We start from the raw sequence: 72,089 nt of genomic DNA on the forward strand, positions 1-72,089 counted from the left end.
AAGATATTGTGTACCTTGTCAATCAACTGCTTGTGGCCAGAGGAATTTCTACCTCCAGGACATCTCTCCCCTTTGGAAGTTATCATTTCTCGCTACAGATTCTAACCTATTCTCCTGCATGTCCCACTGATCATTTCTCAGGACAGTAGCTGTGCTGTTGGTGTGCCTCCGCTTCACAGGCCTCTTGAGACTCCAGAACAGAGGGCTGGTTCATCGAGGCAGGGTGCGCCCCCAGTTCTGAGGTTGTCTTGCTTGTTTCTGGGCTCCCATCCCTCCTCAGGTGGGCCAGCCTTCCGGGTCATGGAGAGGCCCTTGCCTCAGTAGGCAAGTCTATACTCTCGGAATATATCTCCTCCTCTGGGCCGCAATTGACAAAAGCTACTCCTGTTGGACACTGGGCATGGGAGTCTCAGGACACCCTCCCATAGGAGACCCCTTCTACATTGCCCTCTCCAGAACCTCCCACCGAGGAAGTACATCATAAAAGCACATGCAAGAGAAAGCATGTGGACTCTCAGGTAGAATCCTTGATGGAAGACACAGATTTTGATGATGGGGAAGGGTCCCCACAGTCACCCTCTGATGAGGTGTCCCTTGGTGACATCCTTGATATCCTGAAACAGAGAAGTGATTGAAAGTCCTCCAACCCTTCCTCAGAGGAGTCTGTGTTCCTGCAGGCTTTCTGTGCCTGCCCCCCCCCACCTCCTGGGTTACTCCACCTGCCGATGAGCTCGTCCGGCTCATCATGCAGCATGCATGGAAGGCCCCTGACACCATTGAAGCTATTCCCCAGAGGCTGGATAAAATCTTATCTCCCCCTGAGAGTGATCCGCACTGGTCTAAAGGTCTCCCAGTAGATGCCATGGTGGTGGCAACTGCAACTAAAAAGGAACTGGCAGAAGAGAGCCAGACTGTCCATCCACCCAACAAGGAGTCCCAGGCGGTGGATAGACTAGGGAAGCATGTTTTCGCAGCATCGACCTTTACAGTCAGGTCCTTGGACTTTTTGGCACATTTCACCAGGCTTCAAAGGGACTTTATAACTGAGCTCTCTGAATCTTTGGCTGGAGCTGTCACTGATGAGGTCCGTGACAAAGTGTCCTCACAGTTAGCCACCCTTGAATCCATCTCCAACTCCTCCATACACCTGATTTCTCATGCCACGGAAGGAGAAGCTAGACTGGCGGGTGCAGGCATAGTCATGAGATGGCATGCCTGGATGCGCCTTTGTGACTTTGCGGACCCCTTCAAGGCTTCCTTACTGAATGCTCCCATTGAAACCTCTTCTTTGTTTGGACCCAAAGTAAAAGACACACTGGCTAGATACGAACAATATGATAAGACCCTATTTGCTGTTGTGTGTCCGTTTCTCCTCCCCTCAGAGATTCTGTTCCAAAAATCAGAGGAGTGGAAAGATGTGGCATAAGAAATCACAGGGCCCTTTCTGTGATGCATGTGCCAAGTTCTCCCCCAGGGACAGAGGGGTAAATTCCAATGGAAGACACCCCTTTCAGAGCAGGGGAGGTCCACGAGACCAGGGTTCCAGGGATTCTTTCTCTGGTCAACCCTATCAGCACTCCTGAAGGGCGGCTCAGCTGTTTACCTCTGGAAGCAGTTGAGGGGTGCTTCTCCTTGTACCCTTCTGCCTGGCAAATCATAACCACAGATTCTTGGGTACAATGGATAATCACCAGAGGCCATCACATCACACCCCTTCAATCTTTGTCCTGTCCCTCTCAGAAACTAAAGGGAAGAAGCAGCACTACAGATATCAAAGCTGCTACAAAAAAAAAAAAAAAAAAAAGAAGCCATCAGACAAGACTCTTTTTAGTGCCAAAAAAGACCGGGGACTGGAGGCCAATTCTGGATCTCAGTCTGTTAAACAAATTTGTAAAGGTACAGAAATTCCAGATGGTCATGGTACAGTCTATCCATCCACTGTTGGAAAAAGATGATTAGATGTGCTCTATAGATCTTCAAGATGCGTATTACCACATAAAAATGGGCAAACCATTGAAAAGATTTCTTCATTTCCATGTGGGAACCAGTCATTACCAATTTTGAGGACTGCCTTTTGGACTCTCTACAACCCCAGAGTGTTCACCAAGTGCATGGCAGTTGTCACAGCCCACCTGAGACTTCAAGGATTCCAGGTGTTTCCGTATCTAGATGACTGTCTCATTACCACCCCCCACCCACCATCTACTGGAAGAAGCCCTGGCATACTCTCTTCACACAGCACAAAGCCTAGGCATTTCCATAAACTGGCAGAAGTCCTATCTTACCCCTTCTCAGTCTCTAGAGTTTATTGGGTTTTTTTCTAGACACAAGAAAGTACACAGACTCAAAGGTGCAAACAGGATTTAATCTGGTGGATGTCACAGAACTCTCTACAGTGGTCTCGTCCCTTCACCCCCCCCATCAGCCCAAGACTACAGTGACCATGAATGCCTCCCTGATGGGGTGGGGGGGCTGTTTCAGGGAAAGATATTCCAAGGCACTTGGTCAGAACTAGAGGTCCATCTGCATATCAATGTCCTAGAACTGAGGGCAATGCTTCTAGCATTGGAAGCATTCCATTCCATCTTTCCATCAGGGACTATTGCGATACAGTCAGACAACATGTTAGTAGTCTGGTACATCAACAAACAAGGCGGAACCAAATCATACCCACTATGTCAGGAGGCCATGAGGATATGGCATTTGGTGATAGCTACCAACCACTTTCTGATAGCAATGCACATTCCCGGGAGCTCCAATGTGATAGCAGACAAACTGAGCAGGTCCATTTTCCAACCTCACGAGTGATCCCTCAATCCTCTAATGGCGGCGGGGATTTTTAACCGTTGGAGCTATCCTTGCTGTAATGTCTTTCCTTCCCCAACCAACCATAAATGCAGCAACTACCTCACCCTGAACTCCCTTCGGGGACAGTCACCCAGGGATGCTCTAGTCCGTGATTGGCTCTAGGGTCTACTTTATGCATTTCCTCCTCTCTCCCATCATTCCCCAATTTCTGAAGAAAGCCCGCCAGTTGAAGAGCAAAGTAATCCTCATTGCTCCATATTGGCCTCAACAAATCTGGGTTCCCTTTCTATGGCCTCATCTGCTAGATCAACCGCGGATTCTGAATCCAACACCAAAGTTGATCTCTCTTCTGCAGAACCTTATTCACCCCAACTTCACTAGCCTGCAGCTCACAGCTTGGCTTCTACACTTCCTGTGATTGCCAGGCAGCATTACCTTTCTTCCTCAGTGCATGACATATTTATTGTCTCTCATAAATCTTCCACCAGACTAACATATCTCAGCAAGTGGAAAAGATTTACCATATGGTTAAAAGAAAAACATATGGATCCTTTCTCAGCTCCTGTTTCTCTAGTATTGGAGTTCATTTGGCTGCTATATCTAATTTTCACAACGGTTACCAAGATTCCTCACTCATGTCACACAAGCTGTACAAAACATTCTTAAAAGGTGTGATTCATTTGAAAACTCCCCATTTAGAGAACCAACGCAGCCTTGAGACCTGTCATTAGTGTTACAAACCCTGACAGCACCTCCATTTGAACCAGCATCCTCTTGCAACCTCAAGTTTCTAACATGGAAGACTTTGTTCTAGTCACCATTACTTTTGCCAAACGTATTTCTGAAATCCAGTTCTTGTGCATCAAATGCCCCTATTTGGTTTTCCATAAAGACAGGGTATCACTTGAGAACTAATCCATCCTTTCTGCCTAAAGTGATTTCTGAACTGTCTATAAACCAAACAACTGACCTGCCAGTTTTCTTCCCCTATCATTCAAACAGAGGAAAGTATTGCCTACATACCTAGACATTCACAGACAAATCCGTTTTTATTTGGACAGAACGAGACCTTCTCGCAAATCAGATCAATTATTTCTAGCCTTTTCTGGACCTAGATTAGGATGTCCTGTTTCTAAGGTCACATTGGCTAAATGGTTGAAAGACTGTGTAACATTTATTTACAAAAAGCACAACATCCCTTTAACTCGAACTGTAAGGTCCCATTCTACAAGATCAGTAGCAACCTCTGCTGCCTTTCATGCTAGAGCAGGAGTGTCCAACCAGCGGCCCGTGGGCCGCATGCGGCCCTCAGAGCTCTTCCATGCGGCCCACAACCATTAAATTGAAATGTAATTGAAATTTAACTTTTTTTCCGTGTGTTTACACGTCCGCGTACTTCAGCTGTTCTGTGCATGCGGCAACTTTCTTTTTCACATTTTTTTCTAGCGTCTTTCCGCTGGTATCGCATCTTCAAAACACTGTTCGGTCATTTTTCACATTTGCGGTAAACAGCTGAAGGAAGGAGTGAGATTGCGGCGAAGAAGGAGGATTTATTTTATTACACAGTGACTACATCTCCAGCAGTAAAAGGTAAGCTAAGCTAAGTTTTTTGGTTGTATGGTTTGGAATGGTTTCCATTGTTTCTCGGCATAATTGATAGAACTAGAGCTGGTTGTGAAGGTTTACTGTACATTGGCAAGATTGGTAACATGATTAAGCCATGCAGGTAAGATTCAAAACCGCTATTAATATATTTGGAAGAAGAATGGTATTTGAGTCGTTAATCAAGCGGGACAGTATACTGATTTTTTTAAAGAAATTATTTTGTAGAAAATATATTGTAGAGTCAGACTGTACAGGCAGTCAAACTGCTGCTGTCTAGTGGGGGGGTGCAAATGCCAAGGTATTTGAGTCGTTAATCAAGCGGGACAATATACTGATTTTTGTAAAGAAATTATTTTGTAGAAAATGTATTGTAGAGTCAGACTGTACAGGCAGTCAAACTGCTGCTGTCTAGTGGGGGGTGCAAATGCCAAGGTATTTGAGTCGTTAATCAAGCGGGACAATATACTTATTTTTGTAAAGAAATTATTTTGTAGAAAATGTATTGTAGAGTCGGACTGTACAGGCAGTCAAACTGCTGCTGTCTAGTGGGGAGTGCAAATGCCAAGGTATTTGAGTCGTTAATCAAGCGGGACAATATACTGATTTTTGTAAATAAATTATTTTGTAGAAAATGTATTGTAGAGTCGGACTGTACAGGCAGTCAAACTGCTGCTGTCTAGTGGGGGGTGCAAATGCCAACAATGTAAGACAATCACAGTAATTTATGGGAATAATCCAAAATGAAAGCTGTAATTTTGTCTCTTGAGTTCAGTGGTGTAATACACACTGTAACTGCTTTGGACTGCTGAGTGCTAACTGGACAGCCCTCCTTGGTAATTTGACATTATGCAATCTTTTCCTTGTTGAGGATCTTGTATGTAACCAAAGTTAGCTTGTTTGCATATTTGCATCATCTGCTGCCAGAGGAATGTTCAAGCAAATAACAAGAGTATGAGTGAAGTGCTAGTCATGGCTACACTACAGAATACTTCCTGCTTGCAGACTCCATCCTAGAGTTGTTAAAACCGGAAGATTAGAGAGAGCATGCATCTGAAATCTTTGGACTTCTGGAATTGGTCCAGTAAGGAAGGGATCTGAAAGCAAGAGTAAACAATTTTGAAGGCACAGCTAAATGAAATGCTAGTGTAGGATACAAAAACACTCCACACGCTAAGGAAGCAAATCAAGCCAAACTTTCATTACTTTAGAATAGATTCCAGAATGATTAAGAGTTATATATAATGCATTCATTATACACAGATTGTGATTTTAAGCTTTATGTGCTAATTATGTCAATTGGGGGACTGTGATGTCTATATCTTTTCGTCAGAAGTTAACACATTAGGTTTGCGGGGATGCCGCGTGTCACATTTGACATCTTTGCTAAGGCCATGAGATGACTGAAACACTGTTTTAGTTTTTAGCTGTAATGTCCTTTTAGCAGCGACAAAAGTACGTCGGCAGTCCTAATTAGTAATGTTGTTTGCTGTTTATTCTGGTCTTGCATTACTGTGCTTTAGAAATTTTGATGTGCTCTACATAGTTTTGCAAACATAGTAGAGCTGTGTTTTCAGTGTAGACACGTCTACTACAAATCGTTGTCATTTATGGACAGTAGTCTTCCCAGTTCATTTGAGTTGTATTTTGTACAATTCCATTACTAATTGCAGAATACTGGGTAATTGTGAAACGTGAGTTTTGTTTCTATATGTCGTCGGACATCAGAATTAGTCTCATTTTGTAATGAACATTTTTTTTTGTTATATTTCTTCTTCCCCAAGTAGAATGTATGCTGTGTAGATCAGTAATACTATTCATTCTCTCCCAAAATGTACATCTCACCAGCTGATTTTCACTGGCTATTTCTTTCACGTTTTTTGTCTTTACAAAACAGTCATCATCATTTTCCTGAGTCTGTATTTAGTGGGACATTATATTTTGCCCATGTTTAAATGCATGTGCTCTTCATTTTTGCCCTTAGTGTGATTTGTAAGCAGGTATTGCCTCCCTTTATCCCCTCTTGTATTTTATAGATAAGTCTATTACAGTGAAAGTGAGGGGTTAACAAAACAGAAATTGCATTGTGTCTTATTCTGTTTTTTTTAATTGATACCAGCAGGTAACTTTAGGTACGGTCATGATTTGGTGAAGCATGATGTATGCATGTATATATTTATGCATTTATTTGAAAACTAGGTGAATGGCTTGGCACTAAGATCCTTTCATTCATGACTCTGGTTGTGGACAAAACAAATGTTGGACTAAAAAATAGATATTTCAACAATTGTATGAGTTTCTTTAACCGGGCAGCATATGGCATCTGTTTGACCCCTTTGATCCTCTTGGTGAGGTACTTTTGGGGTCTTTCCAGTTGCTGCAGGTGTCTGGTAAAGTACATCCCAAAAGGGGCATTGTACTCAATTATGGGCCTGGTGAGGGTAAGATGCTACTCAAGGTCAGGGTCATACCGGCCTGGTCTACATGCTCAGAGAGCTCCTTTATGTCTCTTTTCATGTAGTCCAGGGAGGTACGTCTCAGGTCATTCACACCAGTATGGACAATGACTGAGTCATATTTGTACTTGCCTTGCAGTGACCTGAGTGCTTGTGTTATGTGGTGGATCCTAGCGCCCGACAGGCTGCTCAAGGTGAGTGGGACGTCAGTGTGCCTGACGATAGAGAATTACCTGTAGTTGTTGTTGGAGACCTTTTTTTTTTTTTTTTGCTCTTCAGTTTATGTGGGAGACCTTTTTTTTTTTTTTTTGGTCCTCACTTGCCGTTTGCCCCCAGACCATTTCTGTTGCCTCAATGCGGCCCTTGCAATTGAAAAGGTTGGACACCCCTGTGCTAGAGCTTCTCTAAATAACAGCTGTGCAGCTGCAACTTGGGCCAGACCTCATATTTTCATCACTCATTACTCATTATAAATTGGTTTGGCTTCTAGAGGAAGAGCTTCATTTGGTTCAGTGGTGCTCAGGGATGTCCTTCCATGAGGGCCTCCCAGAAATAAAGGTAGCTGGGGACTCTATCCCATCAGTAATCACTGAACGAAGATTAACAACATCAGATTAAGAAGATTTGTCTTACCATAATGTCCCATCTGTGTTGCTGATCTTCATTCAGTCGTTACTACCCACCCTCCTTCCCCCTTCTGAAGGTTTCTGGTGGATCTCATTGTCCTATAACAGCAGGTCATTTTGACCAGAGGTAACCTTTGCTTCTTTCTACAACTTGCAAACTTGATCTGAGATAACAGGGAGAGGGGCATCTTAGCTCGAGTGTTTTTGGCTGATGCAAGCTTGGCATATAGCCGGCTCAGTTCTCAGGACGGAACCGATTACCCATCAGTAATGACTGAATGAAGATCAACAACACAGATGGAAAGTTATAGTAAGACATAACTTCTTTATTTCTTCCCACATTCATTAAATTCCAAAACTGTTTTATATTCTTTATCTTTGTCTTTTCACCCATTGCATTTCTGCTCTTTGTCTGCCCTTCCACATGCATCAATGTAATTGTATTCTACTAAGGCTAAGCTTCTTTTTCACATTTTAATACAAAAATACAAAGCTCAAACTTCATTCTATTTTCCTACTATGTATTTTCAGATTTCTAATACTTCACATTTTTCTGCAACTCCAACATATATGAATATTATTCATTCTCTTTATTCCATACCTTCAGTACTACACATACTCTATGATTCCTTTCTTCCTTCCTCAATGTTTGTGGAGTTTTATCCCATTTATTGTTTATCCCCAACATCATACCAAAAACAGACCTTCCACATGAAGTGCTCTCCATAGTCCCAGAGCTCTCGTTAGCACCCCTCCTTTTCCTGTTCCTTGCTGTTATTCATTCAAATATCCTTCAGCATTTCATCCCTTTCTCTCATTAGTTATACATCAAATCCTTGTATATTCAGCACCTGTCTTTTCTCTTTCCTTTTCAGCTATCTCAAGGCAATTTCCCTTTCTCTCTGTCTCTTACTTTGCACCTCAATACCCATGTACTGCTACGCTTTATTATCTTTGCTTATATCTAAACTACTGTATGTCCCCATTTAAATTTAAGCTCTTTATTCAGATCATCAGATTGCTTAACACTTCCCTTCCCTCCGATAAGAGATCTTTATTGCTTTTGCTTCCATTCTTATCCCAGTTTCCACTTTGGTGTGCCCTCCCTTTTAATTTTAAGTCTTCATTAAACAGCTTTTCATGGTCTGTCCAGTTCCTCTGATTTTCCAGTCCTCTATAAATATTTATGTACATATCCATATCTTTTTCCTGTGTCTCTTTTGCCAGTGCAATTAAGCTAGATCACCTATGCCAACAGTTTGCAGCACATTTTTTAATTTTTTTAAGATTTTTTTTATTAATTTAACATATTTACAATATATACACAGAAAGGAAGAAATTCAACATCACATATTGTTATACAATGATAGGATTACATTGAATCATCAAGGCAATCCTCTATAATTAATAATATAATTAATAATATATTTAATTAATATATTTAATTATTTTATTTAGTTTTAAAATGATAGATAAATAAATTATAAAACAAACAAAAAATATTTACATAGTTCCACAGCTGATCAATACATCAAAGTTATATATCAACAATGAATATTTTTCAAGCAAGTCTTTAAATTTAAGCCAATGTTTATATGAATATGTAATATTAGAAGTTCTCATCTTTATAGTATGCAGTTCTCTACTGCAAACAATTTTGGCCCAACTAATAAATTCAACACTAGAGGGCAAACTTTACTTTTCCAGTTTTTAGTAATTACTTTTCTGGATATAGCAAGAATAGCCTTAAGAAGAGGCACTTGGGTGGCCACGGTGGTGCAGCGGTTAGCGTTGCCACCTCACAGCAAGAGGTTCTCTGGTTTGATTCTCGGATGGAGTGCCTTCTGTGTGGAGTCTGCATGTCTTCCCCATGGTTGAGTGGCGTTCAAAAGACATGCATGAATGGGCATGCCTTCGTTGAAGGTTTGGCATCGGACTGGCACATCGGCACCATAGAAATCAACTGCCAATCATTAGCGGACCGGAGTTCTGCTGTGGCGACCCCTAACCGGGAAAAGCCGAAAGAAAAACAACAACAAGTTCCAATAGAAATTGTCTAAATATGTGAAATCTAGCTTAAGAATTTTATAAACGTGACACATATAATTTATTTTTCATTGCATTATTACTGATATTTATTAAGAATTCCAATAATTTAAGGAATGGTTTCTTAACTAGGTTAAATATCTTATTTATCTCTGTGCTCACAAGATCTCTAAATATTTGTAAAATTAACCAGTTCTCAGAATCTTGATTGCATTTGGACTTTACATTTTCAACAGTATATATATATATATATATATATATATATATATATATATATATATATATATATATCAGTACCATTTAAGAATTGATGCCAATAAATTAAATTACTTTGCTGTTTCAATACTAGCATTTTGTTGAAGTTATGAGTTTCTAAGCAGTCATTTATATATGCAGTTGGAAACATAAAATATATTATGCATTTAGTACAATGGTTAGAAATTATATGAACTTTTAGAAAAAGGAAATTATGTTTAATTAGGGAATTTTAGAAGAGTGCAGTACCATTTAATTAAAAATATTTTAATAACCAGATAAATCTATTAGATGCTATTTGTTTATAACGGGTTGTGATATACTTATTATTTACTAATAATATTCCTTGATGAATTTGTTTCCATTTTAAATCATGAGATGAATTTATCCACAACACTGCAACTTTTACCATTGTTGAAGTAGCATGCAACTGAATATCAGAGAATCATATTCCACCATTATCCCAACCTTTCCTGTGCTAGTCCGAGGAAACTCTTGGTTTATTTGGATGCCAAAAATATAAGTAGAGTATTATTTATCTTCTTCATCAATGTTTTGGTAGAGATAGTACTAAAGATTGTAAGACAAACAATATTTTAGGGAGAATTGCCATCTTAATAAGCATTAATCGTTCTTCCATGGTAAAGAAGAATTTGTTCCAGCTTCGGACTAAACTTAATATTTTATCACTAACCTGTTAAAAGTTTGTTTATATCATTTCTTTGCTATTAGAAATAATGGCTATACCAAGGTATTTCATTTGATTGTTATTTTAATTGAAGTTAGAATAGAATATATTTGTATGAATTTTTCATTTTTAATAATTAATCATGTACCTTTATTATGATTAAATCTTAAGTTTGAGATTTCTTCAAACTGACTCATAGAACTAATTAATGTTCTAATGAATTTTCTATATTTTCTATTGCTGGTAAAATATCAGCAAAGAGTTCAATCTTTAGTTTGAAATCTTCTATTTTGATTCCATTAATGTTCTTATTGGATCTAATACTATTATACAAGCAAAAGGTTCCACAGCTAATACAAAAAATAAATGTGATAATGGACAGCCTTGCTTTGTGCCTTTTTATAATTTAAAGGAATTAGAAAGAAAAGAACCTATTTTAACATAAACACAAGAGTTATTGTATAACTTAGAAATTAATGCAATTAGCTCATGTGAGAAATTAAACACTTTAAGTGTTTTAAATAGGTACGACCAATTAAATGAGTCAAAATCCTTAGCTAAGTCAAGGCTAATGATAAAAAGGTCTTTTTATCTTTATTTGCATAGTTTATTAATGTATGTATTCTTATCATATTATCCTGTACTTGTCTATTTAAAATAAACCCATTTTGATCATTGTTAATTAGTTTAAGTATAAGTAGATTAATTATGTTAGCTAAAATGGATATGAACATCTTATAGTTCACATTTCAAAGTGAAATGGGTCTGTATGATGAACACTTTGTAGGTTCCTTATCTTATTTTAAAACAGTGAATATAAGGGAATATTTCCATGATGGGGGATGCGATGCCCCTGGACTAGCCCAGTAATCAAGGAGCCTCAATCCTCACCACTAGCACCAATGAGGGACATACACATTGGGAGGATGACAAGTACACACACAGTAAAGTACAATTTCCCTTAAGAGCATACAGAGATTACAGTCAGTCTGGAGCTGGTTTCTGCCTCTTTCTCCAGATCCCCAATAAGACTCCCCCACTGACACAGCTATAGGGTTAATATCTCAGCCAAGTGGTCAAGCCAAAACCTCCAGCACCATCTCTGTCCAACCAGTGCTTTGTGTCCCTGCCCAGTTAGCTGACACACACACACACACACACACACTTTGAGATTTGCTTTATAAACAAACACTCCTGGGGAAGGCTGGCACAGGTTTACTAGCTATGCCCCTTCTGCCCAGATTATAAGATAGTTATCAATGCCATCAGTCACTCTTACTTATCAGCTACTATATAAGACCCTTACAAAGGGTGACCAATTCTACTGTGTAATGTTACTATTATCCAAATTTTAAACATGACCAAGACTTTCAATGCTATTGGAGTGGCCCATACAGTGTCACCAAATACATATGGGAGTACTCTAAGAGCTTAAATGTCTCTAAACAAACCAGACACACTTAAAAGGTTTAAATATATTTAATAATAAATAATAAAAGGACAAGACAATATTCAATAACACAACACAGTGACTACAGAGTTCAGAATCACAGTAAATATTTTAAAACAACATTGCAGGACATTTTCAAATAAATACAGAAGACATCTAGAATAATCTTACTATATTTTATTTATTTATTTATTGCATTTATTAACCGGGAAAGTCCACTGGGCCTAGAAGAGCCCATTTTCAGTGAAGGCCTGGGGAGAAAAGCTCCTCGTTAATTACATACAAAGTAAAAGATAATAAAAGACATAGGTCAATGTTGAACAATACTAAATATTTCAATAGTTACATCCAAAATGGTAACTAAATACAGTTCAATTAAGTTTTGAACAGTAATAATATTTCAATAGCTACATTAGATGATCACCAAATACATGCAAATGCTCACTAAATACATGCAAGAGTGAAATTTGTTGAATACATAGAATGAAGTGTTTAGAGTAGGACTTACACATGTAAAGAAGTAATAGTCATTTCTATCTCTGAGAGAGATAACTGTATCCTGGTTACTTACTATTACCAAGGCCAAAGACAAATACAAAACCCACAGACTTTCTCTGAGACAGTTCTTAAATTAATATTAAAACATTACTGCTGGTCAGCTGGATGACATAATTGTTTGTCACCTGCCTTCATTTCACAGGCTAACAGAAACCAATATATCTGTGTCAAAAATACTTATCTCTCAAATGTGCAGCTGATAGGAAGTCACAGAGGAATAAAAACACTTTACATTTGAAACATAGTAATTATTTCTGTTTCAAGACAATAGGAAAAACTTCTAGCTCTAGACATCCTGTCTCCTTACTGCATTAACTAACCTCCTATAGCACACCATAAAACACTTTACTTTTCAACTTATTTTCTTGAAGCTTTGCAAGTTAACTCTGTATGCTCCAGCTTCTACCATTAAAATATACGTTTGCACAGGTATACATTTTACAAACATCTCTGTTCGTTCACAGTAGGGTACACTGTTTTTACATTCTTGCAGCTCAGTACATAATATACAGTTCTCTTACATTTGTAAGACAAGCATATGAATCATATCACTATTCACAAATGACATATGATTATTTACAAAATTTCAGCTAGCTGGGCTGGGAGTATCACAGGGGACTTCAGTTGTTTTTATTACTCTAGAGACCTTACCTAATATTTTAACTGCATCATCCAGTAGTATTTTATATATTTCTGGTAAAAGGCCATCTAAGCCCGGTGACTTACTGTTTTTTAACTCTTTTATTTGATCTTTTATTTATGTTAAAGTGAATGGTCTATCATTTTTTATTTGTTCACTTGATTTATTATTTACATTTTCCCTTAGAAAAGTTTCAACTATATCATCATTATCTAGGTTATTTGTATTATTACTTATATTTTCATAAAATAATTTAAAGCCTTCAAGAATAAGCTTAATATCTATTCTATTTTCTTTTTTATTATTCTTATGTGTCATAATTTCTTTGATATGACTTAGTTTATTCATTTTCTTTGATCTAAGAGCAAGTTTATACAAGCTTAAAGGGTTTACTGAATAAGCCTGAAGTTTATGTTTTTCCACATTTATTGAAACTTTATAATTTAGAATGTCAACATATTTTATATTTAAGTTTTTAAGTTCAAACTGACTGATAATGTCATTTGGTTTTAGATTTAACTTTAATGTGTCTATTTTGGCCTGCAGTGTATTCAATTATTTGTCCTGTACTCTTGTTTTACTAATATACCAGCTTGTAACTCTTCCATTTAAGTAAGCCTTTAGTGAGTCCCACAGGATAATGTCAGTTACTATCACTCATGTTTATTTCTACATCAATCCTTGAATCCTTTTGTTTTAATAATGTATGCCGGTAATCTTCTGTGATGTATTAGATTGTCAGTTTTTAAAATAATATTAAAGATTACAGTATTATGGTCCGATAATGGACATGAAACTTCTCTGATATGTGATAACAGATTGTTTGAGACAAAACAATTGTCAATATTTGTTTGTGTTCCATAGCTGCATAAATAATGGGTAAATTGAAGTGAGTTTGTTTTCCTTAGCTCATACATATCCTTTAAATTCATTAGATTTACAAAAATTGTTAATTGTTTGCTGAAGACGTGATTCTCAGCTTTCTATCTGCAGTGGAATCTTTGTCTGATAAAATAAAATTAAAATCACCAGCCATTATAAATTCTCCTTGCATGTAATAGGCTATAGTGCCTAAGTAATTTTTTGTATCTTTAGCGCCAGCCTCTGGAATTCAATGAGTTCACCAATGTATATAGTTTTCTGTTCCACTCACTTATAACAATGCTTAACATACCATTTTATCAAAATAGTTATCTTTTACTTTAGGCATTACTGGTGAGTTCTTCCATAAATGAGGGTGTCTCTTTTTTAGCTCAAAAGCCAGAACCTGCTAAAACCAAATCATTCTTTAATGAAAGTGTATTTACATATTCATTAAGTAAATGTGTTTCCTGTAGAAATACTATTTCAGCTTTATGTAATTGTAAGTATTTGAACAGACTCACCCTTCCTTACTGGATTATTCAATCCCTTAATAGTAATAGATGTACATTTAAAATCAGACATTTATATAAAAGAGAAAAAAAGCAGGTATAATGAAGCAGCATTTATGTACAGAAATTATCGTATACTTTATATATAACAATATGAAATCTTCAGCTATGTATAAAACTTTTCAAAAAATAATAATTACCAAATGATATAACCCTAAAACATTCTACCGTGGAATAAAATATTCCTAGTTTGTTGAAAAAGATGAATACGCTACCTCTCAAACTCTCCATTAAACTAACAAAGCTTATCTCATGCTTCTGATTCATACTAATGTGTCTCATTTTTTAGTATGCATCATCTTTAAAAAGCCTGTCAGTGAGTTATTATGAATAAGAAAAGTTAAACAGGTGTTCAGAATCTTTATTATAAGTTGACCAAACTGAATATCTCTACATCACATTATCTCCCTGGTCTACTACAGGGAGGAAGTCAGTTGTTATTTTCATATTTATTAATTTATAGGTCAGATGATTTTATATTTCTTCTATTTTATTTACTATGTGTAAAGTTGTTCATAGGACCATAAGTTCATAAATTAGTACCAGATAACTATCCTTGTGGGCTATTCCAAGCCCAGCCAACTACCCCATGTGAGAATCAAAGACTGCACTTTGTGCCTATAAGCTGAACAGCTTAATCAGGGTCTATATTAGAACACCAAAAAGACCAAATGTCAAATGGCTTAAAACTCGAAAATGCCGTTCATCAAAATTGTTTTTGTGGGGAGCTGCACCACCCACACCCCCTACTAATTATATATACTAACTCCAAGATCACACTACAGTGAGGAAAGGGCAAATTTTCCAATGTTCACTGTACCGCAATCTCACAAAAAAACACCTCGATGAATGGCATTTTCAAGTATTAAGCCATTCGACATTTGGTCTTTTCAGTGTTCTGATATAGACCCCCTTAATCACTATGCCAACCTCGCACTCTTGTAGACTTATTTATGTTCTTTAACTAAATAAGTGTTTACTTATTCTGATCTATTTCTATTTCTGTTTGTATACTATGTCTTGTACCATTAGTGTATTCCTGGGTTTTATATTTTAGCCATAATCCTAGTGTAAAGTGCCATATAATAGAATATTTATATTTACTCCTATATATTTGATACTCTTTAATCTTGTACTATTGTTAGAATAGTCCTATTTTCCTTAAATGTTATATCTAGTAGTATCTGAACAAACATCTGAAAAATCTTTCCATTTAAGACTCAAACTTTTCATAAAAAATTGTTCTGTGATATTAAGTTTTGTTGTCATTACAAACAGACAATAAGAGAGAAACAAAAGCATAGATTTTTTTTATCAGAAATGTCATTCTATAGGCTAGTATATAAACTATCCTTTTGGTATACTGCAAGCATTCAGAACTATTTAATAAGTGACAATGTTTTAAAATGCAATTCACTGTCTTTTGCTTATTATTTAACTTGTATTCATTGACATCTTAGCATATTATTCAAAATATTATGATTATTTACTTTTAGACAGGAAAAAGTAACCTGGACAGTTCTTAGAATTTTAGAACTCCCGTCGCATCATAAAAGTGCTAATGATTCTAATTTAGCTACTTCAAGCCAGTCCTCATGACAAGGGCTTGCAAATGAACAGTTTATCAGCTACAATTCACACAAAACATTCCCGAGTGAATCCAAGCCACCTCTACTTTATACAACAATCCCTCAAACCCTTCCAAACCACTAAAAAAACAACAAAAACTATTTCAAAGACTACATTAAGATTCTTGGTATTTCAATAACAACATTTCAAGGTTATCCCATAAACTAAAGGTCTTACTATGATTTATAGATCTTATTCTTTCTCAGTGTTATATAGTATTTTTGTTAAATTTAAAATTCTTTGAACATAGGAACTAAGTTTGATTTCCAATTTTTTGTAATAACTTTTTGGACAACTGCCAAGAGAGCCTAGAAGAGTTTTTCCTCTTTGGCTTTTACAGATACAGGAAGTGGAGTATTCATTAGTATTACTGATCTAATTAAAGAACAATTATCCAACCATAACCCCTTAACAAAAGTACTTATCTCTTCCCAATATAAATTTAATTTGTGACAATCCATAAATGTGTGTTCAATCAGCTTTTACATCTTCACTACATCTCCAACAAACTGAATAAGTCATTTTACTAAACTTAGAGAATTTATATGGAGTAACAAACATTCTGTGTATATATTTCCACATAAAAGCTCTCCAGTATAAACCTGAAGAAGTTTGAATAACTGACTTAAGTATCAAAGCTTTCTTCTTGCCATTTGTTGAGTCACTCAATCCACCACTTTCTAAAAAGTTCCAGAATTCTGCATAAGTTATTATTTATTTATTTGTTTATTCATTCATTCATTCATTCATTCATTCATTCATTTGCCATTTGCTGACCAGGTTAGATTGACTGGGTATATACCCTTTTTCAGCAGAGATCCCACATTAAAAGAGTAAACAACATAATAGGTAAACGGTTGTAACAATTGGTAAATACAATAGTTACAGTACTACATCTTACAGATGTAGGAACATTATTAAAACTTAGAGTAAAAATAGTATTAACTAGGTTCAGTGCAGGGACAAGCCCTAGAGTTTAATAGAATGTCTTTTAATGTTTTCTTTTTTTTTTGAAGCAGTTAGTGTTGGGAATTGATCTTAAATGTGGGGGCAGTTTATTCCAAGCAGTGGCCACAGAGTGATTATAGAGGAGTTTTGCCAATAATTTTACTAGATTTTTAGACCTGCAGGAGGTGCTGGTCTGAGCTGTGGTGTGTATGGGTAGGAGTGTAAGAGAGATTAGGATTGAGAGAGAAGGACACTAGTGAGGTTGGTTTAAGATGGAGTGAGTCAAATATAGTTGAGGCAATCACAATTGATGGCAAAATTCTAGCCACTGTAGGTTTTTTAGAGATATACAGTGGTGTGAACTGTAGGGTTGATCAGCTGCAAATCTAGCAATCTTGTTATAGGTGGGTTCAAGTTTTGTCATCAGAATTGCTTGAAGGTTCATGAGGATTGGGGCAGCATATAATAGTGTGGGTAGTAGATAGGCTTATGCTAGAGTAAGTTTGGATTCAATCTTTTGTTTCTGTAGATTCTAATGGGTTTTCTTAACATAGCTTTTGATATGAAGATCAAATTTTAGTTGGTCATCAATAATGACCCCTAGAAGTTTGGTGTGAGGTTTGACCTTGATACTTATGTTGTTGAGGGAGGAGACCATAAAGGTTGCTTTGTGCTGCTGAAGAGGCTTAGGGAGGAAAAGGAGGAGTTTAGTTTTGTTTGGGATGAGTAGGAGTTAGTTGGCTGTCAGCTGTTTTTCAACTGAATACAGACATTCCTGGGTAAGGGAAAGTAGTGGGGGAGATTGTCAGAGGTAGAGTCATCAGCATATTGAATTAAGGCTGAATTAGGAAAGGAGAGATAGAGGTTGTTAGTGAAGATATTGAATAAGAGGGATCCAATGATGGAGCCTTGGAAAACCCCTTTTTGGACTTGGAGGAAGGGGAAGGTTGCTGAGAGCCATCTTACAGACTGAAATCTATTGGAGAGATAGCTAGAGAACCAGGATAAAGCAGAATTGGAGAAATAAAGACTAGAGAGTTTGGACAGAAGTAGGTTGTGGGAGATGGTATCAAAGGCCTTTGAGAGGTCAAGGAAGAGACATGATACCAGTTTATTGTTGTCTCTAGATTTTGAGATATTATTTATAATTAGCTTATATAGCTTGGACAAGCTTCCTTTGTATGTCAGTCAACCTTCAATGACAGCATTCATATATTCATATAATGGGAAATAATGTCCTGTTCCTCTTCACTCATTTTATCCACAAATTCATTTAATTTCTTACTGATGGATAATATTAACTGGTTAGCAGATTCATCCAACTTATATTCATTCATTAAATATTGTAGGGACATTGCTTTTCCTTCTTCAAAACAATCTGACCATAATACTAATCCATTCCTTTTTAGTTAAAGTAAAATCATTTTAACATTGTTCTGAGGTATTTGTAATAGGGAAAACACAAAAATTTCCATTTTGATATTAATGGAGTTTTAAAAACATATTTCTTAACTGTTGTAAGAATTAATTTCATATATGCAAAGTCTACAGTTTGAAAATGAATTTCTTTCTAAGGTAAATTTTGTTAACCAGCTGAAAGGATTATTACATATTCCTAATTTATCATTTTTAATAAACTTATAAGAATTTGGTCCTGGATTGTTTTCTATTGACTAGTGTAGGTTGAATATATTCAGAGTATAATAGAGTTAAAACTTGCAGCACTAGAATAAAATTCTACATCTGGGAAACTAATGACACCATATTCCCATAATCTCATATGCTTTCTATAAGCAACTCTTGGCTTTTTAAGATACTATAAGAATGAAGTTATTTTTTTTTTATAATTAATTATTAAGTTATCTACTATATTGCTTAATGGTGTGGTGAAAATGGAATCAAATATTTTATAGTCTACATTTAAAAATGAAATAGATCTATATGAGGAGACTAACTTATTATCCTTTCCTTCTATAAGTATAGTTGAGATTACAGAACATTTCCATGAGGGAGGAATTATTTTGTCACCCTGAATTATATTGAAAATGTCACTCAGTAATTCTAAAATATTTAATGGAAACAGACTATATAAATCTATACCTAAACAATCTAACCCTTGAGCTTTACTGTTTTTTGGGTTTTTTTAAGCTTCTTTAACTTCCATCAGGGTAATAGGATTATTCAGCTGAGATATTTGCTGGTCATTTAGCTTACAAGTAAAATGTTCTTTAAATTATTGCCAGTTTTGTAATTATAAGGATTGTTACTTTTTTATCTTTATTAGGATCCTCTTGGATTTTTTTAAATATTAAGCATTTCCTCTATATCTGAAGTGAATTTATTAGTGTGAGGATTTTGGATATTACTGATTTGTGCCTTATGGCTTAACATCTTACTTCTATTGGCTAATCTATATAGATTTTTTTAAAGTTATAGTGTAACGATGCAATTTTATTTTTCCTAAAGCTATCTCCACTTTATATGCTAAAACTGTTTGTTATTTTATCATTATTTTGATAATTTCAGTATTATCTAATTTCTTTGTTTGTTGTTCAAATCTCACTTTGTGTATTTTGTTTTGTATTTCTAACAACTCTTTATCCCATTCTTTCATTTTATTACTAGCCCATCTTCACATACTATCTTTAATATGCATTTTTAAGGAGTTAATCATTAGCATTCAAAGATAAAAAAATCCTCAATTTGTTCCTTAAGGTAACTTTTAAACTATTTTAATTTTATCATATGTACTGGGATTCAATAAATTACTACATACAAGTTTAATAATCCTCTTACTGTATTAATCATAGACATTAAATAACCTAACAAATAATATACTATATACCTATTTGTAGAATAATAGTTAAAATTATCTATTTAATATTCCTAAATTATTTGCTCATTCAACATTATTATAACTAGCTCTCTAAATAAATAAGCATAACAGACTGGGACCTTAAGAGATAAAGATATCTGTAAACTTACAGGTCACAGGTAATCTTATCATACTAAACTATAATACAAAAGAGAGATCAATGTGCATATATATTTATCATGTCAAAGCACACACATATTTTATAGTTATAACCAAAAGCTCTGAATTTGTTTTTAAAGTACAAGTGCCTATATTTCAAATTTCTGTAATACTCTTTAACACATGAAATATCAAAATATTTTTAAAAATGTTAGCTTATTAAACGACTTTATAAAATATGCACATTACTGAGGTCTGAGGGCATATCTTACTATTTCTACAGAGTCAAAAAAGAATTGCAGTCTATATTGTATTCAAAAGTTACAAAGTATTTAATTTAAATCCCATTCTCCTTTCCCAGATTCAAACATACTGAAAAATCTGCTTTACTTTCTATCAAAATGAATGTACTGATTCAGCAATAAAGCACTCATGTTTCAACTTTGACTTATGAAATTAGTTATTTCAGGTAGTCTTAATGAATCTAATAACATTCAACATGTAAAAAGTTTCAAAGTTCACATAACCGAGCTTCAAATTTCAGCTTTCATATTATTTTGAAATACTTTATATGATTTTCTATGTAACGTATAAGAGATCTTGCACATTCACACTTCTGTCATATGCAGGTTTATGCAATATACATCTTCCTTAAAAGTAGTTTGCTGTTTAAATATATTTTTGTCCTATTTTCCCACTAGCATTCTACCTTATTCTATGTATCTTGTATTTCTAAAATATCCCATCAAAGAGCTATTTAATCATCAGGTCTCTGTTAAATATTACAGTATGTGTACATATTTCTTAATTTACTAATACTGCTCTTTTATTAATCTTATATAGTAGACATTGCATTCCTTGTGTATATACACATTCATAACATGTTTACTCTTATTAATTCTAATATTACAAGCAATCCTGGCTATATATAAAATAATTCTTGCTTATTTAATTTGAATATATGTGTTTAGTCATTGTGAACTGTTGTTCTGCTCTAAGCTTTGCATGCTGACATCAGAATCTGTCTACAGTATATGAAAATGACAACTCACAGCACACAGCAGCTGCTATTTTCTTCTGTAAGTTTCTCTTTCTTCTTAGTTCTTTTAAGTTGTTCTAATCAATAACAAACATCTAACATTACTTCTTTCAATGAATATGTATAGTTAATATGTATAAAGTTAATAACACTGCAGCATAAGCTGTTATTATGTTAAATGTTAGCAAATTATATGTTAGAACATTACTATATATTATATATATGTTATAACATTACTATAGCTTTTGTTTTACCAATTCTTCACTTTCAAGAAAGACTATACTTGAGAAAAGAAAAGAAAAAAATAAAATGCTATTCTTCTTTTACAGACTTCATTGGTGAACTTTAACCTAGATTTTCTTCAGCACAGCTCAAGGCAGGCAAATTGCAGTATTCTGAAGAGATGTTAGATTCTTTTGTTCTCAATCTTTTTCAGTGTATCCATTGTTTCATAAATGATCTATGAAATGAATGTGTTACACAGGAACAAGGAAAACAAAATCACTAACACTTTAACACCTCCAATTAGCATATTATTTAGATCTGACATTCAGTTAACGCAGCAATACACACAATAAGTGATGTTAAATAAATAAAATAAAATTCTTAACTTATATAGCTTTAGTTCTCTTTATCTATTTACATTACATTTGTTTCTATGTAACTCACAAAACGTTTCCTTTATTCTCCTTATTAAATCTTAGATTAGTTAATTTTTTTTTTTTAGAAACTTCATCATTTTGTTTCTTATGATGTAATTATTATTCTACTTGTGTTTATACTATTGTATAATTCTGGCAAATACTGATTGTGATATGTAACTTATTTGAATATCACTCTAGTAATTATTGTATGTTCTGGAGCTTTTCTCTCAAGACCTCCACTGAAAAAGGGGATTAGCTCAGCCGGATACTCCTGTTCAACAAATGTAAAATAAATAAATAATAAATAAATAAAGTTAACAGTTCTATTGCGTATAATATAATGACATTTTCTTTCAGGAAGTATTTAAAATTTAGAATTAAACTTATACATTTAGTTAAATTTATTTATTTATTTTACATTTGTTAATTGGGATAGTCCATAGGACATAGGTCTGTTTTCAGTGGAGTCCCAGGGAGAAAAGCTCCAGAAATAAGAAAACATGTAATATATAGTCTATAGACAAAAGTCACAAAGAAAATTTACATTCAAGTACAGTTATACATAGATCAACTGGTGACTACAGACATAATAACACAATTGGTGAAACACAGAAGTAATACAACATTACTAAAGTCTCAAGCCTATGAGAACATCAGCATAATAACTGGAGTGGCAAGTGTAAAACAACATCATCATAATGGCTGATGAAATTCTAAACCAGAACAAAATCTCATTTTTATTAAATCATATGTATATGTACAGCCCTAGGACCTAGACCCATTAGTTATCAATTAAAAACTGTCATGTAAGATTAGGAGTCATGAGCATAGTGGAGGAGGGGGCTAAACTACAGGAGGGTCTAACCTGGTGCAGTGCAGGAGCATATCCAGCTATTAATGAGATGGGTTTTTAATGATTTTTAAACTGATTAAAGGAGGTGATCGTAGGTATATGACTGGGTAGAGAATTCCAGATTTTGGATACATAATTAGAGAGAGGGAGTCACCTACATTATTATTAGATTTAGTTACTTTTAGAATAGATTTGTTATTAGAGTGAAGAGTCCTGTTATTGCTGTGGAGGTGAAGTAGATTTTCTGGATGATACAAAATTTTATGAGACAGAGCAAGTTGAATGTAATGTAAAAGTTGGGGAAGTTCCAGCCAGTTGAGCTGCTTCAAGGGTGAGCAGTGATGAAATCTAAATGTGTTGCCAGAGGCGAATCTGACGATTTTGTTGTAGCATGAGTCAAGCTTAGCTAGGTCTGCTTTTCTAAGGTTGGTTAGAATAGGTGAGGCACAGAGCAGGGTAGAAATGAGGTGAGTGTGAGCTATGGTTGCTTTTGTTGGTTGGATAAGGAATTGTCTATTTTGTGAATATCAAATCTGAGATTGTTATCAATCTCTACACCAAGGAGTTTGGTGTGCTCTATGGGAGAGATAGTGGTTTTGTTGCTGGACATGATATTAAAGGTGGTAGTTGATGAGGAGGACCTAGTAGGTTTAAACAGCAGTAGTTTGGTTTTAGCAGGGTTTAGTATAAGTTGGATATTGGATAGCCATGCTTCAATAGAAGGGAATGATTCCTGGGTTAATGTATAAAGTTCCTTTAGCGAGGAAGCTACAGAAATTAATGTAGAATCATCTGCATACTGTACAACAGATGCATTGGGAGTGGAGGAATAAAGCTTGTTGGTATAGAGGGTATAGAGGGTGAACAGCAATGGATGTAATATATATATGAAATATATTGTCTTTTACAGTAAATATAGTAAAACAATAAAACCAACCCTTTATGTTCTTCATGTTTTGCTTCAGATTAAAATATAAATTCATACTTACATATGTTTGAGGCTTAAAGTCCAGTACAAATCTTTTAATTAAAAGGCTAATCTATTGTTTCAGAAAATACTATTCCAGCAATCAGTGAATAAAAGACATTTGTTTTTAGGTTTTAAGAATTCAGCTCACTCTGTCTCTTCAGAAATATACTGTTCACTTCATTTCTTCAGTATTAAGGATTTTATTGCTGTTAAAAGTGGATGCCTCCTCCAGCATGTTAAATATTTTTTTTTCAGTAAGGAATATTTTGGTCTTTGCAGGAAACACCAAAGTGGCTTTAATATCATTCTTTTTAAGTTCCTTGATCAGTGGTAAACAGGATTTTTTTTACTCATTACTGTACTGGAATAGTCATTGTTAGTTATATGTTCACCTATAGGTGGTCTGGACCATGCTGATTTTAATATTTGACCTTTTTCTAAGTTAGACATGAACTTAACTATATTTGAGGGCGGTGGTGAGTTTTCCTTCTTAAAAGATGCTCTAAGGGATCGATGTGTTCAATTTCAGATAAATTTAAAGTTTTACGTACCCAGGTAGTTAAAAAGTTTATTATATTGCCTCCCTCATATGTTTCATGTATACCATAAATTCTAATGTTATTTCAGCTATTTTTAAGTCATCAAGTTTTTTTATGAGCCAGTTATTTTGTTTTAAATGAAATTCTGTCTGAGACTCAACGAGTTATTCTGCTTTCGTGAATATTCAAAGTCTCTTCCATACTGCTGATTTGTGCCCCTTGTTGTTTCATAATGGCTTCAAAATGTTCCATCTTCTTTCTGGTCTCTTCTCTGAAACATTCCAGTTTTGTATCCAGTTTGTCTATTTTAAGCAATATATCCTGTATTCTAGATAATATTGACTGAATGTCTTTTTTAACACAAGAATGCTGAATACCATCTCATGCTGAAGTTTCTTCTCTCTTAACCAAGCAATTGAAATTCTGACAGAAAAAGTATTGCTTTGAAGAACTTGAAACTATAAATCCTTTCTTTGACTATTAATGAATAAAATTAGCTAGCAAGTACTTTGACATTTTAATTTTTTTTATTACATTTTCTGTCAGAGAAAAGTTTTCAGTCACAGAGCTGCTCTCAGTTAGCCATCTTGGTCACACCCCTGCAGCACAGTCTTAACTACCACATATATCTGAAAATTTGGCATGCCTCATTGTCAGTACCTCCCCATTTCAAAGTCAATATCTCTTTCCCTGTTTTCATTCTATATCCCTTCCATACAAATTTGTCACATGCATTTTATGCCTCCTCCAACCATTCTATGGGTAAAATTAAAATCATATCCAAGACAAAAACTGAAACAAAATAATTATTTTAACAATAACAGTAAACTTCCTCCATCCTGTCTGCCTCTCTAACTATAGCTTGACTTTCTGCAATGATTTATTACTGCATTTTTAAACTGATTCCTCTAGGTTCGGATATAACTTTATGTGTAAACACTTAGCTCCTTTGGGCACAGTTCACAATCCTCAGCATAGAAGCCATTTCCTATTAAAAAACACTATGACTGATTTCACACTATAGAGCTGTAACCCCACCCTTTTCAACAACCACATAAGCTCCTCTAAAGACTCTGGGAGTATCCTTCTGACATATTTCAGCAAAGCCATGTAGTTATCGACACAAAGCTAAATAAGTTGTATACCCTGACTCCTTTATAATACCAATGCTTTCCTTCTATTCTAAAACCACTGAACCAGCAGAAAAATCTGGTGACAAGTAGACATCCCTGTAATGCCCCATTTTCCAAACAATTTTACCTGAATTTACTCTTTTCACTGCTACTCTAAAACATGCCTGTCTATATTGTACTTTAACATCATTAATTAACCCTGCATCCATCTATCTATCCATCCATCCATCCATCCATCCATTTTCTAAACTGCTTGACCTGATCAGAGTCATGGTCACAACAAGCTTTCATATCCCCAGCAACAATTTCCAGTTCCAGCTCATCATCTGGGCTCTCCAAGGCTCCAGACAGGATAAGAAATATAACTCATCCATGTTCTGTTTATGTCCTTGGGCTTTCTGCCAGTGAGCTAGACCTGGTATACCTCCCAGTGGGAATGTCTAAGGGTATTTTTCCAAGTTTCCAAACCACCCCGACTGATGCCCCTTAGCATACAGGAGCACTGGCTGCATCCTGAGTCCTCTCAGATTGTTAAGCTTTTCACTTTGTCATAGGTACTGAGCCCAGCTACCCTGTGAAGGAACCTCCATTTTGCAAATGATATTCACAATCTCATCCTCTTGTTCACAACCCAAAGCTCATGACAATAGGCGTGGATAGACGCATAGACTGACTGGTAAATTAACAGCTTTGTTCTATGGTTAATGTCTTGTTACACCACTACAGTCCAGCTCACATTGTTTGAAGTACTGCCACATACATACCCATCCACTGGTGAGTCTCTCAGTCCCCCTACACTCACTATTAAATAAGACACCAAGATGCTTAAACTCCTCCATGTAAGTTAGCCCTTCCTACCTTAGCTGTAGAGGACAATCTGCTCTTTTCTGAAAAAGATCCATGACCCTCATGACCAAACCATGCTAACTGTGGGAAAATCCAGCATTACCCATACCCAGCTGTGGATTACTGCTATAATAGACACTCCTGCCTAAGCAACACTTCCACCCAATTGCATTCTGATAACTGACCCAGAAAACGTATGCATATTTTGATCAGCTCTTGATTAGTCAGGTATCTTTACACTCCAAGACAAACTTACCCTCACTCCCTTTTATCCTTTCTTTACTACTGATTAGCCATAACATCTTCCCCAATCCATTTGTTGTATTTTGTATTACTTTATTGCCTATTTATATTTTGAATACTGTGGTTTGTTTTCTTTACCTTGTGTTTTACATGCATTCTGCTTTAACTGCATATTAAAACTTCAGAAGAGACCACAGCTCTGTCTCTTCTGAGTCAGGCAGAAATTTTTTCCCACCCTCCCACCCAGTTACAGTTGTCTTGTTAAATACCACTGTCTTTCTAGTTGCCTGCCTTTTATGATAATCTGACCATATATCTCATTTCCTCTCTGCTTTCACTGGCTTTTGAAATCCCTCCCCTTCAACTATTTAAATTTATTGGCCATCCTACTGTATTCCATAGTACCAGAATTCAAAAGTGACCACCCCTTTCAATCCATCTTGCTGTTTTAAAAATAGTAACTCTCCACTAAACCTTAACTTTTTAAACAGGTAAAACTTAAGTTACCTACTTTCACATCTAACTTCTCTAGTGCACACTGCAGTGTGCATTTTTTTTCATCTTACCTTTAAGCATCCCTGTGACTAGCACTTGCTCTAATAACTGCTGGAAAGCACTAGGAAGTCTTAAACTGATACAAGCACTCAACTCTCCTTGTTAATATGGAGAAATTAATCATAGGCACTAAACAGCCTATAATTGCAAAGTACCTTGCTAAGGTAAGGGAAAACAGCTCCTGTACTTTACAAAAAAAAAAAAAAGCACCAAAGCAAGCATGTCCAAGGGTCAGCTTCTGGTGATTTCTCCTGTCCACCTGGTGAATCTGGGCATACTGGGGCAATGCAGCAATTGCCTCATGTACACAGACAACCCTCTCCTCCAACCACCCAACACTACAACCTGTGAGAGATGCACTTATATAGCCAAAATGGAAGCAAAGCTCTCTCCACCCAAGATTGTGCTAGACAGTCAAGAGGAGAAGGGTAACACCCACACTACACCTCAAGCAACACATAGCCCTTCTAAACTCACACCACCAACACCCACATATAGCAACACTAAATCCACATATGCAGAGGCCCTTAACTGTAACCTGCCCAAGCAACAAGGACCTCTGAAGCTGAAACGCAAACAAACACCAATCACAACCAAAGTGTCACATAGCTTACAACACCAGTGTGCCACCCAGCAACAGCCCCTAAGGCAAGACAACGTACCTAACACTTTAGTCATAGGTGACTCTATAGTCTGGCACACTGATGTCCCACTCACCAGGTTGAACAAGGAGAAAATTACAGTCAGCTGCCTGTCGGGTGCCAGGATCTGCCACATAACACATGCACTCAAGTCACTCCACAATAAGTACAAATATGACTCTGTCATTGTCAATGTTGGGGTGATGGATTACATGAAAAGAGACATGGAAAAGCTCTCGGATCATGTGGCCCAGGCAGGTATGACCCTAGCCCTGAGTAGCATCCTGCTTTCGCCCAGAATGATACCACAATATAAGGACAAAATGATTGACTTCAACAATTGGCTAAGCTTCTGGTGTCATTCAAAGGGGATCCAGTATCTGTCTGCCTGGGACGACATGATCGACAGTCCACGATGCTTTGCCAGACATGGTATGCACCTGTCGCCCTTGGGATTCAGGTTACTGGCTAAGGCTCTTGCCACCCCTATAGTGCCTTTTTTAGGCAAAGTTCAGAGGACAAAACCACCACTGTAACAGGTACAAGCATGCAAAATCTGAAGGCAATGCTACTCAATGCTAGGAGTCTAAACCTCAAAATGCACTCTCCCGAGGCACTACTAAAAATGGAGAACATTGATATCTGTGCAGTAACAGAGACCTAGTTCAAGGCTACAGCGGGCACCCTTGCAATACCAGGCTACAACTCTTACCACACTTTTCAGCCACCAAACCAGGACCAAAACACTAAAGGTGGAGGAGTGTCAATATTCACCAACAATATTCACACCACCAGGCTAGTTGCCCAACACAATGCATCTGAAATTCTCCAGGTGCAACTAACACTAGGTAAGACTGCAATCCAAATTCTAGCTTGCTACAGATCCCCCATCATGCCCCAAGATTCTCACTACACCTTTCTTAACATACTGGAAAATATTAAGATAGAACCAAACACCCTAATACTGAATGATTTTAACTACCCTGCCATTAACTGGGAAAACTACTCGTGTACCAACACCTTTGCCCAACGGTTCTTGGAATTCATAAATTCCAACACCCTGGAAGAAAACTAATCCATAGTCCCATCAGGGGCTCCAATATCCTAGACCTGGTCATTACCAACATGGGAAATCGATGCTCCACACCTATGGTCACCCCCTCGTTAGTCAGGTCTGACCATAAGCTAATCACCCTTAACATCCACATCCCACCCCCACCCCCCAGTAAGGAAACCTCCATAAAAACTTCTCCAAAGCCAACTTCATGCTACTTAAGTCAGAAGTGACAAATTTCATGACACCCATGCAGAAAAGAACTGAACTTTTAACTGCTGAATCCTACACTAAGGCATTGTACGAGCACATCCACTCTTGCATGAATTGTGCCATCCCAAATAAAACCAAGATGCTCTCATCCAAAAAAAGGAAGCCAATCTGGTGGTCCCCTGCCATAAACAAATTTTACAACAAAAGGAAGAAACTGTTGCACTGTTGCAGAAAAGAAGAAAATCCCAGGATGCAAAAAACTCCCTTACCAGCCTCAGTAAGAAACTGAGATCCTTCATAAAATCCTCCAAAGCTAGTTACGAAAATAAAATTGCCAAAGATTCCAAAGACAACCACAAGGCATTCTATAACTATGTCAAGAATCTAAATGGCAATGCTCAGATCTGCTCTGAGCTAAAACAGAATGGCATTAAATATACTGATCCCAAGGATATTACCAATATCCTGTCAGATCAATTCAGTACCAACTTCACCCCCTCTCACCCCCTAAATGGCCCATCTCAATACCAAAAGTTTGCCAAATTCCAGTAATAACGGCCACACAGGTAAAAAACACACTCTCCAAAGCTATGAATACAGCATCCATGGGACCAGATGACATCCCAGGCTGTGTACTACATGAACTACAATATGAACTGGTGCCTCACCTAAGTGTCATGTTTAATCATAGCCTCACCTCAGGTTTCATGCCCACTGAGTGTCACAGAGCTACATTTATCCCACTCCACAAGGGGGGATCCACCTTGGATCCCGGAAACTACCGTCCCATCAGTCTGATGAGCCTTATCTGCAAGGCCATGGAGCGTATTATCATGGAACTTATAAACAAAGACATTGGCAACCTTCAAACACTAAACTCCACCCAGCTTGGGTTCGTGAAGGGCCGATCCTGTCTCCTGAATCTGATTGACTTCTTTGAATCAGTCTCCAGAGCCATGGACAAGTGTAAGGTGGTTCACACAGCCTATCTAGACCTTGCCAAGACCTTTGACACCATCCCCCACTCTGGGATCATAGATAAACTTACTAAGCTGGGTATTAATCCCTATGTCACCCAATGGGTTGCTAACTGGCTTACTGATAGAACCCACACTGTAAAAGTATCCGACTCCAAATCCAGCAACAGACAAGTGACAAGTGGAGTACCTCGGGGTTCAGTCCTGGGACCGCTCTTGTTTGGCATCTACTTCTCTGAAGTACAGGCCAACACTAAGAGACTCTGGCTAACAAAGTTCGCAGATGACTGCAAACTGGGAGCCATTATTGAATCCCCAAATGATGTGGATACTCTACAAAAGGGCCTTACAGAAACAGATGATTGGTGCCAGAGCCATGGGCTCAAGCTCAATACCAAGAAATGTATAGTTATCCCCTTTGGGAAAATCATGTACCCATGAATTACCATATAGGTGGCAGTACACTAAACACCAAAAGTGTGATAAGAGACTTAGGGACACAGGTGAACAGTGGTCTCACCTTCAATAACCACATTGCCACAACAGTCAGGAAATCCTTCTATGTGACACACTTCATCACTAAGGACTTTTCATCCAGAAAAAAGGAAGTCCTTGTCCCACTGTACTCATCCCTCATTAGACCCATTATAGAATACAACGCCCCATTTGGTATGTACCTCTCAAGACATCTGCAACAACTGGAAAGGCCACAGAAATAACTCACTAAAAGAATCACAGGCCTAAAGCAGATGCCCTACGCTGACCGCCTTACAAAACTCCAGCTATACCCTGTCACATATCGTCTACTCAGAGACGATCTCTGCTTAACATACAAGGCCATGTCAAACCCAGAGCTGTTGGACATGCTACACTTAAAGAAATCCCAATCCCTCAGAGCCACACGCTCCAGGGATCTAAACCTTGTCATCACAATAAACAAAACATGCTGGAGGGATAGGTTCCTGACCCAGAGACTCCCCAGACTCTGGAATAGATTGCCCATACTTGTCAAGCAGAGTGCCTCTTTGGCCCTCTTCAAAAGGAACCTTGACAATTGGATGGGAGAAAGGAAATTCACCCCGGGATCACATCACTCACCCTGCTAGACAGGGGTCCAGGGAAGTAAATAGTGTGGGAAGAAACAGCCAGGGAATTGTTATGGCTAGGCTTGTATAGGCCCTTGGGCTGGTAGCCTAGTACCAACCTATGAACCTATGAACCATTATTTAACAGTGTCTTTCTATTCACTACAGCTTCTGCCCGGCAGCAGTCAGCATCCTTTCTGCTTCATTCAGCCATTTCACATGTGTTGCTCATCACTCAGTTCAATGTAAGCAGTAAAGGAGAAAACAAAATCAGCACCATATATAATACACTTGGGCTAATGAATTGACATTATTCTTTCATTCTTACCATCACCTTATATCATTATTCCGTTATCACTCTAAGACACTGGAGTTCTCACATAGTCAGCTTTACTATGCAGATATAGTTGTTTCTCACTGTCTACAGTGCAGCTCATTCCTGCCCTATAACTACTTATTTTCTTGGTCTTTTAGTTACACTTCTTATTATGGGCACCCACCTCTATCACCACCATCCAGCCTTCTGTTATGTGACTTAGACCAGACTTCACTGGATGTTGTGCTCCTACTGACCACTTCATCCTCAAAAGTCCATTCCATCCTTTCAATTAAGACTTTATTCAGAGTTGAGACCCCTCATCTCTCTCTCTCTTTCCATTAGGAGACTCAGTGGTGAATACAACCTCTTCTGCCAACATTCGCTAATTAAAAGAAATGCCCACTAACTCCCTCTTGTGAAACTCATAAATACATCACTGGCCTTCTACTAAAAATGTCATTGCTTTCTGGATAGATGAAGAAATCCTTCTTCACCCATTCAGAGAACAGCAAACAAATCTAGATATATGAATCATTTCTTAGCACTGACTTAGTCCATACATCACGAGGCAAGAATAGCACTCTCTACGTTTACACAGTGCTAAGGGTTCCACCATATCTTATCACCTGCTTTTCTGTTGTGCCACATAACATGGCATCATTATAATGATGTCTACATTTCCACAATACTATGGAATAAGCCACATCTTAGATACTGCTTACCTCATATGTCACATTACATGATATTACTATAGTGCTGTTTATATCTGCAATGTTAAGGAATCAGTCACATCATAGCTCCTGCTTACCTCATATGTCACATTACGTGACATCACTATAACACTGTCTACATTTGCACAAAGTTAAGGAATCAGCCACATCTTAGCTATTGCTTACCTTATATGTCACATATGATAAGTGTAGCACAGTCTACATTTGCACCCTGCTAAAGACAAGAGATCCACCCCCTTGACCTTATGTCCCAGAAATGTTAATCCCTGTAGTCTTCTATCTTATCAAGGAGCTAGTGTTTGACTCTGTAATGATGTCAGTTGCACAATATCTGTCTGGGCCACCTAATTTTCCACTCAGTGCACTGTGTAAAACATGCAACAGTCCCCTTATAGGGCAGATTGGGCAACTCCCTCTCTAGTGGTTTCAGCAGATCTACCACTGACCCAGCTGCTGCCATTCCAAAACTTCTAAAGTTTCCCATTGCTCCACCTTATCTTGCAGTAGTTGCACATCATTTTGGGGAGCACTTCCCACAATGTTGTGCTGCTTTATTAATTCTCTACACTTAATACTGTAAGTTGTCAGCCATGCAGATTCTCCCTGCAGTCCTGAAACATCTTCTGTTACACTGTAAAAGCCTTCTCAGAGGCTAACATCTCCACCATGAAGCCAGCAGGTTTTCTGAGCAAACAATATCTGCTTGAGGCCATCTCTGTCTCAGGCTCACCATTACCCACCATATTTTCTGCCTTACAACTTCCTCCACAAAGCTAGAGATGTTTGCATACTTTTGGACATTACAAAACTGCTATTAATATGATTGTACTGCTTCTTTAGTAAAGTGTGATTATCTTGCATTAGCTGTCACCCTTCCAAAAACTTTTGATTTCTGTTGTCCTCAGCAGGTAATTAAGCAACTTATGATTTTCTGTTAATCATCCATTATGAAGTGGGTCTGCATATCGGACTTACCCATAATTTGCACTGCACATTGAAGATGTCTTTGGATATGGACTACAGCCTTAGAATGCTACATCTCCACCATCCCATGCCTTGTCCTCTCCACAGGAGGGATACCTAGTGCCTTTATATAGTAACCATTTCAAATGTTGGGACCCACTTGAACAAGTTCCAAAACATGGAGAATGAACAGCTGAAAAAATCAAACAATTATACCAGGTCTGAGATAGACATTTGTCAGAATATTCCCTTTCCTCCAAAGTATGGCAATCTCAGAGTTTTTATATATAAGTTACAGGGGGGTAAGCCCCCCTGCAAAAAAAAAAAGTTAAAAGGAGAAGATCAATTTTCAAGAATTGCTTTCTTCATGGATTTTTGGTCTTTTTCTCTGCATGTCAGCACTCAGCATTTCAATAGGGAGCTGCCCTTCACTCATCATGCATTTCTTCCTTCCACAGTCTACCCTTTTTAACTTAACTCTGCTCCCAAATCCATATCATTCATGAGAATCCCAACCAGATGCTTACTTATTGTCACCATGCAAGCAAGTCTAGCTGCTCAGCACTGGTCAGTTAGTTCTGTCATGCAGAGCTAGTAATGCTGATAGAGTAGGTGTGAGCAGTTTGTCATATGACCATGCTGTGATTTGTCATAGATATTTTTGGAAATTGCCTATTACTTCCAGGAGAGTAGTTTCAGGCATTTGTCTCACTACATAAGTCTGAGTAGGCTGCATGTTTTGATGGTTTTGAGAGTGAGACACCAGGCTGGTGATGGAATTAGCACTTGCACTGCCAGCAACCTGATACAAGATCCAGCTCATGTATCAATTGATAATGATCTGTAAAGTCAGGACTGAATGTACTAATGATGGTGTTTGCCACTTACAAATGAAAGCTTAATACTGTACTTGTTTTAATAGTGTTTGAGTGCCATAGCTGGTAGTGTGGCTGGAGTGACTTGTGAGTACCACAGTAATAGACAATGCAATAAATGTATGTAGCTGGCATGCCCATGGCTTGTGCATTCTAGGAATCTTGAAACATGGATGAGGAATGCAGTGTGTCTTTCTAAGCTCAACACCTCGTAGGTCCCACGGCTGTCCACAGATGCAGTCTTCTATACTAGATTTTTTCTATATTTGAGTACAGGGAGAACTCATGGTCTCTTTGTGAGAAGAAGTTCATGAAAATTTTAAGAGGTCCAGGTACATTTCAGAAAATTCTAAGGTAGGAGACATTAATGTCAGCTCATTGGGAAAATGTTATTTAAAATCCAGTGATCATAAGTCAATAACTTTGAAGAAATGGAATGATTAAGGGACCTTATTAAAAAAGTTACTCTAGAATACCACTCAATGGAAGAAAAGGAATTTATTTTTAAGTACTCATAGTTTGGTTTCTATTTTACTCCATGGAAATTATAAGCACAGAAATGCCTTCATACAGCTTTGTACACCTGTCAGTACATGTGTACATGTTCCCCACTCTCCCCTTAAATCTTGAGATGCTTGACTAATGCTGAGGAAAAATGACTGCACTTCTTTTAGACCTGCATACTTTTAGGATCATTTGGGACACAGAAGGAGCAGGTACAATTATTTTGGGAAAGGGTTTGCTTTGGCAGTAGTAGCAATATTGTTTAATCTTCAGTTATAAGCTCTGTCTGGGATTGATCACTATAAGCTAGGTGTAATATTGTTAAGAGCACCAAGAAAATCCATAACAAGGTACAGGAAATCCACTACTCCTCATTTTGCTAGATAGATATGGGAGATTGTATTTAAGCTAAATTTCCAGAAATGTCAGGTAGGACCATCTAGGAGCTCGCACTCCAGAATAATGGTTATATGGGCTCTTTAAATGTAATGGATGACTCTGTGCAGCAAGTAAGCTAGTCCCTACTGAGAAAACAGCTCTTCTCTTTTTTAGCTTCAGTAATCTATGTAAGTAAAAATATATGTAACTTATAAATAAGTCATCTAGACCTTTTACATTTTTATATTTTCACATAAGTCCTCATTGCAGACACGTGTCTTGAATGTTCTTGCTCCAAATAAGGTTTCTGCTGATGTATAAAGCAGCTGTTGAAGATGGAGCTAGGTTGCTTGAGGCTTTACACATGCTGTTCACATGAGGCTTTTCCAATATGCCCTTCCCATTTCTGATGCGCTGGTCTGACATCAGGGGGTGTGCAATGACAATCTGAGGGACCCATCCCAAACCTACATGGCAACATGTTCCTCAAGCTGCCTGCCCCTAACATCCATCTGAAGCAGTTGTAAGGCTCCAGTACCACCAGCAGAGCTTCTGTGCTTCAGCTCCTTGTCCCAGTGCCCGCTAAACCTACCCCCAAGGAGAGGTGGGCGAGGGGAGTAGGCTGAGCCATTTTATTTATCTCCTGGAATATAACTGCTTATGTTGCTATAAGCTGGTTTACACTGAGACTAGCACTTCTGATTGCCACCTGAATTACTGGCTCTGGCTGTACCACCAAGTTCACAAGAACTGGGATAAGTGTATTTTATTCATATCATGTATATATACTATGCTAACTGTATACTGATGCTGTGGTTTAAATAATCTCGCTTTGAAATTTTTTTCTGTTTTTCTTCCAATGAGAAGAAAGGGAGATAGGCTGTGTCTGGGTTTCTGATTGCATTAGATATGTAAACAAGTGTTCCTACTATTCACCAGTGTGCTTTTTTAAGCTATTCAGGGTTTTACTGTGTTGTTATAAGTTGATCATGTTTGCACAGAATTGCACTACACACAGCGGTGCTGTGGTGTGCAGTCCATAGATGCAAGTGAAATGTTTTAATTGTATGTAGTTGTGTGCTGCTTGCCTCCACTAGTTCTAATCAGTAGTCTGTTTGCTTGTTAGCTAACAGATGCCTTAGCTGCCATTCAAGCCACAAGGTGCTGTTAGCCATACCTGTCAACCTCTTAGAGCAAGAAATCTGAGCAAAGCCATAAATAATGGGCTGACAGCCCAAAATTGGGACACTTTTTTAATATTGCTCTTTCAAACTTAGAAAGTTACTAGAATAACAGGTTGTGCATTAGCACAAATATTCTGAAGGGTATGAAGTCTGAAACTCAAATGTCTGTCATTATTTTTCTGACTTCACTCCTCAATGATTTGCAAATGATTTGCCACCAAACCACATATTTATGAGAAACATACCAAAAATGTGAGGCACAAATTTGGACATTCTGTGAAAATCTGTACAGTTGAGAGGTATGCCACTGTTAGCTGATATGACCCCTAATGGTTGCCCTAAGCTGCTCTGTGGACAGCAGCATGTTGCTGTACAGTAAGACAACGTTAGCTGTTCTGTTGTTGTTGTTGTTGTTGCTGTTTTTTTAGCTACCACTGTGTTCTTCAGCTATTACTACTGTGCACTCATGACTGAGCTGGATCTCTCATGGTTTCTTGTTGTAACTGCGATTGTTATGCTCTTGCATGTATTACTCTTCTTCTTGCCTTGCTTGTTCCTTTAAATTTATTGTAAATCTTGTTATTCACTACTCACATTGCTGCTATTTTGGTTATTGTAACCTCTTGCATTCATTATATTGCACCTTGTGCACTTAAGATCCCTTGTGCCTATCAATTAAATACCTGGTGGCCCTTAATCGTGAAAGACAGACCCATCTGACTTACATGGAAAACCAGTCAACTTGCATCCATTCTGTGGTCAGCGTCCTACAACTTTGTATTCTTAGATGGTATAGGAACTGCCAAATACTCACAGACAATGAACTAGTACTTCAGACAAATGTTGTAGTCGGTGAGATGCATGGAGGCGACCCTTTCACCTAAAAAGATGCTCTGTGATTAACAAATATTACCACACATATCTACATGAGCACACCAAACTAATATATGCTGATGCTATCAAAAATAACTTCCCAAGCCTCCTATAACTAGGAAAATAAAGTCCAAGGAGAAATCTACTAACACACAATTTGTGCTCTCACATATAATATTGAGCCACCAGGCTATAAACTTTAAACCATCGACTGCCAGTAAGCCCATGAGTAAAAGTATAAATGCCCTATTAATTGATGACTCCATTGTCAAGCACACTGACCTCGTGAGTACAAGACTGAACAAGGAAAGGTTAACAGATGGTTGTATCTCTGACACCAGGATCTGTGATGATATGAGGGCTCTTCAGTCCCCCAAACTGGGCAAATACAAATATGGCCTAGTGAAAAGCGATGCAGTTGTGAATTGGCTTGGGGTGCTTGAGCTTATGGAACATGCAGGGATGCATGTTGTGCCTCACTGGGCATGTGTCAAATGAAGTAAAATTCTGGTCCTAAGTGGAATCTTAGCTTCACCCAGAATAATGCCTAAATGCAAAGAAAACATTGACTTCAGGAATCAGCTAAATAGCTGGTGATAAAGTATGTGCCTGCCTGGAATGAGATGGTAGACAGGCCAACTTGCTTCACTAAGGAATGCCTTTACCTCTCATTCCATGTTTCTGCATATTGGACAAAATTCTTGCTGCCTCACAGTGCCATATGTAAGCATATTCTGGCTATTGGACATCCCCAGCAGATAAAATGACAGCAAATTCCAGTTCTGACTATATCAAGGTTGCTGTTCTCAATGCCAGAAGTAATAATAATAATAATAATAATAATAATAATAATAATAATAATAATAATAATAAATTCCTCAACCATGAGACTTTCCTGCAACTGTAATATATCCATGTCTTAGATCTGAGGTAAACAGTGGGGATGTTTCCATAATTGCAGAAGTTGTATCACCTTTAGGGAGATTCCTCAAGACCTATAAATGAAGCACACTGAACTTCAACTTACCCTAAACAAAGCAAATTATGAATTTATAGCCTGCTATATGACACCTTTCATGTACCCAGATGACCACGAGAGATTTCTAAATGTACTCACTGAACTATACATAAAAATACTTTTATGATGGATGATTTCAATTGTCCGTCAGTAAGCTGGCACACCTGTACTTCAAAAGTTGGCTATGCCCAAAGACTCCTTGATTTAAGTAATTGATAATTCATAGGAACAAACTGTAAATGAGCCCACTAAGGATGCAACATACTAGACATCATCCTTACCAGCATAGCCCCCACATATACTATTTCTGTAGTACCATCAGGTCTTGTTAAATCCATCCATATATTGGTGACCATCTCTTTTAACGTCTCAGGCACATATTCATATGGAATCCCCACAGCAAGGAATAATCCTTACAAACTAATTGTGTACTGAAAAATGACTAAAATGAAATGCTGAAAAGTATAGCATTGTCACATTTGATAAGCATCTCTCAGCTGGGACAGTGGCAGTGAAACTTGCATGATATGCTGACGGTCTTAGGTTCAAGTCCCAAATAAGAGATAATATTATCTTTTTACTTCAAAATTCAAATAATGCCTAAGTACAGAGAAGTTTCTCTCTGTATTTAAGTGCATGTGTTTGTAATTTTACCTTGGTCACCTTGCTGAGGTTTTCTAGCTGAAGGTATAAAGCTCTAAAGGAAAAACTCAACACTCTGTACAGAGGCTCTAGCTGGTCCAGTGGCAGTGGCATTAACATGGTATGCTGTAGGTCTTGAGTCCAAGCCCCACATGAGAGCTCATATTATACTTTCATTTCTATGATTAGAACAATGCCTAAGCTGAGGGTTTTCACTATATTTGTGCATGTGTGTACCTTTGTGTGTTTGTAATTTGCCACAAAAACAGAATGACAGATGCAATTCAACTGACCACTATGGTTTTTACTGGACAGGCACAATGAGAGATAATTGTACTGGTGCAGAAAAAGTGTGCGAGATGAAAATTCAGACATAGAAACACATTTCTGTAAAACAATCCAACTTTTGATGGTGCATTATTCTTAGGACTGGTATGGTTTGTTGATCCTAAAACATAATGATAAGTCAGAAAGTCCTGGTTGGAATCACAGTTGGTTGTCATTAAGCCACTAAGTGGCCTTGCACTGACATTTTATTCATCTGCTCCTGAATACTTACGGTAATAAAGCTGCTCTCTATAAAAATGCTAATTCACTAGTTTATTGTTGTTTAAATTAAAGGACAATAACAAGATTCTGTTATTAAATACTCAACTTATCTGTCCTTTTTCTCCCTATTTACAGTCCCTGCTAGGAATAAACAACAATACAGCATTTAAAATATTTTAACCCGACTGCTTCTCTCCACTAGAAAAGTACCTTACTGTACTGCGGTGGTTTCACTTTCAAAGAACTTTTATCCCACCCTGGAAAAGCTTGCTGCAGTCTCCAATTCACTGGTGTCATCAAGGCCAATGAATACAGTTAGTTTTCTGGCCAATTCCCTCCCCAAACCGACATCACCATGACCGTCCTAAAAACCTACCCATGCTGTGATATCACAGCTCCCTGGTCCTTCCCTTACCCATACAGAAAATCAAGGCTAGAACAAGGAAACAATACATGCATCAAGTCCCTTGCTGTCAGCTGGCAATCACAGCAGGTAACAGCTCAAATTACTCTTAGCAGTTTGACAGCTAGGGAAGTTAGGTGAAGGGGGATGGAAAATTACTCAAAGTAGTACAATACAGGTTTCACAAAAGACTGCAATTTAGCCATTCTAAAAAGAAGCAGCAGTAAAAAGCACTTTGTAAGTCTGTTCTGTAGCATTTGCACTGTTTGTGTTTTAAGTAGTCCCTGAACGGCATGAAATGTTATTTAAAAAAAACTGACTAAAAGACAGCAGTGTATGCCTGTAAAATCAATGCAGTGATAGGAACTTTAGGAAGAAAGAGGCCTGCGTGATCTAATTTTTTACAGACAAGCACTGCATTGCGGGATACCTAGAGGCAGACTAAACAGTCAGAAGTACTTCAAGATGCCATTTCCCATGTGGATGGACTCAGAAATTACGTATAAAAATATTTAAAAGCCTGTAAAAAGTCTCAGAGTGGTGTTAAAATGTAGGAAACACCAAACCGTGATGAAATAAACATGTTTTTGACTCTGTGGGGGCAGTTCTCCTTTAAGCAAACAAACCAATCATCATAAGTCACTTAAATGTAAGCAGGCAACATAGCTACATCACTCGGATTTTATATTTTTTATGTATTTGTTCATTTTAATCTTTTCCTATGAGAATTAGTAAAATACTTCTTGTGAATTAGGCATTTGGATATAGCTCTTGCCTCATAATCTATAGTTTTATAATTTAGCTTTAAGCTATAATAAAATATTGCTTTAGTGGATTCACTGTGAGAAGCCAACTCAAAATCAATTAAATGCAAATTCATTATTTCTAGTGCTGAACCTAGTGGTTACAAAACAGAACATATTTTCTACAAAGGTTCAAGTCCCATTATATCCCTTTGTAAGGGGACCTCATCCCCTTATTTAAATATAGTAATGTCCATGGTCACACAGCTGTGGGGAAAACCGAAACAATATGCAAGAGTGAAAATTGCAGCTGCAGTCTCACATTCAAGCCATGCAATTTCTAATACAATTGCACAAAAAGGAAAAACCATTATGCTCCTGTTCTATATAGGAACCACAAGGACAGTGTATTTAATAACACTCAGTGTTCAAAGCATAACAGTACTACAGTAATAACCCATAATTGTGATAGTTTGGGTATAAAGAAAATTATCACACAGAATTTGAACTTGCTTTGAAGTTATGATATGCTTTGATATAAATAGTAGAAAAAGAATCCTTACTTCTGAACAAATGTGTTACTAATCTGAAGGCTGTCTTGGAGTTAGACACTTCACTATATCCACAAAAATGTCATTTTAATACACTGAAGCTGAAGAGAATGTACGCCTATGGGATTGGTAATCAGCATATTTGTCAGTGAGTTTGATTTTTTCCTTCCTCTGTTCTTAGGATCAGAGATCATCAAAGCACAAGAGATGATATTGTAACAAAATGTTCTTTCTCACAGTGCTATACTGCAAACCACCAGTGACATTCTCATCCAGTCTTTAAAGCTGTCTGTCTACCTTAGTTTATTTCACCTGCTTGATTATTTTCCTGTCATGTTGCTTTGAAAAATCAACACCAGAAATTTTTCTTCTCTCATGATATGCCCAAAATATCTTATGTTTCTGTCAGGCAATCACATTTACAAGCTAGCTTCCTGTCTAAAGCTCTCTCATGATTGATTCAATCAACCAGTGTTCTGTCCACCTAACCCTCAAAATGTTGCAATCCCCATCGACCTCAAAGGCTTCTATCTTTCTAATGTCCTTCTTAAGTGTCCAATTCTCACACCCATGCATTGCAGTTGCCTTGGTATCTTTCTTTAGACTGCGATCTTTCCACTGTTGGGCAAGTGATCTGATATTTGATTTTGCCACATCAAACCTATGCCAAATTTCTTTGCGGCAGACAGTGTCTTGGTTTATGCTGACATATAAGTATTTAAAGGTGCTCACTTGCTCAAGACGTGCTCCATGACAATAAGTGTTGAAGGTTTCATTTTGTTATGCTACTGTCATGGATTTTGTTTTGTCAGTATTTGTTTCAAGGGAATAGTTTCTTGAGACTTTGTTTGATGCCTCTGCTAGCACTTATAAATCACCCAGTGATGCTACAATGAGGGCAATATTGCTTGCTCAGCATAAATTATTAATATTCCTACTATTTAATTGAAAAACAATCATAATTCATCCACAGAATTTCACATCAGTTCCTCTTTATACAAACTGAAACATACAGATGAAATGGTTCTGAAACAGCACAATCTACTCTAACAGATGCTTGTTGCAGTTTATACAGATTTCTGATAACTTGATAAACAGTTGCTAATACCCATATGCTTTAATACATTCCACAATTTGCAGTGATATACAGAGTCAAAGGCTTTCTTGGGATCAGAAAATGCCATATAGTGAGTCTGACTCAATTCTCTTGTTTTCTCTAGGATCATTTGAAGGTTACACAATTGATCTCTAGTGCCTACACACTTCTGAACTCCATCTGCTCTTTGGTTAGCTCTTGTTCTCCTGAACCCCATCTGTTGTTGAATTAGCTCTCATTCTCCTGAACCCCATTGGTTCTGTGGTTAGCTCTCGTTCTCCTGAACCTGAGCTGTTCTTTAGTTAGCTCTCATTATTCTGAACCACATCTATTCTTCAGTTAGCTCTTGTTCTTCTGAACCTCATCTGTTCTTCAGTTAGCTCCCATTCTCCTGAACCCCATTTGTTCTTCGGTTACCTCTCGTTCTACTGATGGAGCAATACACTTGAGATGGGCTTGCAAGAGTATTTTTGGGTCTGACTGATTAGTAATATTAGCCAGTGATCAGCACAGTCTGTTGCTTCCAGTGTTTTTGGGATCAGTACTAACTCTGAGTAATGCCAGTCCTTTGGCCATTGTCCTGTCTGCAGAATCTTATTGCAGAGGTTGGTTAAGAAATCCACTGTCATGTCACCTCCAGACTTCATCAGCTTTGTAGGAATGTTATTAATATACTATGTTTTCAGTTGGAAATGTGTCTAATGGCATCATGAACATCATAGTTCAGTATCATGAGTTCTAACTCATTAAAGGTTCAAATGAATCATCTACTTCATTACTGTGATGTCCTCTGGGTTGCTCAGTAATCATCCATTATCATGTTTATTTGTCTTAGCTTAAAAACAGCTCTTTACCTTTGAACAATATTAAATATTTTACAGCATTATTATCAACCCAGCTTCATCATCTGTGCATTGTTGCTCTAGCCATGCATCTTTGTCTTTATGCACTTGTCTTTGTACTGTGACACCAACATTTTAGTATTATTATTGACATTTGTATTTCTTTAACCTCCTTCTTACTTCCATCAGTTTTAGCACCTTCTCCAAAATCCAGAGTTTGTTGGTGAGCAGAATATTGTTACCAGTAAATGTTTCAGCAACATCTTCTATAATTGTCTTGATATCCCCCATTGTTCTTCACCTTCTCTTCCTTCATCTTACAACAATTTTATGGTCTCCATCTTATTATTAAATTCTACTATAAATGCACATTTAGTTGTGTCAAGTTCTAACTTCTCAGGTTTAAGCATGGGGTTGAGCAAATAGTTCACTGGTGACATATATTTGAGCAGAAAGTTGTACTCACCATATTATGGTCAAAGCCAAAATCTGGGCCTGGGTATGCCTTCAAAATCCTGACATTTTTCAACCACATCTTTTCACTAAAATATAGTCAAATCTAATTTTTTGTTGTCATCCAGAGATATCCAAGTGTACTGCCTTAGAAGTAGATATTCAAACACTGTGTTGGCAATCATCAGATTACTACGCAAACGGAAGTCTAATAGTCATAAATGTGTCAGGAAATGGTTTGGCTTTTAAATGAACAGAAATAATTCTGTCCAAAACAGCATTATAGCCCAGCAGACTCATAGCAGTGTATCTATTCAGAATAAAATCAAACTCCACTTTTATCTTCATTTCTACCTGAGACAATAACTAGTTTGCCTGATATTGTTCTAAACTGACCCTGTTCTGTCCATCTTGTTTCAGCTAATCCCATTGCATTGTTGTTAAATCTTTTTCACATTTCGTTCAGCACATTTGCTGGCTTACCAGCCTGGAATGTGATTATCAATGAAGAAAACATGACATTTTAAAAACATTTTGACAGACGTATTACCATCTGTGGTGTTTTTAATTCCAAAAGCCATGGAGTGGTTTATTTTACTATGTGCACAGCATGAAACATATTTTTAATGTGGGGAAAACCATTAGAAGATTACCAAGATGCATTTATAGACATCAGTAAAGAATTAAAATAAGAGTCAGAGCTTGCTTTATACAGCTATTGCATTGTTTGTGCTAATTTTAAGAAATTCTTGTTTTCACTAGTTGAAAATATAAACATTGGTAGGGGTGATCATCAAGCACTATTAAAAGCCAAGGAATTGAGATGGCAGTTGATTTCAAATGCTGATCATCCTCTTGGGCTTAATGATTGGGTTTGTATTAACAGTATTTTAAAACTCAAGGAAAGAAACAAGATTTTATTTTTAGAATTTTTTAAACAAGTTTGAATCTGTTGTAGAAGGTTGTATTCTTAAACGTTTTAGTAGGCAAGAATATTTGGTTGTTTTTGAAATGTTGTCATCAATTTGTGCCACATAATTTCACTTTTTTTAAAGAAAATGGTTTGGTACGGCTGTTTTTTCTGAAGAAGTCAGACAAAAGTGTTAAATTAATAGTTGAAAGTTTCAGTCAACCATTTCTGCTTATTTTTTTTTTCTTTGGAGTGATTATTTTACATACTTGGGCATGTCATTGTAGTAATTTTTGTATGTTTTTTCAGTTTGTTTGCTTTTCTGTACATAACTGAAATGGTGGAACTGAAACTAAGTGGTAATCTGAGTTAACTTTATACACCATTCTGAGTGAATTATGCAATGCCTTGTTAATGATGACCAAGCGGAGGGAAGAATGAAAAGAGGTGAAATTATTGCTTCTAAACAAGGTAAGCTAGCCACATATAGCAGTATAATTGTAGCACACATTTAGTAACAAACCTAGTGTACTTTAGGATGTATTTGTAGGAAGTGATTTGCCATCCAATGGTTGTGATTTGGATTTTAGTTTTAGGTTTTCTTTTTTTTTTCCAGCTAACTACAACAATCTGTCCAGAGACAGCAATGTATCAAAGTATATTCAATGTAAAGACAAAAAAATACATTCATTTATTAATTAAGGATTTTGAGAAACATAATAAATAATGGTCCATATATCTCTGCAGACAATTCTTACTCTGCCCTCTAACATTTATATATAACCTCTGCTCAACAACAAACATGATGACTTCTATCTGGAAATCTGCTTATATCAGTCCATTTCCAAGAATTCTAAAACCAAGTAGCATCAGTCATTTTCAAGCAATCTCAATACTGCCCACAGTGGACAAACTCCTAGAAAAATGTATCAGTGAGCAACTCCTCACCCACCTCCAAAAATACATTTACTCTCTAATAAACAGCATGGATTCTGGCCCAGCAGAGTAGTATATTATGTAGTACTGCATTTGCTTAGAGGATTGTGTTTATATTACATGAATTCCAAGGCTCTCAGATTTAACAATATTCTGAATGGTATCCAGACTAAACACCCTTGGTATAGTGAGCTGGTATTTTTTATTTATCTTATTCATTTATTTATTTATTTATTTTTATAAAGTGGGTATGGAACATATGTCAATTTTAATTAAACGTTCAGGGATTGGACTTACTGATTTAAAGAAAAAAAGGTGATGACAGTTATAAATTAATATTGCACCATAATATTTTTCAGCAAAGCAGATCTGTATTTCATTCTACAATATCCCGTATTAACAGGCATGAAGAAACCATAAGGAATAAGAAACAAAATAAACTTGATTGTACCAAAGTTGCGCTCAGTAATGGTAAGTTGTATCCAATTGTAAATCATGCCACCAATAATATTACATAATCCAAAGTCATATCATGCGGTCAACAACAGACTAGTTCTGATCATCATCATTTAGGTAACACCCATTTTGGGGGGGCAGCAGAACATGAACAGCAAATTATGCCATTCTGTGATAAGTGCAAACAGTTTTCAAACACATTCAAATTCTTCTGCGGGACAAAATAGAATAGGTGAAGGAAGATCTGGTCCTGATAATGGACAGCAGGCAGACTTACAGCTTCAAGGAGAGATGTGAATCAATGAACAGGACACAGGAAAGATTGTTTTACCACCATGCTGTGGCCCCTTTTGTAAGTACTTCAAACACTTTGAACATACTTAATTTAACTAACAAGATTTTTTTCACATGCAGAGCTAACTGTTTTAAAGAAAGGGTTACTGTCTGTATCTGCTGGCAGAGCCAGTCTGGCTAAGACTTTGGTTGAGCTAAGATTAGGCAGCTATTAAAAAGACAAGCAGGAAATATTTTTTTACAATTTGATATTACCAGATAGATAGGCTTTAGCTAAACTGACTGACAGTACATGGGGAGAGATAGTTGTAATGACAACTACTGAATACAAGGAATGGATGACAGAGTTATTAACTCATGGTGACCCATATACAGAATTGAAGGAGGGTACTGGGAAAGTATGAATGTCATAAGACTCAGTGGTCCTGGAATATCTATGAACCTAGACTTTTATGAATTTGGGGTTTATTAAATAAGAATATAAATGTATTGATTTGTGCCTTTTAGGTATGTTGGAACAGAAGAGTATTTCTGTGGATTTATATAAGTTTTTTTTTTTTAATGTAACCAACTAAAAAATAAATGTTTTTTTTGGAATACCTAAGATTCAGAAGAAAAGATCCAGTCCACCATTTAGAACCATTGCATCAGTGGCTGTGTCAAAAACAAAATTTAGACTTGAATGTGAACAATAGAATCAAATCACAGGTAACCAGTGACCATTCCTACATAAAAGATACTTGGAATTTGTTTTTTATTACCAACATAGAGACCTTCATTAATTATATGAGCAAGTTTTGTTAGCTGCAATACACATAGCTACATGAAGGAGTGGAGTATGATACAAACACACTTTGCACAGTATTACAATTGATTTTATATATATATATATATATATATATATATATATATATATATATATTTTTTTTTTTTTTTTTTTTTTTTTTTGTTTGTTTGTTTTTTTTTAATGGCAAGTTTTATCAACAAAACACTTGAGTGGCTATGGGTGCAATAGTAGCACTGACAGAATGGAAGGCTAATGTGTTATATGCTTGTAACATATTTGACAATGTGCTGTTTTATTCCTGATATATAAATGGTTCATTCTTTTTATGGCATGGGACTGAACAGTCTTTTTCCAAATATGTTATTTTTTTAAATCTTTGTATTGACTTTTTAACATTAACATTCACTCCTGTGACATCTTATCATAGTATATCATCACACTTGATAAAACTCAGAAAGGATTTATATCCAATATTTTTCCGAATCTACTTGCATTAATAATTAATAACATTTTGAGAGTCATTATCCTTATTATATTAGGAAGAATGTTGTTTGAGGGGAACTCATAAGAGCATAAAGACTGATAAGTAGTGAAAGTTTATTTCAAGATGAGTCTAGTGACATAAAAAACATATTTTTCTTCAGAGGGTATAAAGAGAATATGATCAACAGTCATAGCTGAAGCCATAATAAAAAGAAAAGGCTGTTATGCTACCACTTTACATGAAAACAACTCAGACAATGTATTTAATAACATCCAATGTTTGCATTATAACAGCACTGTGGTAATAACATTCAGCTGTGATAGTCTGGATGTTAAAAAAAATATTGCACAAAACTGGAAAGTGTTTTTGATCATGATCTTCTTCTTTTTCTTTCCGCTGTTTCTGTTAAGGGTCACCACAGCGGATTATCTGTTTACATTTCTTCCTATCCTCTGCATCTTGCTTTGTCACACCAGCCACCTGCATGTCCTCTATCACCACATCCATAAACCTTATCTTAGACCTTCCTCTTTTCCTCTTACCTGGCAGCTCCATCCTTTTATTTTATTTATTTTTATTTATCATTTGTTGACCGGGAAAGTCCGACTAGGTTCCACAGAGCCTGTTTTCAGCGGAGGCCCGGGGAGAAATGCTCCAGATGCATGAACTTAGCATCCTTTTTTCCAATATACCCAGCATCCCTTCTCAGCACATGTCCAAACCAGTGCAATCTCGCCTTTCTGGCTTTGTCTCCAAACCATACAACCTGAGCTGACCCTCTGATATACTTATTCCTAATCCTGTCCATCCTTGTCACAGCCATTGCAAATCTTAACATCTTTAACTCTGCCACGTCCAGCTCTGACTCCTGCCTTTTTGTCAATGCCACCGTCTCCAACCTATATACCATAGCTGGTCTCACTACCCTCTTGTAGACCTTCCCTTTCACTCTTACTGGTACCCGTCTGTCACAAGTCACTCCTGACAGTCTTCTTTACCCACTCCATCCTGACTGTACTCTCTTCTTCTCCTCTCTTCCACACTCGCCATTACTCTGAACTGTTGATCCCAAGTATTTAACTCATCCACTTTCGCCAACTCTACTCCCTGCATCCTCAACATTCCTCTATCCTCATTCCTCTATCCTCCCTCTCATTCACACACATATATTCTGTCTTAGTCCTGCTAACCTTCATTCCTCTCCTCTCCTCTCTAGAGCATATCTCTACCACTCTGTAGTCTTGTCAACCTGTTCCCTACTCTCACTACAGATCATAATGTCATCTGCAAACATCATAGTCCACGGGGACTCCTGTCTGATCTCGTCTGTCAACTTGTCCATCACCATTACAAATAAGAAAGGGCTCAGAGCTGACCCTTGATGTAATCCTACCTCCACCTTAAATGCATCCATCACTCCCACCACAGACCTCACTATTGTCATAGTACCCTCATACATATCCTGTATCACTCTTACATACTTCTCTGCCACTCCTGACTTCCTAATACAGTACCACAACTCCTCTCTAGGCACCCTGTCATATGCTTTCTCTAAATCCACAAAGACACACAATGCAACTCCTTCTGACCTTCTCTGTACTTCTCCATCAACACTCTCAGAGCAAACATCACATCTGTAGTGCTCTTTCCTGGCATGAAACCATACTGCTGATCACTAATCATCACATCCCTTCTTAACCTAGCTTCCACTACTCTTTCCCGTAACTTCATGCTGTGACTGATCATTTTTATCCCTCTGTAGTTACTACAGCTCTGTACATCACCCTTATTCTTAGAAATCGGTACCAAAATACTTTTTCTCCACTCCTCAGGCATCCTCTCACTTTCCAAGATTTCATTAAACAATGTGATTAAAAACTCCACTGCCATTTCTCCTAAACACCTCCATGCTTCCACAGATATGTCATTTGGACCAACAGCCTTTCCATTCTTCATCCTTTTCATAGCTGTCCTTACTTCCTCCTTGCTTATCTGTTGCTCTTCCTGATTCACTATCCCCACATCATCCAACCTTCTCTCCCTCTCATTCTCTTCATTCATCAGCCCCTCAAAGTACTCTTTCCATCTGCTCAACACACTCTCCTCACTTGTGAGTATGTTTCCCTCATTATCCTTTATCACCTTTACCTGCTGTACATCTTTCCTAGCTCGGTCCCTCTGTCTAGCCAATCGGTACAGGTCCTTTTCTCCCTCCTTAGTGTCCATGATACCTTTACATAATAGTAGGAAAAAAGACCCCTGTATTATGAACAAATGTGCAGGTAAATTGAAGGCTAGCTTGGAGTTAAACACTTATTTTTATCCACAAATTTTCATTTTATTGTACAAAAGCTGAAATGATGTATAAATGTGAACTTTATGCTTCATGTAGATTAATCAGTCAAGGGTTCATTTTTTCTGAAATTTTGACTGAAGTATTAGCATCAATAGTATTTTTGAATGCTAAAATTCTAGAGTGATTTTTACTGCTATGTGTACAATGTACAACAGTTTTTATACATAGAAGACCATAAGGACATTAGCAAAATGCATATGTGAACATCAGCATAGTATTAAAAATATGAATCTGAGGTTGCTTTATAAAAGTATTTTCTCATGTGTGTGCTAATTTTAAGAAATTCTTGTTTTCACTATATCTTATATCAGCATTAAGAATATTTTGAAACTCAGGAAATTAAGGCAGTAGTATTTAATTATATAAGATTTTTAGTTGTTTTGGACTGATGTCAGAAATTTATGTCACATGATTTCACTTTTATTTAAAGAAAATTGTTTAGAATGGTCAATTTATCTAAAGAAGTCTCAGGTTATGTATTTTTTGTTGTCCACCCCCCAGCTTAACACATTTCTGGTCTTTTTTACCCAAGTGTCCTAGTCCATTGCCATGTTTAGAAGGAATTCCCTTCATCTGCTGGATTAAAAGTAATATATTTGAATTTTGGCCAGCACGGAACCTAAGGATGTCCTTGGGGTCCCACTGATAACTTCTTCCACAAGGGGGAGATGTTTTTATATTTTTACTTACACTCCTGCCCCACCCCCCATATGCTCATCCCAGAATTTATGAGCTATACACGGCCGGCCTTAGGCATAGGTGAACTAGGCGACCGCCTAGGACACTGTACAGGATGGCCTTGTAAAGGCCACAATTTGTATTTATTTATTTATTTTAATTAATTTCCTGTTCTTATTATGCGAACGCATAGTAAGAAAATAAATTAATTAAAATAAATAAACCATAAGGCACTGGAATCATAGGGAGAGGAGGGGGAAGCTAGCGCCCCTCCCACTTTTATACCTGCAGGTTGGCCAGGACTTTAAAAATTAACAAAAAAAAAAAAACTTCACTCCACGATAGTGTAGTCAGTAGTGGAGTCTTCTCCTTTAAGGATTAACATGCATGCGTCACATCCACGTATGCCAACGTGGATGTAAACATGTTCTACAGTTGCATGCGAAAATTAAACAAGCAGTTTAAGAGAAGAGTTAATGCAGTGTGTACGTGTGTGGCTATTCAGATTAAAAAGAAGGTAAGTGTATGTGTGTATCTGTCTGTTTAAACTGGGCTTCTGTGTGCGAGAGAAAGTGTGTGTGTGTGTGTGTGTGTGTGTGTGTGTGTGTGTGTGTGTGTGTGTGTGTGTGTGTGTGTGTGTGTGTGTGTGTGTGTGTGTGTGTGTGTGTGTGTGTGTGTGTGTGTGTGTGTGTCTGCGTGTGTGTCTGCGTGTGTGTGTGTGCAATGAAAACAATAGTTGCTGGAGAAACAGAAAAGAAAAGCAAACTATTTTTTCAATAATGTGCCTTTTGCTGAGTTTCTTTCAATTTTGTAAAAAGCAGACATGCAAGAAAATAATGCCGATCTACATTTTCTGAGAACCTTACAACATACCCAAAACAAATTTCCTTTTTTATACCGATGCAGCCTACATTTTTAAATGCTGTTAGCCTCGTCAGTTGAAATCTGGAGAAAGGCACAAAGCTGAAAGAAATTATGGCACGGACATAAAATCCAAGACACTGTTAATTTGCTGGTGTCTTTCACTTAGCAGGATATTTTTCCAGAGTTGATGATGCATGACACTATACTATCTCTGACAACACAAGATAGCATACCTGTTAGCTACAATGATTTATGCAGACCTCTGTGATTTTTGCCTTTAAGTTTAGCCTTACCCTAATCCTAATTTTCTTTATAACCATAGATCAATTTGTACAGTACATTAATTATTAAATCAATGAATTGTGGTTCATGGGTTATGTCTTTACAAAAATATATCATTACTACTCAATACTGTCTTTTTCTAAAAATATATAAAAAAGGACATGCTCATCTTTTTCACTTGCTGGTTTGATCTTCTAAGGTGTTTTTTTTTTTTTTTTTTTTTTTGATGATCAGTGTTTAAAACGTAAAAAAAGTCAGCAAAGAGTTGGGGGAAAGAAAGCATTTGAAAAATTGAAACTGAGTATGTCCATTTCCCTACTAGATGCTTTACTTTTTGGTTGTATTCAGACTGCTTGTAAAAAAAGACTGAACTATAGCCATTTAAGTTATGTAGTTATTTAATACAATAAAAATGAAACTATTTATTTCAGTCAGATGATGACTTTTAAAACATTTGTAATATCTGTCAGGATGCCCTATAAAGAAAACTTGGATGCATGACCAGCCTCCATGATTTCTTTTCTATGACTGCCTTCTAGGCATTCATTTCCTGTCTGTGAACTCTCCAGTATTTAGAAGGATGCATGCAGTAGTGCAGTGGTAATGTTGTCATCTCACAGCAAGAGGATATTTAGTTTGATTCTCAGCTGGCGTGCCTTCTGTGCTGAGTTTGCATGTCCTCCCTGTATTTGTGTGGGTTTTCTCTGGGTGCTCTGGTTTCCTCCCATGTTACAAAGACATGCATCTAGAGTGTTTCCCTCTGCTGAAAATTGGCTTTGTTCCAATTTGGACTTTCCTGGTAAATAAATAACAAAATATGTCTTGCCTATCATTTACCATGGGGTTTGTGGGTTTAAGTTTATGATCACATTTCCCTGATCTTGCAATTCTTCAGAGCGTTTTGTTTTGCAATGTGCTTACTGCTGTGTTACTGTTTGTGCAAGACTGTTATGCATTGTATTAGGGATTTTCTTGTTTTTCTAATGTTACACAACTAAAAAGTTAGTATATATAAGTAAGAGTGTGAGGGTACAGGAGGGCTTACTCCTATCAACAATATTGTTTTTGATGTGTGCCACAGTAGTTTAAGCCATTTGCATTCTCCATTACTTGTGGTCAAGGAACTGTTTCCTATTTGTTCACCCCTTTATCGATCATAGGGGGCACAGTTTCCTGAAGCTGATGGATGACCAATCATTCATCATGTCACTGCCCAAAACAGCTAGTTGAGATCAAAGGAGGAATACCTGTTCTCTGTGGGATCAGTATTTCTGTAAGACCACTCTGCAAATAAGTGGGGAATTTATCCCTTCTCTACTATTGTGAAGTTGTGAAAATTGAGTTTACTATCAAATTTTCAAATCTAACTCCGTCGACTGCACTTTGTTTGAACAAGGAAAGTCGAACACGGCAATGTCGAACTCCAAAAGCCAACCTAGGAACGGGTTTTAACATGGGTAGAGATAGGGGCGAGGTTTGTAGTTTGGCAATAGCAGTGAACACCTATCTTGACTCATGTTAAAACCCGTTCCTAGGTTGGCTTTTGGAGTTTCGCATTGCCGTGTTCGACATTCCGTGTTCAAACAAAGTGCAGTCGACAGAGTTAGATTCAAAAATTTGATAGTAAACCGAAAATTGTATATATTCGTTTATGGGCATGAGGCAAAGTTTGCGGGGGGGGGGTGTAGTCAGTTTGTATAAATGCTTACTTGAGCATGCACTTTCACTTCATTTTTTTATCTCTTACCTGCCTGTGGGTTTCCAATTAAGCACACATCAGTCAAACATCCAGAAAGCAATGTACATAAAGTTATACATATCTCTCTAGTATTCCACGTTATTTTACACATCTTCTGTGAAGTATCATGCATTGCTGTACAGTGATCCTTTTAAAATATCTTTATGTAATAAAGTGTAATTTATTTCATAAAAGTCAATCTTTATTTAGATTTATTAGACATTTACATGAATGTACTTGCCAATCTTTTGAGTGGACTGAAACTCTAGAACAATTATTTGAGCTTGTCCATCTGTTTGTCTTAATGGGCCTCCCATATCTAGATGTTTTCACTATGTTTCTTATTATCAGTCTAATTTCTCTTTTGCATTCACTCTGGAACGTCTCTGTTGTTATCATACTAATTTGCAGTTCTGTGGTAAATCACAGAACTAAAGTCAGCTAAATAATGATATATATATATATATATATATATATATATATATATATATATATATATATATATATATATATATAAAACTTTCAAACTTCATATCCTTTGGAAATGCATGGTAACACAAATGCTGTTGTTCTAGCAACTTTATGTTAAAGTGTACTATTTAAAATCTATCCCTATTTTACGGCCATTGCACCCACATCATGTCTATATTTCTTGCACTAAGAGGTTGATAGGTATGCATACCTCTCAACTGTCCAGACGTTTGCCTCATATTTTTGGCCGATTTCTAATAAAATTTGTGGTTTTCTGACAAATCACTGAGGATTTAAATAACTAAATGTCATACATTTGAGTTTCATCCTTCATTTCCTTCAGAAAATGCATGCTAAGGTAAATGTTGTTATTCTAACAACTTTCTAAGTTTATGAGAGCAATATTTATAATCTGCCTTTGTTTGGAGGCCTTTGCCCCCTCCATCATTATTTTAGGCTTTGTTCAGATTTCTTGTGCTAAGAGGCTGAGAGACCTGTTGCTGGTTTCTCAGTCATTTTCTATTGCAATATTGCCAGCGTAACATTTTTTTTTAATGTAACGTAGGCAATTAATTCTTCAACGGCAGTAAGCACTGACTCTGTAGATGACACACTGAAATGTAAAGTTGTTTGCCAGTAACAGCCTCTTCATTAGTTACAAATCTCATAGAGAATTATTAGGATGAATTTTACTTCTGTAGAGATTGTGCTTATTGACTGATACTGGTGGGTTGTAATGATAGAAGTCTGAGGGGCCTTTAATGGTTAAAATGTTCTGAAATGGGCAGCTTTGTCATTATTGGGTCATACATTTTGTTCCATTGCTTACTGGAAAAAATGTTCAAAACTACAACTTTAAAACTCACTGTAACAAGTGTAAATGTTGTCACTGTGCAACTAACTGTTTTTGTTTTAGCAAATGGCACACTGTTGTAGAATCTGAAAGCAGTGTTAGTAGCATAATTGCCTTTGGTGCAGAAGGCTGTGGATTCTACTCCCACACCCTGTAGATGGAGTGTTGATATTGCAGTGCCCATATGATTGTTGATTATTTGGTGCATTATAAGGGGGGGTAGAGGTTCTATGCTTTTGAGTATGTCATTCGTATGAGATGCCTAGTCACTATGGACTTGTTAGTCATTTCCTATTGCAATATTGCCAACTTAACATTTTTCAATGTAATATAGGCAATTAATTCTTCAAGGGCAGCAGGCATTGAATTTGTAGATAAAACATTGATATGTGAATTTTTTTTGACGGTAGCAACCTCTTCATTAGTTACAGATTTTTTTAATGTGGAATTCAGATGATTTTACTTCTGCAGAGATTGTGCTTATTGAGTAATATTGACGGATTGTAATGATGGACGTACTGAATGGCCTTTTATGGTTGAAATTGTCTGAAATGGGTAGGTATTGGTTCATAAATTTTGTATCATTGCTTATTAAAAGAATATTTAAAATTATAAATTTAAACTGGTACTTGTATTACACAAGGAATATAGTTCAATAAAATCAGGAAGGTGAATCAAAGAGCAAATACATGTATGCATGGCCCTAAAAAATGTGTGCAAGGAGTCTGTTTTGAAAGCAGCCCAAAGGTAAACTTAATTTCTCCACTGCCAGATGCATTTTCTAAATGTGGGGTTTCATGCCGTTTCAGTTAACGACTGTTGCCATTTCAATAAATGTTGAGTTTCAAGGGCATAGAAGTTTACTGCTCATTCTAAGTCTATTTTCATTGTGAGACTGTATTGTTTGTCTATCTGTGTTTGTGCTATTTTATTTCAATATCTGTAATCAATGTAGAAGCAAATAAGAGAACAGTATGTATGGTAACTGATGAGAAATAACCAAATAATGGAACACTGGAATGACTGAGGAGGAGGCCGCTGCTGAGTGGGGTAGGAGCTTGCTGCAGGAGGGGCTGCTCTGGGGGGAACTATTACTCTGCCTAGGGCCCTATTTGACCATAATCCGGCTCTGACATTTAAAGTAGAAAATACATACGCAAAGGTAGTTGCAGTTTAACTACATTACAGGCTATCTTTTTCTTCCTATGCATTTAAATAATTTAAGGAAATTACTGGAGTGGCTTTCTTGGAGAGTGATGCTATGGGTGTGGCTCAAATAGGGGTGTTTCATGAGTATGGTGTGGGTGGGGCTTAAGGGGCGCCGGACCACTACTTCGCCTAGTGTGCTATTTCATCTAAGACTGGCCCTGGAGCTATAAAAGGATAGAACGTGGAACATGATAGATTTACCCAAATAATGTAGACTACTATTTTATTTAAGTTGCTTTTGTATCTGTCAGGCACTTTTATTTTTTTTTTGTGAGTCTTCCTGGTAGCCCTTAGCTTTTTTTGTTGTTTGTTTGTTTGTTTTTTATATACATATTTAAGCTGAACTGACCAATAGGAAGGGCAGAGATACTGGATCTATACCAACTGTTTCTACAAACCATAAAAGCTAATACCCTGAGCTAGCATTTAGCAGATATGATGTGTCTGTACTGCTTGATTTTATTACTTTTGTCATATACTGTTCAACTTTAATTTACTCAGTGACATGGTATGTCTAAGCTATAGCAATAAGGACAAAGCAAACTGCAGGAGATCATTGGGATAACAAACTATCCAGAAAATAACTATATGTAATGCTGTCTGCACTTGCATGTTGTAAAGCATAACATATGGGATGTTCTCAAAAAATCAAGTGTAGAAACTGACTAATATGATCTCACATTTCTATACAGTCCTCCCAACACCCAACCGTATTAAACTGTATATCTTTGTCAGATTCCTAACTCTACCACTAAAACTCCAACCCAGATCCCAACACAGATCCTTCCTCCCTTACTCTAAAACTCCACTCCACTTCCATAACCCTAAAGACCACAATTGCTCCTTAAACCTAAAACTGCAATCCCCAAGCCTAAATTCCCTAATTGCTGTTTAACCCTAAAATTCTCTTTCTGTTCCTAACCCTAAAACTCCCTTAATGTTCCTTAAACCTAAAACTCCCTTTCACAGTCCCTAAGACAAAAATCCCCCTGCCATTCCCTCCCCAGGCCTGCCACACTTACCTCACTTCACCTTGAATAATGTGTTTGACTAAGGTGCGGCAGATACTTACCCAAACTTACATTCAAGCTCAAGCAGAAGTGTCAGCATGCACAAGTAGCATGAGAATCTAGTCCTTGGCTTCAAGACTGTGGTTTCTCAAGTGCTTGGGACTCGTGCATTTGGGATAAAAGCATTTTGTAGACTACTTTGACATATAAATCGTGCCAACACAGCATAATAATTTAATAGCACTTAAATGCACTTTTTTTGTTTGTAGGTGGCTTGTTCATAACTAGACATTGTTACGGATAACAGATGTTGGAAGGATGGATTGTACATAACCGGACAGGCTTACATATAACAGACATTGGGAGATCAAGAATGTTGAATTACTTGCATCAATATATATAAGTATGATGGAAATCAATACCTTATGCATACTTTTACAGACCGGTGTCTTAGCCAGTACACCTCTGCTTCCCATCTGTGGTCTTGGCTTCTCTTCACTTCTAACTTGGATATTCATAAACTCAGACTGTTTACCAATTCATGTGAAAGATATGCAATGTGTATGACCACAGACAGACAGAATGAAAAATGCATTGAAATAGAATTAAAACCATAGTGGCTGGCAGATGTATAAGACTGGAAGGGTAAGAGAGGGCCAGTGCTTGTTTTAGTATGAAAATGGATGACAGTTTCACTAGTGACAGGAATTAAAAAAAATATATATATATATATATATATATATATATATATATATGGGCCTATATCATGTAATCAAAGTGTGATATGGCTGATGGTTTTAACATTGACACAAAGTAAGTGAAAAGTAAATACGCTGAAACACCTAAACTAAGAAATTCAATATATCGAATTACCATGGTTGATCAACAGGAATGTAATTACACTTCCTAACTGAATAGGAAATGTAATTTCGCTCATGTTAGCCAACCATGGTAATTCAATATATTGAATTTTGTAGTTTAGGTGTTTCGGCATTTTCAGTCTTAGCTTAATTTGTGTCGATGTTAAAGCCATTGGCTATATCACGCTTTGATTACGTGATAGAGACCCTATAAATATATATACATATATATATATATATATATATATATATGTATATATATATATATATATATATATGTATATATATATATATATGTGTATATATATATATATATATATATATATATATATATATTTATATATATTAACCTAGCATAGTTTATTGAACTATGTAGCTAATCAGGATAGTAAGATCTAATCAGTGCTCAAAAATGTGCATGCTGATTGGTCAGATCAGTCAGCATGCCCACTATAAATCCAGTATTACCTACAGGAATATGTCTAGCTAGCACAGTATAAATGCCAAGCAAATGTAGCCACCTTCCATGTAGGCATGAAAGTGATTTAATGGTTAGCACAGAAGATTAAGGCTTATGATCACATCATAAACTGTTTCCTGTTGTCCAAAGTTTGATTCTGCCAGTGCCCATTTGCCAAATCTATTATTCTGAGTAAATCATTTAACCAGACAGTGTTCCCCACTGGAGTCAGAAAAAGTTCTACATGAACCAATGATCTACCCTGGTTAAAAAATAATAGGCAAAGAAAGGCTTCTTAACACATAAAAATAACAGTGATATAAAATAAAAGCCCCAAAGTTACACACACCTAAACCAGCTAGCCTAGATGTCTCAGATGCTTTTCCTACAGTTTTCAAACCACAAAAAAGCATAGACATTAGGATCAGCTGTTTTAGGTATGTGTATCTTTTTTGGTTGCTGTTTTTATATCACTTCCTTTTATGTGGGTTAGGAAGCCTCTGTTTATACATTAATAACACAGTAACTAGGTGCTGTTGTCCAGCTTGCTATCCACATGGTCTGTGCATATGAGTAATGCCTGCAGTTTTAGATCCACAGACATCATGAAAAGCTGTGATAAAAAAACAGAAATGAAAGCTGCATGTCTCAGATGTACTTTGGAAAGGTTGTGATATACATGCCTATGCAGAGAGCATGTACTTTGATAGTGCTGGAATGTATATGCCCTATGCATGCACAATACATCAGTCAGACATCCACTAATGACAGAAGGGATGGAAGAAGAAGATGAAAGCCTCTTCACACAACATCATTATTTAAACAAGAGAATGATTTTTTTTTAATAATGTCATTTGTGTAATAGCATTAATGCACTCCTCTGTGGGGGTAATGCTGGGTTTAACAGAAAATAACTGCAATGATTTTGTGATCAAACCATGCCAACCATGGAAAAAGCCAGAACTGCCTACACTCAGCATGCATTATTGTTAAAGCCTGTCATACATTCTGTGAAATACAGAATAAGGAAAGTTTGCTGCACAAAATAAGAATGTACTGACACTCATATTGCCTTGGGCTTAACCTGGGTTGAATCAACACACTCATTCAGTTCCATGGGACACTGCTTCTTCTGGGATATTAAGCAGAAAGAATGCAAATATTGTTCAGTCTTCAGAGAATGCTAACAAATATATTTTTGCCTTTTTGTTATGCATCACTAGATACCTTATGCATAATGTAGTAAGAGGCACACAGATATTAAATTTAAAAGAATTACAACTGAAAATTTTATAAATGTCACTTGGCAAGAAACAGGCATGCACAATAGTGTGGCACAGTTGGGGGAGGAGGAGGAACTCATTTCCATAGTGACAGTTATACATATTTCATGGGAAAGCCCTTAAACTTTTATTTTGTTCAGTGTGCATGTTTAATGTTTTCAGCTGAGCTATTCTGAAAGCTGGAGAAATTATGTGTGAATATTTCATAGATACAGCTCAGGAAATTAATCCCCCCCCCCCTGTCTGGATGAAAAGATCAATGTATTCCACAAGTAGGCATTTTCTTAATTCAGAGATATCTAAGGCATTTGTAGGCATTTGTAAGAACATATTTCTGTAGGAAGAAAGAATGTTGATGTTAGCAATTATTAAAAGTGACTAATGAAGAGGCTGCGTATGTGCGTCAGTCTTAAATCGCAGATTGAACAGGGTTGGTTCACTGTGCAACGGACTGCATCCTTATGGCACTGCACACCTGCTCACTCTAGGGACAGGCAAACAGGAATATACTGTTAATTGGAAAGATAATCCTACCCATCAAAGGCTCATAGGCTTATACTAGGCTAACAATCACTAGGGCTCTTATAAGGCTAGTCATGCAACCCAAATGTGACCCACAAATTTATTTTATATGGAGTGTGATTTACTGACTGTCTCTGTCCAACAGTGACATAGGCACTAGACCAAGGGTAAATTTCTGATTGCACATCTATTGGGTTAAATAGGGTTAGGGAGGAACTCTGCATCACATAGATGGGGAGCCTATTCCAGAGAATGGGAATTCTCAGAAACATATGTGTTTCTCCAACATGTCCTATTCATGTCACAAGCAAAATGTAGGTCCTTTGATCCAGTAGTTCTGATGCTGTTTGTTTTGCAAGTATGCAAAAGGGTCATCAAAACAGGGACCAGGGATGCCTTGTACACCAGGCAAAGATCACCTCTCAGTAGTCTGTATGATACAGAGTAAAGAGACAGGGCTTGGAGGAAATCAGAGTAGGACATTGTGTTTATTCCTTGTATTCTTTTTATAAGTAACCTTTGGGGACATGCCTGTTGCTGCATGTGTCTGGTCAGGTCCATAGTGAACAGGTATTATACTTTATGATGAGTCTCATGAGGGCAGAGTACACTAGTACAATGACTTCTCTGGACCTAGATGCCATGCACTTACTTATACGTTGAGCAACACATACGAATTTTTTTACTACCTTGGACACATGGTTGAAGGCTAGGTTACTACTTATATGAATTTCCAGTTCCCGGACTAGTGAATCAACTTTTAGGGGTGTTTTATTGATGACATCATTACTGGGTTGGCTGACTTCCCAAAAGGTACTATAATGCATTTCTTGGCATTGCGTTTGAAGCCATAGCTTTGACACCATCCAGTTGTCTTTGTTAGACATTCGTGAAAAGTGTTCTCATCTTGGCAGGATTCAACGACTGCTCTCAGTTTGCAAACATCTGTGAAGTTAATCAGCCAGAGGCCTTTAACATTGACTTTGACCTCTGAGAAGAAGATTCCAAATAGAAGCAGGATGAGCACAAAGCCATGAGGAACTCCACTAATGACTCTGTCATTGTCCATGTTGGAGTGAATACCTTGAGACGTACCTCCCTGGACTACATGAAAAGAGACATGGAAGAGCTCTCGGATCATGTGGCCCAGGCAGGTATGACCCAAGCCCTGAGTAGCATCCTGCCTTCACCCAGAATGATACCACAATATGAGGACAAAATGATTGACTTCAACAATTGGCTAAGCTTCTGGTGTCATTCAAAGGGGATCCAGTATCTGTCTGCCTGGGACGACATGATCGACAGACCATGATGCTTTGCCAGAGAAGGTCTGCACCTGTCGCCCCTGGGATTCAGGTTATTGGCTAAGGCTCTTGTCAACCCTATAGTGCCTTTTTAGGCAAAGTTCAAAGGACAAAACCACCACTGTAACAGGTACAAGCATGCAAAATCTGAAGGTAATGCTACTCAATGCTAGAAGTCTAAACCTCAAAATGCACTCTCTCAAGACACTCCTAAAAATGGACAACATTGATATCTGTGCAGTAACTGAGACCTGTTTCAAGGCTCCACAGAGCACCCCTGCAATACCAGGCTGCAACTCTTACCACACTTTTCGGCCACCAAACCAGGACCGAAACACTAAAGGTGGAGGAGTGTCAATATTCACCAAGGATATTCATACCACCAGGCTAGTTGCCCAACACAATGCGTCTGAAATTCTCCAGGTGCAACTAACACTAGGTAAGACTGCAATCCAAACTGTACCTTGCTACAGATCCCCCAACATACCCCAAGATTCTCACTACACCTTTCTAAACATACTGGAAAATATTAAGATAGAATCAAACACCCTAATACTGGGTGATTTTAACTACCCTGCCATTAACTGGGAAAACTACTCGTGTACCAACACCTTTGCCCAACGATTCTTGGAATTCATAAATTCCAATGCCCTGGATCAACTAATCCATAGTCCCACCAGGGGCTCCAATATCCTACACCTGGTCATTACCAACATGGGAAATCGATGCTCCACACCTATGGTCACCCCCTCGTTAGTCAGGTCTGACCATAAGCTAATCACCCTTATCATCCACATCCCACCCCCACCCCCCAGTAAGGAAACCTCCATAAAAAACTTCTCCAAAGCCAACTTCATGCTACTCAAGTCAGAAGTGACAAATTTCATGACGCCCATGCAGACAGGAACTGAAAGTTCAACTGCTGAATCCTACACTAAGGCACTGTACGAGCACATCCACTCATGCATGAATCTTGCCATCCCAAATAGAACCAAGATGCTCTCATCCAAAAAAAGGAAGCCAATATAGTGGTCCCCTGCCATAAACAATCTTTATAACAAAAGGAAGAAACTGTTGCAGAAAAGAGGAAAATCCCAGGATGCAAAAAACTCCCTTACCAGCCTCAATAAGAAACTGAGATCTCTCATAAAATCCTCCAAAGCTAGTTATGAAAATAAAATTGCCAAAGATTCCAAAGACAACCACAAGGTATTTTATAACTATGTCAAGAATCTAAATGCCAATGCTCAGATCTGCTCTGAGCTAAAACAGAATGGCATTAAATATACTCATCCCAAGGATATTGCCAATATCCTGGCAGATCAATTCGGTGCCAAATTCACCCCCCTCTCACCCCCTAAATGGCCCATCTCAATACCGGAAGATTGCCAAATTCCAGTAATAACGGCTACACAGGTAAAAAACACACTCTCCAAAGCTAAGAATACAGCATCCATGGGACCAGATGACATCCCAGGATCCCTAATACTGGGTGATTTTAACTACCCTGCCATTAACTGGGAAAACTACTCGTGTACCAACACCTTTGCCCAACGGTTCTTGGAATTCATAAATTCCAATGCCCTGGATCAACTAATCCATAGTCCCACCAGGGGCTCCAATATCCTACACCTGGTCATTACCAACATGGGAAATCGATGCTCCACACCTATGGTCACCCCCTCGTTAGTCAGGTCTGACCATAAGCTAATCACCCTTAACATCCACATCCCACCCCACCCCCAGTAAGGAAACCTCCATAAAAAACTTCTCCAAAGCCAACTTCATGCTACTCAAGTCAGAAGTGACAAACTTCATGACGCCCATGCAGACAGGAACTGAAAGTTCAACTGCTGAATCCTACACTAAGGCACTGTACGAGCACATCCACTCATGCATGAATCTTGCCATCCCAAATAGAACCAAGATGCTCTCATCCAAAAAAAGGAAGCCAATATGGTGGTCCCCTGCCATAAACAATCTTTATAACAAAAGGAAGAAACTGTTGCAGAAAAGAGGAAAATCCCAGGATGCAAAAAACTCCCTTACCAGCCTCAATAAGAAACTGAGATCCCTCATAAAATCCTCCAAAGCTAGTTACGAAAATAAAATTGCCAAAGATTCCAAAGACAACCACAAGGTATTCTATAACTATGTCAAGAATCTAAATGCCAATGCTCAGATCTGCTCTGAGCTAAAACAGAATGGCATTAAATATACTCATCCCAAGGATATTGCCAATATCCTGGCAGATCGATTTGGTGCCAAATTCACCCCCCTCTCACCCCCTAAATGGCCCATCTCAATACCGGAAGATTGCCAAATTCCAGTAATAATGGCTACACAGGTAAAAAACACACTCTCCAAAGCTAAGAATACAGCATCCATGGGACCAGATGACATCCCAGGCTGTGTACTACATGAACTAAAATATGAACTGGCACCTCACCTAAGTGTCATGTTTAATCATAGCCTCACCTCAGGTTTCATGCCCACTGAGTGGCGCAGAGCTACAGTTATCCCACTCCACAAGGGGGATCCAACTTGGATCCTGGAAACTACTGTCCCATCAGTCTGACGAGCCTTATCTGCAAGGCCATTGAGCGTATTATTATGGAACTTATAAACAAAGACATTGGCAACCTTCAAACACTGGACCCCAGCCAGTTTGGGTTCGTGAAGGGCCGATCCTGTCTCCTGAACCTGATTGACTTATTCGAATCAGTCTCCAGAGCCATGGACAAGGGTAAGGTGGTTCACACAACCTATCTAGACCTTGTCAAGGCCTTTGACACCATCCCCCACTCTGGAATCATAGATAAACTTATTAAGATGGGCATTAATCCCTACGTCACCCAATGGTTTGCTAACTGGCTTACTGATAGAACACACACTGTAAAAGTATCCAACTCCAAATCCAGCTCCAGACAAGTGACAAGTGGAGTACCTCAGGGTTCAGTCCTGGGACCGCTCTTGTTTGGCATCTACTTCTCTGAAGTACAGGCCAACACTAAGGGACTCTGGCTAACAAAGTTTGCAGATGACTGCAAACTGGAAGCCATTATTGAATCCCCAAATGATGTGGATACTCTACAAAAGGGCCTTACAGAAACAGATGCTTGGTGCCAGAGCCATGGGCTCAAGCTCAATGCCAAGAAATGTATAGTTATCCCCGTGAATTACCATATAGGTGGCAGTACACTAAAGACTGAAAGTGTGATAAGAGACTTAGGGACACAGGTGGACAGTGGTCTCACCTTCGATAACCACATCACCACAACAGTCAGGAAATCCTTCTATGTGGCACACCTCATCACTAAGGGCTTTTCATCCAGAAAAAGGAGGTCATTGTCCCACTGTACTCATCCCTCATTAGACCCATTATAGAATACAATGCCCCGTTTGGTATGTACCTCTCAAGACATCTGCAACAACTGGAAAGGCCGCAGAAATAACTCACTAAAAGAATCACAGGCCTAAAGCAGATGCCCTACGCTGACTGCCTTAAAAAACTCCAGCTATACTCTGTCGCATATCGTCTACTCAGAGGTGATCTCTGCTTAACATGCAAGGCCAAGTCAAACCCAGAGCTGTTGGACATGCTACACTTAAAGAAATCCCAATCCCTCAGAGCCACATGCTCCAGGGATCTAAACCTTGTCATCACAATAAACAATGCTGGAGGGATAGGTTCCTGACCCAAAGACTCCCCAGACTCTGGAATAGATTGCCCATACATGTCAAGCAGAGTGCCTCTTTGGCCCTCTTCAAAAGGAACCTTGACGATTGGATGGGAGAAAGGAAATTCACCACGGGGATCCCGTCAGTTGCCCTGCTAGATAGGGGTCCAGGGAAGTAAATAGTGTGGGAAGAAACAGCCAAGGAATTGTTATGGCTAGGCTTGTATAGGCCCTAGGCCTGATAGCCTAGTACCAACAAATGAACCTATGCTCCTGTGAACCTAACCTTTTGGGTCCTATCCATGAGCCAGCTAGCTATCCAGAGTGTTATAAAGGGCTTTGTGTCTAATTCGATAAGTTTGTTAACAATGCCGTAATTGGGTATTGTATCAAATACTTTTGCCAGATCTAGGTAGGCAGTGTGCAGTATCTTCTCCTCATCCATTCCCTTAATGACCTTTTCAAAGAACTTCACCAGATTCAGTAAGCATGACCTTCCTTTGACAAAGCCAAAATGGGATGAATCCAGAGTCTGGAGGTCTCCAATGTATTTGTTGATAATTTCCATGATAATTCTTTCCATGGCTATGCAAATAAGACTAGTCAGACTAATGGGTCTGTAGTTGGAACTGAATTTGTCCATTAATATGTTTGCTATATCACCAGGGTCAGTGAATGTGGCATCATTAACTGCAGTTTCAACACATTGCTGTATGCTGCCCTTGGGATTTCAGATATAGCTGTAGAAGGACCTATGGTTATCTTTCACCTGGGAAGCTATCTTCACCTGAACGTTGTCTCTCTTTGTTGCCTATTTAGTTTGACAAGAGAGTTTTTATCTTAATGAGAATTACCCTTCCTGATTTTTACCATATATTTTTTCTTTTGTTGTATATCCTGTTTAATTTGGGATGACACCAGGGAAGTTTGTTTCTGGGGTTAGTTCTGGACTTACTTCTGCTAGGTACAGCAGCTTCTATGCAGTCATTGACATAATCACACAGAGTTTTTAATAGCAATTCAGCATAGGCTGCTGTGTTTTCAGGGTTAAGGGTGTTTGTATTTACAAAGCCCCGGGATCTCTGTGCCTGTAGATTTGAGGCCATGTAGGATTTCCAGTCTATAGAGGGTTAATTAAAGTCTCCCATGAGTATGGTGTTAGGCTGGATGGTAACTGTCTCCTGTAAGTCCAATTATGCATTGTAAGCTTCTTGGGATAGGGAAGGTGAGCTATAGCTTGCTAGTATAAGGTACAGGATTTTGCCTTTGGTGATCTGCTCTTGGAAGAACTCCAGCACGTCATCATGTCTAACCAACCTACAGCTATGCTTGTTATTGATATATATTGAGACACCTCCACCTTTAGCCCTTGTGTCCACTGCTCCTTGTCTAAAAGTGTGGAAGGTATTGAAACCTTACACTGCTGGGTACTCTATGCCACTTAAACCCATGTCTTGGTAACTGCATAGATGTCTATATTCTCGAGTGTGAAAAGGGCTTAAAGGAGTGTAGGTTTTTGTTTAAGCTCCTGGCATTAGGTAGTTATACCTTGAGGTTCTGCTGAGTTGATTTTGCTGTCAGTATGTTTGTCAATTTGGCATTGCCTAACAAAGGCACTATAGGAGTGGAAAAAGTTTTAACCAGTATTCAAAAGCCTAAATGGGAAAGGTACAGACCACCCTTGGCAAAGCAATGCGGTCTGTTAACCATGTCCTCCAAAGCTGACAGATATTAGATCCCCTTAGAATGACACCAGAAAGACAGACAATTGTTAAAATCAGTCATCTTTTGCTGGGGTCCTATTATTTAAGTGAACGCTTAAAGTTGTGAATGCTGTTTCATTGAACGTGTTTACACGAAATGGCAAAATTCCAAAAGCACGGAACAGTGATTTTTTTTTCCTAGGGAAAAAAATCACTGAGCTGTTTGTGGGACGTTGCCATTTCCTCCACTGTGGTGCGATCTCGGAGTTGGTATATTTACGTAGGGGGTTATGGGGGCACAGCCAAAGCCCCCCACTTTATTTTGTGCTTTTTTTTTTTTTTTTTTTATGGATCAGCGATTTTTTTCCTTGGGGAAAAAAATTTGCTGATCTGTGTGTTCGACATTTTGGAATTTCTGAGTGTTTGGGTTGATTATATAGCATTCGCAATTTCATGCATTCGCTAATATAATATAGACCCCTTTTGCGCATATTGTAGCAACATCCTCAATGATGGTAATATGCTGCTCAATGCTAGGCTCATACCAGCCTGAGACACTAGTCTGGAAGCTCCATAATGTCTCTCTTCATATAGTCCAGGGAGGTACATCTCAGGTTATTTACACCTACATGGACTATGATGAAATCATACTGGTACCCATGATCCAATGATTTGAGTGTATGCGAGATTTGGCACATCCTGGCTCCAGATAAGCAACTAACTGTTTTTTTTTTTTTCTCTTTGTTCAGCCTGGTTAGAGGGACATTAGTATGTCTTCCAATGGAGTCCCTTATGACAAGAGTCCTGGGAAGTGTGCTGGTTTGCCTTTGGAGCTTAGTGTTTGAGGTTCCATTGAGTGTGACTGTATGTGGGCTGCTAGGTATTTCTTTTTCTGAGTGCCTTTGGGCTTCCTGAGGCATAGTTTTGCTGTTTAGGAATATTGCTTTTAAGTGCCTCAGCATAGATTAGTCTATGTGTGCGTGTTGTGTGCTGTGTGAAGTGGGTGTTGTGAGCATGGTTTCGACAACCTGATGTGCACTTAGCCTCCAATGTCATTGTGAAAGTACACCTCTCGCATACTCTGTCTGTTTCTTTAAGGATTAAGTGGTTATTGGTAAACAAGAGACAACTGCTACAGAGGGTAGCTACAGACAAGTTAGGAAATTGCATATCCATGCTGTCCAATCCTTTGATTGGTGAACTACAAGGGGGTGGTGTATTGTGGTTAGAAGGCTATTAAGGGTGCTTTGTATGTACAGATTAATAAGGGTGCTTTATTTGACAGACTATGGCTAACAGTACTAACTTTAATGTTTATACAACACTAAATTCTATTAAATCTATAGCTATTGCCACTCAATGCCCAGCTGGTTGCTATAAGCTTGTTGGTGCAAAATGTATTTGCTTTATACTGACTGCTCTACAGGGGAAAATTTGCTTTCTAGGATGGATCTATGGAAAACAATGAATGAGGGGAATACTTAAATAGCTTATATAACAGACAATAGTAATGAAAGAGGGGAGGGTGGTACTTTGGAAGTCAGATAAGGGGCAGAAGCCAGAGACACAGCCTTATAAAACCCATGACAGGAAAAAGCTGGGAGGGTTGGGGAAATTTCAGGGAAGAAGCAGACTAGCTAAAGAGGGATCCAATCAAATAAAGCCAATACTGGAGTTCTTTCAGGAAACCTTAGCTAAATAACTCAGTGGGGGTGGGGCAGAGACAAAGAACAGGGGAAACCGAAAGGCACTGCAACACAACTTTCTTTTTGATGCAGATCCCAGCTCCACTGAAGTTTGTTTGTGTCTTTCGGCTTTTCCCGGTTAGGGGTCGTCACAGCAGAACTCCGGTCCACTAATGATTGGCAGTAGATTTTTACATGCCGAGTTGCCGGCCCTGATGCACAACCTTCAACGAAGGTGCGCCCATTCACGCATGTCTCCACACAGAAGACGTTCTAGCTGAGAATTGAACAGGACAACTTCTTACTGTGAGGTAATATAACTAAATAACAAGTTATAAAACAAATCCCCTAGTAGAAGTGTTTGGGACAGAAAGAAGTTAGATGTTTACATATCTTTACAGACGCTCAAGAAGATGATATAGTGTGTTGATGTACACTAGGCAAACTGAAAATAGTGTAAATGGTATCATAAGCAACTAAACCGAGCACATGACTAACCATCAACTGGAGATATCATCACACCTCCTGACATCTAATCAAATCCATTAAACTCACACACTATGGAAGTAAGCAAAAAACTCAACTAGTGATTTTTTTTAAGAGAACAAGTTTCCCTGCAGCCCCATTCCCCCATCTCTCCATCCCTAAATATTCCAGCTTCAACACTGGTACAAGAAGAAATCCCACGTGGTCATGGGAAGGCAAGGAGAAACAAAGCCATCGACACAGTATACTTTCAGCCTTTTCCTTAATTCATGTGCTCTTCATTGTGAGTCTTTCAACTGTTCCCTTGTTAATGAGCAACAAGCAACTTTATAAATGCCTGTCTTTAAGTTTAATTCTGCTATCTTGACTTATTTTTTTATTTACTGGTATGTATGGGTGTATGGATGGATGGATGTAAAAGAACACTGATCCACATTACACTGTTCTGTCTATATGTTCTCTTGTTACTGCTTTAGCACACTTTCTTTTCAACAGACATTTCCTCATTCTGTTTATGTATTCCTTTCCATTTCCTGAAGCCTCAGTTATTTGCATTCACCCTTCCAAATGTTTCTTTAGAAGAACATAATACTTACCTTTATTTATTTTGTCACCTAGCTTTTGAACATGCATTATCATGTATATATGTGTTTGTTTTTCATTAGCAAGTCAGATACACTATACATAAGAACTGAATATTTGCAGGGAATGCTTCACTACACAACCTGTTGCTTTGTAGCAGATACTGTTCATATTCACTCCAAAATCAGGTGCCTCAGTATACAGGAAAAAGTTGTTTTTTTACTTACTTTTTTATTTCTCCAAGTTTGTGCAACCTTGGTTTGCTATATCTGGTTTACTTTACTTTTCTATATAATGATCTTCTGCTATTCCAGTAGCATAAGCCATTTCCTTCATTATGGCTACAACTTATCCAAAAATCTCAGTTAAGCGTAATTCAATTTTTCCAACCATTTTTAACATTGTAAACTACTTCTTGAAGTCAGTAATGTAGCACATTCTTACATTGGCAAATATGTATATATTTTTTTGCATATACATATTTAAAATAGACTGCATCATTAAATTTGACACTCACATTTCACTCACCATAAAGAAAGCACATAATAAACTGGGGGAACTATATAGAAATAAACAATTACTCACAAACAGCACCAGGGCCAAAACAGCACAAATACATCTCATCTCTAAACTTCTATATGCCTCCCCTATCCTTACCAATCTTAGAAAATTGGACATAACTAAACTTGATGCCTGCTGTAACAAAATTGCAAAGTTCGCCAGCAATACCCCACATCAAACATATCACTGCTCAGCCCTTAAACAACTCAACTGGCCTGAACTTCCCCATCTTCTCCTTTACAACCAGCTTATATTAACTCATAAGATTCTTTACTACCCTGATAAAACCCCTGCATTACAAAACTTAATACATCCTTACTCCAGTACTAGGGTCCTATGCTCTAACAACAAACCTCTCCTTCGAGTCACTAAAGCCAACAACTCTGCAGGGGCCTCTCTCCATTCTAATTTTATAGCCAAAAAATGGACATTCTGCCCACTAATATATTAGTCACAATGTCTTAGCGCAGTTTAAGAAAGCTCTAAAAACACACCTCCAAGCTAATTGCATCTGCAGCTGTGACTCCCCAGGCTAGTCTAACTCCATCTCCTTCTTGTTCACCAAGAGTAAACACTCCTACCTTATTGTCAGAAGGTGGACTTCTCTTTATCTTGTAATTCTCATTCCTCATACCTCTCTCTTCCATAGACACTTGGTATACACTTTATATTATTATAATGCTACTTTATACTGAATGTTATTCTAGTGCACAGTTTAAGGTGCTTTATCTGTGTACCTGTATAATGTACCATTTTTTTATTCCTACTCTTAGCTGATGTACAGTTTAAGATGTTTATCATCCTAGTTTTACTTGATGTAATTTTTATAGTGTTTTTCTTCTGTCATCCTAGTTTTTATTTGATGTAAGTTGTATAGAGTTATTCTTCTGTACCCGTGAACTGTACTTTATTAACATATGTTATATGTGGAGCTTTTCTCCCTGGGCCTCCACTGAAAAAGGCCTTGTGTCCAGTCAGACTTTCCTGGTAACCAAATGTAAAATAAAATAGATAAATAATAAATAAATATCCTTGTATCATAAATATGCTTAGATCATTTTTTATGGGATTCTATTATACCCGGGCTATGCCTGCAAGTGGTCCTCTGAGATAAGTGTACTAGCCTGGTAAACAAAGATATATATAAATAAATAAATATATATATAAATAACTGGGTAGATGGACTGGTCCTGGAAGCCTTTTCTGCTACAAACCACGGGACCATTTGGCAGTATAGAATTAAACAATGAGTGATCAATATCACACAATATGAGTTGAAATTTTACACAGGTGGGCAGACATGGTTGTTATTTGAGTTACAGAGGTCACAGCTGAATGAGACTGTGCTGCATTCTTATATACCAAGTACATTGATGAAGCAGTCATTGAGTAGTTAAATATCACAGTTATCTCCAGTCATTGCAGTAGTTAAATGTTATAGTTATCTTCAGTCTTTGCAGTAATTAAAAGTTACAGTTTTCCCCAGTTATTTCAGTAATTAACTGTTACAGTTTTCTTCAGTCACCACAGTAGTTAAATGTTACAGTTATCTTGAGTCACTGCATAGTGAAATGTTACAGATGTCCTTCATGGATGCATCTGCAGTCATAACAACTGGGTTGTCCTGTCGTCAGGCAGCCCTTCAGTCGGCCGGATTCCAAAGTCCGGGTCCGGCTTCGGCTGATGTCGCACTTCACCCGACGTCATCTCTGTTGGTCTTCGGGTATAAAGGTATCAGCCGACGCCATTTTCCTCAGTCTTTCTTGCCGCGTGGCGCCCGAAGCAGAAGCTGTTCGCAAGTGCCGATTGGTCGGATCCAGAGATTACTTCTACCGAATACTACTTCGAAGACTTCTAAAGCTAAGTACCCCATTGGGGACTCTTTCTTGCCTCAGCCGATGTCAGAAAAAGTTAATAATTGTTTAACCTGTGGGAAACAAATACCTCATAAAGATTTCCACTCTTACTGTCTGCCTTGTTTAGGCCCAGCCCACGACGTAGCAGCCTGTTCGGCCTGTGCTTCTTTCAACCGACGAACGCTTAGGCGTCGGTCGGAGTTTGCTGAACAGTTTTTCGGTTCTGATTTTGCGTACATTATGCCGTCGGATCCTCCGACTACCCAATCTGCCAAAAAACGCAAAGATAAAGACCGACACTCGCGGTCCGCGGTTTCGGCTGAAACCATGGTTAAGCAAACCGCGAGTGTCTCGGTTTCAGCCGAAACCGAGAAAACTGATCAAAGTACAGCTGAATCTATCTCTACAACTGAGGCCCCTGCTACCATTCTTGAATCGGCCTCAGAAATTCTACCCACTACGGTGGTTGCCACTGACTTATCAGACACCATTCCTTGGATGTCTCTACCCCAGCACGTGGTGCTGCTAGGCCTCCAGCAGCCATGTCCATTAAGGCCTTCACCAGGGCTAAAGCAGCCAAGACTACAAAAACAGTGCCTGTTAAACCCCCTTCAACCAGGCCCTCCTCTAGTTCTCAAATGCTTACTCTGGCAGAAGATTTAATTTCATTAATTAGAGGATCTCAATCTCACCCAGACAGGGCCTCTCAGCCCCAGAGAAGAGACCTAGGGCAGAGCCCCCTGAGCCAGT

Source organism: Protopterus annectens, chromosome 1.part2 (assembly GCF_019279795.1).
Source record: "Protopterus annectens isolate FY-2018-M chromosome 1.part2, PAN1.0, whole genome shotgun sequence".
Lineage (NCBI taxonomy): Eukaryota > Metazoa > Chordata > Ceratodontiformes > Protopteridae > Protopterus > Protopterus annectens.